Raw genomic sequence first — 72,089 nt, forward strand, 5'->3', positions numbered from 1 at the left:
GACTTTGCTTCCAGGGGAAGTTTGAAACTTGGTAGTGAGTGGTGCAACCAAGATCATACACTTTTTACGCCCTACACGCTTCAGCACTCGGCGGACCTGTTCTGTGAGCAGGTCCGTTGTTGCTCCTAGATGTTTCCACTTCACAATAACAGCACTTGACCGTGGCAGCTCTAGCAGGGCAGACATTTGACGAACTGACTTGTTGGAAAGATGGTTCCACGTTAAAAGTCACTGAGCTTTTCAGTAAGGTCATTCTACTGCCAATGTTTGTCTATGGAGATTGCATGGCTGTGTGCTCGATTTTAATCCACTAATTTAAAGGGGTATCCACATACGTTTGTATATATAGTGTAGTTATGAGGTTGGGAGATTGGGGAACCTATCTGGGCTAGCTAAAGCCAACTTCATAAAATTGCTAGGTGACTAGTAGTGTTAGAGATACACTACAAAAACGCTAACTATCTTAGCTGGCATGCCTGCTGGCAAGGTTGGTAGACATCTTAAATATGCAGAAAAATAAACATGTTTTAATTTTTTCAAGGTTAGTAGTCATCACAAGAGGCGCTTAGATATGCAAAAAAATATACATATATTTTTGTTTACATAGAATTAAGTATAATTATTAAAAATGCTAAATGTTTCCCCCCTCCGCAATCCTGACATACTTTGTTCTCCCTCCGATGTTTGAGGTACATGACACCCCTTGACTAAATCCTGCCATCTGTCATCACAAAAACAGAATGCTCCTCCTAAAGTTTAAGGGAGTCATACAGCAGATGGCGCAAGCAGACAACGCGTCCTCGCCACTCTGAAGAGGGAGAGAGAGAGGGGCACGAGTTTTCCAGTCAGCCAAATTTTTCTCAGAACTGCAGTCACGCACCCTTGCTTCTCGACTCCCCAGCGCCAGCTGCTATGCATCTGCAGCAGCCACTCCCTATTCTCCCTTTTGGCCGAAACCCGGGAGTGCCCTAGGCAACAGCTGTATGCGCGAGGAGGCAGGCATGCCTAGAAGCCGCGGTCTAGCCGGCAAGGGGCTCTGCTGAAGAGACCGCGTGCGGACGACTTTGAGAAAGGCGGGAATATAGGAGAACACCGCTCTTTTCGGAGAGCTTCAAAATGGGCGTCTGAGAAATAGAACAAACATAAATTTGGTATAATTATATGGACGTTAGATAAAGAATGTATATTTGGGTCCATGTGTGAAGTTAGGATTGGTAGGACTGTGCACTAAATTCTTAGGTTACTGACCGTTGTATGATAGATACTTTTATCCTCCCATTGGAGTAGCCTAGTACAACGATGGAAAAGGCTACGCAGCCCCAGCTGATGGTCAATAGCGCAGAGAGTCCGACGGAGGAGCTCTCCAAGATAAGCGACGAGGAGCTGCTCAAGTGGAGCAAAGAGGACTTGGTGCGGCGGCTAAGGAGGGCAGAAGCAGTGAAGATGAGCTTTATGCTTGACCACGGGAATTTGATCCGGGAGGTGAACCGGCGTCTCCAGCAGCACTTGACCGAGATCCGGGGTTTGAAGGTGAGGCAGGTGTGATAATGCCGGGCGCGCAAGTTAGCGCACTGCTCTATGGATGTCTAACGGTCTCATGTTGTGTAGCCTTTGTAGGCATGTTTCCAAATCAAAAAGCTGTAGCCTATAGTGTTACCTCTGCAAACTCCTTGAAAATAATGAAGGTAGGTGGTTCGAAGGTAGCAAGTAGGCTATATCATAATCCAACCCAAAGATCCACTTGTTTCTTTTATGCTTTTCCTATTACAGATGGAACTGCTGAGGATATTTAAACACAACCACAAAAGTACATTTTGGAAGGCCTATGATTTGTTTCAAAATCACAGTAAATAATCAATAAAATACATCACTATCACACGCACACACATGCTCCCCCTCAATACACAATTGCGTGCTCAACATTTGTTATCAGAAATCCCATATGATAAATTATATAACACCTCTGTGCTTTCTCCTTTTTGTGTGTGTGTGTGTGTGTGTGTGTGTGTGTGTGTGTGTGTGTGTGTGTGTGTGTGTGTATCCAGGATGTGAACCAGAAGCTGCAGGAGGATAACCAGGAGCTGCGGGACCTGTGCTGTTTCCTTGATGACGACCGTCAGAAGGGCAAGCGTGTGTCTCGGGAGTGGCAGCGTCTGGGCCGCTACAGCGCCGGCCTCATGAGGAAAGAGGTGGCCCTCTACCTGCAGAAACTCAAGGAGCTGGAGCAGCGCCAGGGAGAAGTGATCAGAGAGAACCTGGAGCTCAAAGAGCTGTGTAGCCTACTGGACGAGGAGAGAGGGGGAGGAGCAGGGCAGAGTGCAGGGTGCAGAAGCTCCATCGACAGCCAGAGTAGTCTGTCTCAAACTGGGGGGGCTACACTGGGCTTGCTCCGAGACGTGGGGGATGGGAGCAGCACCTCGAGTGCGGGAAGCACGGATAGCCCCGACCACCCCCACCGCAAGCCCCCTCACCAGGGCTCCGGCCTGGGCTCCAACCCTGGCTCCAACCATGACAAACCAAAGGGCCCGGGCCCTGAATCTACAGGCCGCCGCCACAGCTCCACCCCGGACTACCACACCTTCCCCCAGGCCTGCAGGCCCCGTGGGGGGTCCCTCACCAGCCCTGATCCCAGGGGCCTCCGGGGGCCCTGCAGCCCAGAGAAACACAGCATATTCCCTACCCGACTGGCGGCTGAGGCCCACTCCAAACCCAACAGTGCTGGCATGCTGGCCCAGAAACCGCTTTTGGGGTCTGGGCAAGGGTTAGGGCCAAACCAAGGTTCAGGCCAGTCAAGTCCTGACCTCTCACAGAGACACAGGGTTAATGCGGTCGGGGTTGGGGCTGGATGTTGGACCCCTGAGCCCAAACAGGCACTGACGGGGACGCCAGAGCACCTGAGGAAGGGTCGGGTGATTGTGGGGAGCCCTGAAGTGTTACGACACCACAACCACAGCACCAGTTCAGAGCACTGGAAGGGGAGGTACGGCAGTAGCCCCCCAGCAGGCAGGGAGTGGGGACAGATGAGGACCACTGGAGATGAGTTGTCCCCTCACCACGGCAGCATCTACAATGGCATGAACGGTGAGTTTTTATCCAGAATAGTAATAATGCTTTATTTAATTATTTATAAGGGACAATATGTAGCTGAGGTGGTTCAAGGAACTATGCTTGTGTGATGAGTCTGAGACATTAACCCCATCTGAGACATAATACTCATGCCTAGGCTTTAGCACAGTGTGCTTACACAGTCTTTTGGTGTGTAGGCTATGTGGGTTAGCACACACTGTAGCCCTCTAGGACTAGGGTTGATTACCACTGTATATGGCTATTGTCATGCCCTGACCATAGATTGCTTTGTATGATTCTATGTTTTGTTTGGTCAGGGTGTGAAGTGGGTGGGCATTCTATGTTGTATGTCTAGGTTGTCTATTTCTGTGTTTGGCCTGGTGTGGTTCCCAATCAGAGGCAGCTGTCTATCGTTGTCTCTGATTGGGAGCTATACTTAGGTAGCCTGTTTTCCATTGTGTGTTGTGGGTGATTGTTTTCTGTTTGTGCGTATTGCTTGCAGAACTGTTTCGTTTTCGTTCTCGCTCTTTATTATTTTTTGTCAATTCAGTGTTCAGTTTATTTTGTTTATTAAAATGAACACGTACCACGCTGCACCTTGGTCCTCCTCTCCTTCCACCAACGAGAATCGTTACAGCTAGGTCAACCGTATAAATCAAATAGAATTTTATTTGTCACATGCACTGAATACAAAAGGTATAGACTTTACTGTGAAATGCTTTCTTACGAGCCCTTCCCAATGATGCAGAGTTAGAAATAATGCAAAATATAAAAAAAAGAGGAATAAAATACACAAGAATTAAGCTATATACAGGGAGTAGCAGTACCAATACCAAATCACTGTGCAGGGGTACAAGGTATTTGGTCCCGTGTGGCTCAGTTGGTAGAGCATGGCGCTTGCAACGCCAGGGTTGTGGGTTCAATTCCCACGGGGGGACCAGGATGAATATGTATGAACTTTCCAATGTGTAAGTCGCTCTGGATAAGAGCGTCTGCTAAATGACTTAAATGTAAATGTAATGTAAATGTATTTGAGGTAGATATGTACACAAAGACAGGGGTAAATTGACTAGGCATGTGTAACAAAACTGTCCTTGCAATTTGTGTCTAGTAGCCAGTGGGTAGGTTAGGCTATGGCAGGTTCAGTCACCGTGGTATCTAAGCTTGGGCGATATACAGTTTAAACTATATACCGGGGTATTTTGAAAAATACAGACGGTATGATTTTTATATCGTAAAAAACTAAAAACTTGCGGGGGCTGCGCGGGTGCGTGTTACTCCACTGCTTATAACTTTAAGTTAAGTTTAAGTATAAGAAATCTTAAATCTGTCAATTAAATTATATCCACCTCAGGGCTTCAACTATGCATTTTGTTTGCTAACTTGCTAGCTAAGTGGCTAGATTTCAAGATCAAGCTTGGTTCCATTCAGCCACAAGAGCATTAGTGAGGCTGGGCACTGATGTTGGCCGATTAGGCCTGGCTCGCTGTCGGCGTTCCAATTCATCCCAAAGGTGTTCAATTGGGTTGAGGTCAAGGCTCTGTGCAGGCCATTTCTGTACGGACCTCGCTTTGTGCACGTGGACATTGTCATGCTGAAATATGAAAGGGCCTTCCCCATACTATTGCAACACAAAGTTGGAAGCAGAGAATCGTCTAGAATGTCATTGTATGCTGTAGCGTTAATATTTCCCTTCACTGGAACTAAGAGGCCTAGCACGAACCATGAAAACAGCCCCAGAACATTATTCCTCCTCCACCAAACTTTGGTACAACAGTTGGCACTATGCATTCAGGCAGGTAGCGTTCTCCTGGCATCCGCCAAACCCAGATTCATCCGTCGGACTGGCAAATGATGAAGCGTGATTCATTGCTCCAAAGAATGCGTTTACACTGCTCCAGAGTCCAATGGCGACAAGCTTTACACGACTCCAGCCGACGCTTGGCTTTGCGCATTGTGATCTTAGGCTTGTGTGCGGCTGCTTGGCCATGGAAACCCATTTCATGAAGCTCCCAGCGAACATTTATTGTGCTGATGTTACTTCCAAAGGCAGTTTGGAACTCGGAAGTGTGTGTTGCAACAGAGGACAGACGATTTTTACACGCTACGCTTTTAAGCACTCAGCGGTCCCATTCTGTGAGCTTGTGTGGCCTACCACTTCATGGCTGAGCTGTTGTTGCTCCTTGACGTTTCCACGTCACAATAACAGCACTTACAGTTGACCGGCACAGCTCTAACAGGGCAGAAATTTGATGGACTAACTTGTTGGAAAGGTGGCATCCTATGACAGTGCCACTTTGAAAGTCACTGAGCTCTTCAGTAAGGCCATTCTACTGCCAATGTTTGTCTATGGAGATTACATAGCTTTGTGCTCGATTTTATACACCTATCAGCAAAGGGTGTGGCTGAAATTGCTGAATCACCGAATTTGAAGGGGTGTCCACACACTTTTGTATATATAGTGAAGGTTGTACTTAAAAAAAAAAGACTAGCGCCCCTTGTGTGCACTTTCAGTAATACTGTATACGCCAGTATGATACAGAAACAGTATGATGGTTTGAAAATCTGTGTACTGCACATCGCTAGTGGTATCACCAATGTGGTTCAGCAGTGGTTACGGTGTTAGCAAATCAGCAGTGATGTCACCGCTCTGTGGGATTCTCTCTCTGTGGAGTTGTGGTGGAGTTTGTGCGTGCATGGGTGTGTGTTCGTGTGTGCATGAGTGATTGGGGGAGGGCATATGATGTAACACTCCCCAGGGTGTTTGAAGTCAACACAGGTAACACAGCCGTGTGCATTCAGGGCTGTGATTTTGCGGGACTGTGTGTCCTGGATAAACATAGAGAGGGAGTAGGGCTGTCCACTTAGTTAAATAAGAGGCTTTTATTTTACATTTAAATAACATTAAATCAAAGAGATCTAGACAAATGTTCCTCTTTTCATAGTAAAAGCCTAATTTATACATACACATATTGTGAGGATCGACGCTGGAGACGAGAAGTACGTGAGTGAACAGGGAGTGAACATTTAATGAAACATGGACATGAAACAGAACAGGAACAGCGTCTGGACAGGGGACAAATAACGACATCAATGCTGACACAGGGAACAAACTGAAGAGCACACAGATATAGAGGGGATAATCAACAAAGTAATGGAGTCCAGGTGAGTCCAATATTGCGCAGCTGTGCGTAATGATGGTGACAGGTGTGCGTAATGGAGGGCAGCCTGGCACCCACGAATGCCAGAGAGGAGGAGCGGGAGCAGGTGTAACAGTACACCCCCCTCTTGGGGCGCCACCCGGCGTCCCACCTGGACGAGCCTGATGGGTCGGCCGAGGCATGGGCGCTGGACAAGCTGGCTGAGGCGTAGAAGCCCGACGAGCCGGCTAAGGCATGGGAGCCCGGCGAGCGGGCTGAGGCGTGGGAGCCTGATGAACCGGCTGTGGCGTGGGAGCCTGCTGACCGGCTGGGGTGTGGGAGCCTGACGAATCGGCTGAGGCGTGGGAACTGACGAACCGGTTGAGGCGTGGGAGCCTGATGGGCCGGCTGAAGCATGATGTGGGGTGGCCGTCTGCCAAGCCAACCAGGGCAAAAAGACCTCTCGAGCCAGCTAGGGTGCGGAATCCCGACGAGCTAGCTGAGGCACCCCCGGTTCCATCGGTGACGGCACCTGGACGCTACCTCACCAACCAAAAAAAAAAAAAAAAACTCCCTGATGCTTCCTTTAGTGGTGTCAGCATTCTTTGAGGATCGACGCTGGAGACGAGAAGCAGGTACAGGGAGTGAACATTTAATGAAACAAGGACATGAAACAGAACAGGAACAGCGTCCAGGTGAGTCCAATATTGCGCAGCTGTGCGTAATGATGGTGACAGGTGTGCGTAATGAAGGGCAGCCTGGCGCCCTCGAGCGCCTGAGATGGGGAGCGGGAGCAGGCAGTATGCATGTTTTGGGAATAAATTATGTGAGTGTGTCTTTCCTTTTAAGAATGTATGTGCACATGTTTAAATGTGTGCGAGACAGAGAAAGAAAGCGACAGAGAGAGAGAGTGAGTGAGTGTGTGTGCGTGCAACCCTGAGTTGGTAAAGATTACTGTAGAGTGCTGAGTGGATGCTGTTTGTAAGGCCATGGGGTTTGAGTCCTGGAGGTGAGCAGTTAGCCTGACACTGCGCTTATCACCACAGAACTACACTCTCTTTTACACACTACTGTCTACTCGGTAGGAAAGACACTACAATATATACTGAACAAAAATATATACGCAACATGCAACAATTTCAAAGATTTTACTGAGTTACAGTTCATATAAGGAAATCAGTCAATTTAAATAAATTCAGTAGGCCTTAATCTATGACAGTGGTGGAAAAGTACCCAATTGTCATACTTGAGTAAAAGTAAAGATACCTTCATAGAAAATGACTCAAGTAAAAGTGAAAGTCACCAAGTAAAATACTAATTGAGTAAAAGTCTAAAAGTATTTGTTTTTAAATATACTTTTAAGTATAAAAAGTAAATTGAATTTCTAAAATATACTTAAGTATCAAAAGTAAAAGTATAAATCATTTCAAATTCCTTATATTATTAATCAAACCAGATGGCACCATTTTCTTGTTTTTTATTTTATTTACGGATAGCCAGGGGCACCCACCAACACTCAGACATCATTTACAAATAAAGAATTTCTGTTTAGTGAGTCCGCCAGTAGGGATGACCAGTGATGTTCTCTTGATAAGCGTGTGAATTGGACCCTTTTCCTTTTCTGCTAAGCATTCAGAATGTAACGAGTACTTTTGGGTGTCAGGGAAAATGTATAGAGTAAAAAGTACATTATTTTCTTTAGGAATGTAGTGAAGTAAAAATAAAAGTTGTCAAGTACTTTACACCACTGATCTATGGATTTCACATGACTGGGCAGGAATTGTGTACACATCATTGTGACATGAGCCGTGTATTATCATGCTAAAACATGAGGTGATGGCGGCAGATGAATGGCATGACAATGGTCCTCAGGATCTCGTCACGGTATCTCTGTGCCTTCAAATTGCCAACAAAGAGCGTTGAAGCGCGAGGCTCAACTTCTCCGCTGTTTTGATGCCCTGGCTACCATGCTGTAACAGTGTGAAGGTGAAACCGTGCACATGAGCAGATACTGTGTGTGACTGTGTGGAGCGAAGTGGTGCATCTCGCTCATCTCAATATCTCCGGTGCTGCTCATGGCAATGTAATTTCACTAAGCCTAACATTAAGATCCATTTTTTATGAGAGGATTGATCATTTAGAGGCATATTGAACAGGGATTAGAGTGTAATTGAGAGGTGGGCCTGTGTTACTGTGTACACTATAGTTTATTATAAGGCTTTGAAGGCACATCACTGTCAGAACAGGGTGTACAGTAAAGTATGAAGGGCTTGAAGTGTGTTCATATTTCTTTCTCTCTCTCTCTCATCATTTGCTCTTTCTCTTTTTCTGTCAGCCTTTCACTCTCTCTGCTCCCTCCCTCCCTGCTGTGGAAGCTGAGTTTATTGGGAAATGAATGTTTGGTGCGCACTCACCCCTCTGACACCATGAGCAAACGATGGGAGAACAGTCTTCAGGAGCTGCCGCCGCTTAACACTGCTCTCTATATCCTCCTGCCTCTCTGTTTTTATCCCTATTCTTCTTCCATCCTTCATCCTCTCACCCCATAGTCTCAAATCACCCTACCTCACTCTCTTCCTCCCAGCGCTTTCTTCTTTATCCCCCTCTGCCTCCCCTCTTTCTGTCTCCAGCCCTCTCTTAATGTTACAGAAGTGATTGGGCTCTCACATACTGTGTGTGGCCTGGTCTGTTGGTCTCAGGCACATAGAGGCACCAGTTAGCCTGGCTGGTGTTCTGCCATTGTAATTTTTAATTTAAAAAAATCTTTATTTAACTAGGCAAGTCAGTTAAGAACAAATTCTTATTTTCAATGATGGCCTAGGAACAGTGGGTTAACTGCCTTGTTCAGGGGCAGAATGACAGAATTTTACCTTGTCAGCTCGGGGATTCAATCTTGCAACCTTCCGGTTACTAGTCCAACGCTCTAACCACTAGGCTACTTGGATACTTGCCACCCCATATGTGTCGGTGACAATCTGGTTCCCTATGTCTGTGTGCAGTGTGTGTGCCTTGTGTTGTGCTCTATCAAATTGAATTCAATTGTATTGGCATCACTGTTGTTCAATATTGCCATAGTGGTAAATAACATGGTTAATCACAACAAGCAATTAACGAATGCTTTATCACATTTTTCAAAAGCCTGAAGGTAACATGCCTCCTGTCTGTATGGTTTCCATGGGCTCTAGCCATGTCTGTGTGTCTGTGCTCTCTCTGGTCTCCCTCTGTCCTGCCTGCTACTCCTCTGCTCTTCTACTTAGATTTTTCATCTAAGGTCAGCAATGTCCTCTCTCTTCCAAAGAACCAACTGTACATGTACATTCAGCATGGCATTATGTGCCGTAGTCTCTGGCATGGGTAAATCTTCATTATAAAACAGAGCGTTGTCGACAAGAGCCAGCACCTTAACAAATGATGGCCGTCAACACTATGGCTGTGCTGTGTTCAATAATTGAGAAGGCCAGCCTTGTGGAAATCAGTAAACATTTCCGAATGGTATGCATTGTAGTTGCTTTATGGACATCAGCTGGGCCTGTGCAGGTCAGACCAGCTCCACACACACCTCCCTGGGACTGCCTCTGGGGGGCTTTAACCTTTATCCCAGTTAGAAAAGTGCTACCGGAGTCAGGGATGTGTTTGTCTGTGTTTACGTGTGTGTGTGTGTTTGTGTGGGTGTGTTTGTGTGTGTGTGTGTGTGTTTGAATGTAACTGCACAGCGCATACCTCCTGACAGGGTCCCCTTGAATCTGCCCTCTACCCTAACACACATGCACATATGCACGCACGTAGGTACACACACACACACACACACACACACACACACACACACACACACACACACACACACACACACACACACACACACACACACACACACACACACACACACACACACACACACACACACACACACACACACACACACACACACTCTCTCCCTAGGGGCAACTAATCCAGTGCTAGGGTGCTCATCTGAGAGAACATGGGCTGTGACCTGGACTACCTTGAATAAGCACCTTCCAAATAATTGCATTGTTTGGTCTATTACCCGTTAGAAATGCATTCATAAGCTATACCGCTGTGATATAATGCCAAGAAAATAGCAACCCACACACTGCTCTTGCTTGTGACACTTGTTTTATAAGCCCAGAATCACTTTGCGCACCCCGCAACAGTCAGCAAGGTTAGTTGGGGAAAAAAGATGTTCTCTTTCATTCTTTTCCATTCCATTATATGCTTATTCTTACTATAAAATATAAAATATATGTGTGTTGTTGACTGTGATAAAGGCACGGGATCACAGGCAGCGCGAGTTTCAAGTTTGGGGAAGCTAATTCTCGCTATAAAAATTCACCTTTATAATAAAGCATTCCATTCATTATCGCATTTGCAGACTTACAGTATGTAAGAGCCCACTATTTGTAATGTGATGAGTAGATTGGATAGTCATAATCTAGGCTAATAATATAACTCAATAACTTTTTGCAAAAAAGACCGTTCAATGCATGGCTGAGGGCATATAGCGTACAGTAGGCTTAGACTTTAGGCTATATCAGATAGCCTACCTTTCTTCTTTCTCTGCACAGGAAATATTTTGACACATTTCATGCAATTCTACTACACTTTATATGGCTAGAGATCGACCGATTATGATTTTTCAACGCTGATACTGATATTTTTTCAATTTGATTTAAATAATGCAAAAACACAGTGTTGGAGAAGAAAGTGTAATATGTGCCGTGTAAAAAAGCTAACGTTTAAGTTCCTTGCTCAGAACATGAGAACATATGAAAGCTGATGGTTACTTTTAACATGAGTCTTCAATATTCCCAGTTAAGGAGTTTTAGGTTGTAGTTATTATAGGAATTATAGGACTATTTCTCTCTATACCATTTGTATTTCATATACCTTTGCCTATTTGATGTTTTTATCGGCACTATAGTATTGCTAGCCTAATCTTGGGAGTTGATAGGCTTGAAGTCATAAACAGCGCAATGCTTGAAGCACAGCGAAGAGCTGCTGGCAAACGCAGGAAAGTGCTGTTTGAATGAATGCTTACGAGCATGCTGCTGCCTACCACCGCTCAGTCAGACTGCTCTATCAAATATCAAATCATAGACTTAATTATAATATAATAAACACACAGAAATATGAGCCTTAGGTCATTAATATGGTAAAATCCAGAAACTATCATTTTGAAAACAAAACGTTTATTCTTTCAGTGAAATATGGCATCCCTAAGTATAAATATTGCTGTTACATTGCACAACCTTCAATGTTATGTCATAATTATGTAAAATTCTGGCAAATTAATTACGGTCTTTGTTAGTAAGAAATGGTCTTCACACAGTTCGCAACGAGCCAGGCGGCCTAAACTGCTGCATATGCCCTGACTCTGCATGCACAGAACGCAAGAGAAGTGACACAATTTCCCTAGTTAAAATAAATTCATGATAGCAGGTAAAATTAACTAAATATGCAGGTTTAAAAATATATACTTGTGTATTGATTTTAAGAGGCATTGATGTTTATGGTTAGGTACACATTGGTGCAACGACAGTGCTTTTTTCGTGAATGCGCTTGTTAAATCATCACCATTTTGGCGAAGTAGGCTGTGATTCGATGATAAATGAACATGCACCGCATTGATTATATGCAACGCAGGACAAGCTAGATAAACTAGTAATATCATCAACCATGTGTAGTTAACTAGTGATTATGTTAAGATTGATAATTTTTTATAAGATAAGTTTAATGCTAGCTAGCAACTTACCTTGGCTCCTTACTGCACTCGCGTAACAAGTGTGGCAAGCCAAGGTAAGTTGCTAGCTAGCATTAAACTTATCTTATAAAAAATAATCAATCTTAACATAATCACTAACAAGCCACGCAGTCTCCTCGTAGAGTGCAATTTAATCAGCCATAATCGGTGTCCAAAAATGCCGATTACCGATTGTTATGAAAACTTGAAATCGGTCGACCTCTACTAGAGGCATTAGTAGAATATTTTTTATACAACAAATTACAGGTAGCCCCCTTTGCTGACACTGACAAACATGTCAATGAAAACGTCGTTGTCCACATAATATGCCTACAAGAAGGGGAGACACAAATATAATATGAGGTTCATCTAAACTGGAGGAGGAAATTATTGCCCAAAAACAAACTTTTGGTGGCACTTACCCAACAATGATAGTGAATATGCGCAGTACGCATTCACCTGGTATATAGCCGATGCTCTCCGCTGGTGTCAATAAGATAGGCTATACTGTTGTTCGCTCACTTAATTTTATAACTACAAGACAAATTGAAGTCCTTTCATTGGCTTCTCTTTGCCGCAATTGCCATCTGCTTTCCAAACTATGTTTTCCTGCGATTGTATTTGGAAATATTGCGATATGCCTGCCTGGGCTTTTACTTTTCACTGACAGTCGCAACTCAACAATAATCTCTCCATGTTGTGCGTGCTGCCTTTCCTTCCAACTGTAGGCAATGCGATTTAAAACAATACACTTTATTATTTTTAAAGAAGCGAATGTTCCTCTGTAGCCAAATCATGTTATAGTAGCCTATTTTGAATGATTTTATTTATTTCTGTATAGACAGGAGTAGGATAATTAGGCTATACCATTTTTGCTATTTCATTACATTTACTTTAGGGAAAGCTTAGCTTCCCCTAGCCTTATAGATGCACTGCCTATGCATGGGATTATAGGCGTGTGTGTCTTCTTTAAATAAACAAATGAAATATGGCCTTGGCTACAATACAGCAGAGTAAAGCAGAACATTTATACGTTTGATATTCATTTATTTATTATGCAGTTAATTTTTTTAATTAATTAATGAAGCAGTTTTTTTTATTTTTTATTAATCAATCAAGGCAGGGCCCTCCAGTTACCCACGTGGGCCCCCTACCTCCTCTCCTGCCCCCATCTGATGATTTGCAGAACGGCAACAGGCAGATAGCAGGCTCCTGAGTCCTCCTGTGGTTGACGGTTGCAGTAAAAAAACAACAACAGCAACATACAATTCTACATATATACTGGATAGATAAGATATAATGTATATATATTATCATTTTTTGTTTCAGTAAAATTATATATATTACATTTTTTTGCTGCCTCTTGGGCACCCCACGGGCCTGGCCCCAGGGTAAGCCCCTGCATTAATCTGACACTGACACTGTTACAGTTACATATTGAGATATTATTTTTGGACGATATTATATAGATATTTGACTCCCAAGTATTTATTTGCAAAAAAACAACAAGAAAAAATATGTTTTTATTTATGTTTTTATTTATTGCTACTGTACTGAAGGCAGTGATAGCTAAGGCTAGTCGGCAGTAACTGCGCCAAAACGTCATTATTTTTCATCCTATAGCTTGATGTCCATCTTCTTTTTAAATAGTGAGCCAACATGTTTTCAACACTTTTATTTCCCTGACTGATCAAAATTAGTTTTCTCATGATCTTGTCTCTCTGTAGCAGACCAACTATAAAGTGAGCAATATGTTTGGAACATCAAATCGCAATAAAATCACAGTATCGAATCATATAGAATCATGAAAATCATGGGAATCGCAATACATATCTTATCGGCACCTAAGTATCATGTAAGGTCCCTGGCAATTCCCAGCCCTACTTCCAAACACAACATCATACTAAGTGTCTCTTCTTCTTTGTCCCCTTCGATTTGCATCATGGCTCTTGCTTGTCATCCACAGTTAGTATAGCACCAAAACATTCCTATTTATTCACTAGGTATAGTGTCTGCCACAGGAGGTTGTGGAGAACCACTCATAATAATGGAATGGAGCGAATGGTATGGCATCAAACACCTGGAAACCATCTGTTTGGTGTATTTGATACCACTACGCTGATTCCTCTCAAGTCATTACCACAAGCCCGTTCTCTCGAAGTAAGGGGCCACCAACCTCCTGTGGAGTCTGGGTATAGTTTTGTTGGTGCTTGATAGCCAGTATGTCCTTTCCCTATAGGTGTAAACCTCAGACTAATGACACAATATAACACTATTGATCTCAAAGGAAACAATGCAATACTGGGTTTATCTGGGGGACATGATGCACTGCATATGATTTCCATTTAGTTTTTACAACGCACAACATTTTCATATTGACCCACAGGTGTAATAAGGACACAATTGTATTGTTAGGCCAATGTAACAACAACATATCAATATATCGGTACAAATCAATGTTCTGCTACAGCCATACAGCCCTAGAGTAGCACTATAGATGTGTAGTCGATGTCTTTTGAGAGCACTTACTTAATATTCTGTGGGCCTTAGTGGAGGGATCTCAATCTGTCAGCCAGTCAGTCAGTGAGGCGTGGTGTCAGTTACTGTGTAAATAGGGCATCATTCTCCATGTTGTGTGCCCAGGGTAAGAGGCATTAGCATTGGAGATGTGACACCCAACATGCCCTGCTGAATGTTCAGGCCGCTTCATGATCCGTAGGTTTCCCCTCGTGTATCCTGCTCCTGTACCTCTGGGCCTGATGTGACATCAGCGCACTGCTCTGGTCTGTCCTGTTCTTTTCTGTTTTGGACATTTATATTGCAGTATTAACTAATTGAATTTAGAGGGCTTTTGAATTGCTCTCTGGGTTTCAATGAGTGTTGGAGGGAGGGGGTGATGTAAAAGGGTACACATCGGCTGCTTTAGCATCAAGCTGTTTCTCTGCCTCTTTTGCTCTCTTGCTCCCTCTCTCTTTCACTCTCTCTCTCCTTCCCTTCCTTCCATCTCCCTCACTCTGAGAAAATGAAGTCATTTTCTGAGAAAACCTCTTATGTGCCCAGCTGTTGGTAAGAGGAAGCCCAGTTCTCTGAATAATCAGTTGTGTACATTGAGCAGTAGGGCCATGTTTCCCCCTTTGCTTGTTAACACCCTGACCAGTGTCTCAAAATACCTTGGGATTTTAATAAAGGTGGTCCAATTCATACAACGCTATTAGCAGTTGTCCAATAAGGATGAACATGTCTGATATCACAGTAGGGAGTCATCAGTGTGACAGGCCTATTATGGCTCATTTAAAAAGGCCAATGTTGTTATTACCAGAGTTGCATTCATATTCCATATGGAAGTGGGACTAGGGAGAGTGAAAAAGCATTGGCTGAATCCCCCATAAAGCATTGCCAGGACAGCCCTTATTTTTTTGTGGTGAAATTCTGAAGAAATTTACTTTCACACATCTGAGTCTCTATTCAGAACCAAGTCTCTATTCATTCCCAGGTGTGTAAGAGAGGTAAAACAGTAGATTAGAGGAATGAGAGTCCAGCAACCTCACAATAAGGTATGCTTTAATATTTTCAGTCACATACAGTCCTTGGTCCAGGCATTCTGGCAAAATTCCACAGTGCCATTTGTGTGTGTTCCCCAGTGTTACCCCTTCACTGCTGCTGCCCATGGATCTGTCCCGTGGGGAGTGCCAGTGGAGGGGCAGAAGGGGACAGGGAGGGCATGAGGCTTTTGCCAGATTTGAATAATGTAGCGTAAAATACATCCCAAATGGTATTACTCTAATTCTATGTTTAACTGCCCTCTTACAGGGCAATTCCACCACTTTTTAACCTCATAATCATTATCTCCAGAACCATGCAAATGTTTACATACGTGAAAACTGCACATTTCTATGTTCTGTAGTTAAAATGATAAGAATAAAGGTTTTGAAAAGTGCTACTTGATGACATCATAAAACAAAAAAAAATACATTTATCATTTACATAAATATTCACACCCGAGTCAATACTTTGTAGACGCACCTTTGGTAGCGATTACAGCTGTGAATCTTTCTGGTTAAGTCTTTAAGAGCTTTCCACATCTGAATTGTGAAACATTTTCCCATTATTCTTTTCAAAATTGGCAAAACCATTTTCAGGTCTTGCCATAGATTTTCAAGTAGATTTAAGTAAAAACGGTAACTCGGCCATTCACTGTCTTCTTGGTAAGCAACTCTAGTGTAGATTTGTCCTTGTGTTTTAGGTTTTTGCCCTGCTGAAAGATGAATTCATCTCCCAGTGTCTGGTGGAGAGCAGCCAGATTTTTCCTGTGCTTAGCTCTATTCAATTAATTTGTTATCCTGAAAAAGTCCTTTATCCCCTGTCCTTAACGATTACAAGCATACCCATAACATGATGCAGCCACCACTATGCTTGAGAATATGGAGTGTGGTACTCAGTAATGTGTTGTATTGGATTTGCCCCAAACATAACACTTTACATTCAGGACAAAAAGTAAATTGCTTTGCCACATTTTTTGCAGTATTACTTTAGTGTCTTGTTGACACCTATTACTTTGTAGTAAGTACAACATCTGTATCTTTGTGGTGACTGGGTTTATTGATACACCATCCAAAGTGTAATTAATAACTTCACCATGCTCATATGGATATTCAATGTCTGCTTTTTTAATAAAAAAATAAAAAAACAATTTTAATTTCTACCAATAGGTGTCCTTCTTTGCAAGGCATTGGCGGCAGGTAGCCTAGTGGTTAGAGCGTTGGGTCAGTAACTGAAAGGTTGCTTGATCAAATCCCCGAACTGATAAGGTAAACAATCTGTCGTTCTACCCCTGAACAAGGCAGTTAATTCACTGTTCCTAGGCTATCATTGTAAATAAGAATTTGTTCTTAACTGACTTGCCTAGTTAAATAATGGTTAAAAATAAATAAATAAATAAATGGGAAAGCCTCCTTGGTCTTTGTGGTTAAATCAGAGTTTGAAATTCACTGCTTGACTGAGGGACCTTACAGATAATTGTATGTGTGTGGTACAGAGATGAGGTAGTCATTCAAAAATAATGTTAATCACTATTATTACACACAGAGTGTGTCCAAGCAATTTATTATGTGACTTTTTAAGCTAATCTTTACTCCTGAACTTAGATTTTCATTTGTAATTCATTAATTCAATTCAGGCTGTAACACAACAAAATGTGAAAAATTGTCAGAAAATAAGAATATAAACCTACGTTTTCCAAATAGACAAGTAAAAAAATATATTTTAAGCTGAACGGTCTGATCTGTTGCATCAGCCTCATTGCTTAAAAAAAAGATGTGCAGTGGTTGTATGAATTTTGGATCTGTCATCCCAGAACTGTCCCAGAGTCAGTTTTTTCTCAGGGATGATGGGACGCACTTAATTTCGAGCCCTGACGGGAATTATTTTCTAAAGACATAAAAAGTATTTGGTTGTAATTGTAATGTTGCAAATTTTATAGGCTACCAAGGGTGGCCAACCATCCTCTATGAGGGAACTTAAAGGGGCAGTTTTGTATTTTGAGATATGTAAAGAAGGCAATAGTGTAGCCTACATTTCTGTCTGATTCTCTATGATAAAAAAAGCTAGTAATGCTTTTTATTTTGTAAAGGGGTCCCTTGCATCATACAATGATGCAAAAATTGTGTTACAGACCTTTTTTTATTTTGGGAAAAATTACTTATTTTCCTGCTCCCCGGCAAATCTCATAGTGTTTGAAAATCGCTGTTTTTTAAATGTTTTTACTTTAGATGACATCATCAAATTGCACTTTGTAACTTGATATTTTTAACAAAAAAACAAATTTGCTCTTTTCACATATGTGGACACTGGTATGGTGCTGCGCATGTACTAACGTGGATTGGATTGAATCCCAGCCCAAGTAGGCTATGTGTTGTAGCTCTCAACAGACATTATTCATCTTATAGATCTATCAGTCTGTCAGAGACAGTGCATGACTATCTGTCAAATACTCATCTCTGCTATGGTAGTTGTCTGCTGCAGAGACAGAGACCATTATATTATTGTTCAATGTTAAAGTGTATGTGTGTGTGTGTGTGTTTGTGTGTGTGTTTGTGTGTGAATTAATTAATCACAGCTTTAATTTAGGCTGTCAGCCCTCAAATAGCATAATTAATTATGTTTATTTTTATGTTGAATATGTATTTTTAGATAGTGATTGTATGGATAGAAAAGGAATGACTGATTTTATGTGGAGAAGTGTGTGTGTGTCTGTGTGTGTGTTTTGTTCAAACCAAAACACTGACATATTTGATATTTTGCGCTTTGTTTGTAGGGGTTAGAGGTCTTCACGGATGCACCTGTACCTGTATACCCGAGACCCGATCCGGGACAGAAGTGGGTCCGGATCTAGAATTCGAAAGAATGTCACGGGTCTGGGTCGGATATGATTTGATTGTCACAGGTCTCGGGTATGCTGCAGTAGAGAGAGAGAGAGAGACATTTTATAATTTATGCTGCTGCTCTTGCTTTTCACGTGATGGCGCGTGTAGCTTGTTGTTGTTGGTGGCTAATCATAAGTCATCAAAGCGGAAATAGGCTACAGTCATAGAGCCTCGGTCCGTGTGTGGCAAAAGTTAGGAGATATCTAATCAATGGAAGATGGAAATAAAAATTATTGTATTAAAAGTTAAGATAGGCTACAACAACCAGGAGCCAACAGGTAGGCTGCTACTTAATATTCTGAATGGAGTTGTTGTTTCCCGTTGGGCACACTATCAGGAATCAAGGTAAGACCCAGATGCAGACACGTCAAATTAACACTGGTTTAGTAATCCAACCAGAGGTGTGGCAATGGTACCGGACGGCAGGCAGGGTCAGGGAAGGCAGAGTGGTCAGGAATGCGGGCTCAAAGTCAGGACAGACAAGGGTCAAAACCAGGAGGGCGAGAAAAAGCGAGACTGGAAAAAGCAGGAGCTGAGAACAAAAACACTGGTTGACTCGACAAACAAGACAAACTGGCAACAGACATACAGAGAACACAGGTATAAATACACAGGGGATAATGGGGAAGATGGGCGACACCTGGAGGGGGTGGAGACAATCACAAGGACAGGAGAAACAGATCAGGGTGTGAAAACACTGGTTGAATTAACGTTGTTTCCACCAACATGGAATAGATGTTGAATAGACGTCTGTGCCCAGTGAGTAGTAACTATGTAAGACGAGAAAGCGCATGCAGCCTCAATAAGCCTAGCTAGCTAGATAGCTTAACTAGCTTCTCCCGGTTTGATGTTGTCAAGACAGGTACTACTTAATCATATCGGATGATAAATAACCTATCAGCTGGCAGCTATCAGTCTACTATAGCGCGTCTCGGCCTGGTTTGTTGCTCTCGTCTCTCCCTCCCTCCCTCCCTCCTCCCCAAACCACACTTACAGTAGCCTACACACACAGCACGGCCCTCACTATTCCGTCACCTCTTTCTACCTCCTGTCCCTCGCACTTTTTCATCTCTGGTTAATAAAGTCACTTAAAAATTGACTTTTCTGCGGCCTCCCTCACTTGGACCGTATCAGACAGGGTCTGGATCCAACCAGGTCTATACGGAATGGGTCTAGTTGTCCTCGGGTCCATTTGGAATGGGTCTTTATATTTTAAAAATAAATGTATGCATATCTGGTCTGGGTGGGAAAGCCCCAGGTTAATTTCGAAACGGGTACAAAAAGTGAAGGCCTCTAGTAGGGGTCAGAAGTGACATGAGCAGCAACAGATTCTGCTCCATTTGCTTGAGCGAGAAATGTTGCGTGTATATGTGACAGTGTGTGTGCGTGGGTGGTGTGTGTCTGTCACAGAGAATATGATTATGAACGCATGTGTCTGTGTGTACGTGCTTTACAGTGCCGTTAGTGAAAGCACTGCTGTTTGGGTCTCAGCTGGCCTAGCTCTCATTGTTTGTTCACAGGTTGAAAGAAGTGTTTGCTCTGAACAGAAGGCAACTCTTTTGTTTTTGATGAGAGGGCGCACACCACTCTGACGTCTCTGCTCTTTCACTATGGCCATCCTAGACTTTGCATACTTGGACCATATTACATTGAAGGAAGTAGTAGAAGCATCAGGTTAGGGAGCTTTACGTACACTACCGTTCAAAAGTTTGGGGTCACTTAGAAATGTCCTTGTTTTTGAAAGAAAAGCACATTTTTTATCCATTAAAATAACATCAAATTGATCAGAAACGCAGTGTAGACATTGCTAATGTTGTAAATGACTATTGTAGCTGGAAACGGGGGATTTTTAATGGAATATCTACATAGGTGTACAGAGGCTCATTATCAGCAACCATCACTCCTGTGTTCCAATGGCACATTGTGTCAGCTTCCTTAAACAGTACCAGCAAAACCCCAGGCTCAACGTCAACAGTGAAGAGGCGACTCCGGGATGCTGGCCTTCTAGGCAGAGTTGCAAAGAAAAAGCCATATCTCAGACTGGCCAATAAAAAGAAAACAGTAAGGTGGGCAAAAGAACACTGGACAGAGGAACTCTGCCTAGAAGGCCAGCATCCCAGAGTCGCCTATTCACTGTTGACGTTGAGACTGGTGTTTTGCGGGTACTATTTAATGAACCTGCCAGTTGAGGACTTGTGAGGTGTCTGTTTGTCAAACTTGACACTCTAATGTAATTGTCCTCTTGCCCACTCTTTCTATTCTGGTTAGAGACAATTTGCACTGTTCTGTGAAGGGAGTAGTAAACAGCGTTGTATGAAATCTTCTGTTTCTTGGCAATTTCTCGCATGTAATAGCCTTAATTTCTGAGAACAAGAATAGACTGGCAAGTTTCAGAAGAAAGTCTGTTTCTGGCCATTTTGAGGCTGTAATTGAATCCACAAATGCTCATGCTCCAGATACTCAACTAGTCTAAAGAAGGCCAGTTTTATTGCTTCTTTAATCAGATCAGCAGTTTGCAGCTGTGCTAACACAATTGCAAAAGGGTTTTCTAATGATCAATTAGCCTTTTAAAATGATAAACTTGGATTAGCTAACACCTCTGTACGCCTGTAGATATGTATATATTCCATAAAAAATCTGCCGTTTCCAGCTACAATAGTCATTTGCAATGTCTACACTGTATTTCTGATCAATTTGATGTTATTTTAATTGACCAAAAAATGTGCTTATCTTTCAAAAACAAGGACATTTCTTAATGACCCCAACCTTTTGAACGGTAGTGTAGATCTAAATAACATATGCACCGTGACGTGAATATTTAGTACATGTTTTAAGAAGTGAATCATGCTGGCCTAGCCACAGCAATCTGTTGAGAGAGTGTGAGAGAGAGAGAGAGAGAGAGAGAGAGAGAGAGAGAGAGAGAGAGAGAGAGAGAGAGAGAGAGAGAGAGAGAGTGAGAGAGAGGAGAGAGAGAGAGAGAGAGAGAGAGAGAGAGAGAGAGAGAGAGAGAGAGAGAGAGAGAGAGAGAGAGAGAGAGAGAGAGAGAGAGAGAGAGAGAGAGATTCTGCAATGGACTGTGTTCGCTCACTGTGAATTAATGAGTGTGGTATGCACATAGAGGGTATGATGAAGACTGAGCAGTTCTTTTTGAAGTACTCTTTGTGGTCTATGTCACTGTTATGCCAAGCTGAATATCATTTTGTCTTTCAGGAGCTGGCTGTGTGCACAAGAACACACACACACACACACTGCTCTAGATTCTTCTGCTACAGTTATCAGCGATGTTCTTTGTTCAGGCTCTTCTTTTGAGAACTTGTTCACCCAGACAAAAAAACACAGCTGCAGAAGCCTGGTGAAGCAAAGAACACAAAGACAGGACCTTGACTCTCTGTTTTCACTGAGAGAGAACATCCACACACCCAATAGAAATTTGCACGAACCTCACCCGTTTGAATCCCAATCCTGGTAAATGTTTCCTTTTTGCGCAAGTACTATGCACATTAATTGTCTCCCAATCTGGATGTTGATGTCCCTTTAAGAAGTCTGAATTAATCCCGTGATAATAGTGTTGGTTGGCAATGTGTCACCTGACTAGGGCTGTTACGATGACCATATTACTGCCATACCGGCGGTCACAAGTCATGACGGCAGTCAAATTCCAAGTGACCGTTAAGTCCCAGTAATTAGACTTCTCCAAGTTCTGATGCTGCTGATGGTCATTAGTAGCCTACCAAACTAGCTAACTACCTGGTACTCAGCACTCTATTGTCCCTCTAATCACTCTAACATCAATGCAAATGTCATTGAAAATCTAATCAAACACTTCATGAGAGCCCATAAGCTCATGTTGCACAACATTTCTATAGGCTATGCAATTGTGCGAGAAAACAGAGTTTTGATGGCCTCTATGAAAAATAGGAGGATCCCATCAGCTTTCTATAGGCTAGGCCTGCTATATTTATTTATAAATGTTTCTAATATTAAGCACATTGCTTTGCTTTCCAACAGGAGTATAGCCTACTTAGCTAGCATGAAAATCAACCACGGGAAAAAAATCCTCCATTCGCATTTAAGTGTATTGCAGTATTTTAAGTGTAGCAGCAGTGTAAAAACAAAGGGGTGGGGTTGTCAATGCAAATAGTCCAGGTGGCAATTTGATTAATTGTTCAGCTGTCTTATGGCTTGGGGGTAGAAGCTGTTAAGGAGCTTCTACCCCCAGACTTGGCGCTCTGGTACCACTTGCCAGGTGGTAGCAGAGAGAACAGTCTATGACTTGGGTGACTGGAGACTTTGACAATTTTTTGGGCCTTCCTCTGAAACCGCCTATTATATAGGTCCTGTATGGCAGGAAGCTTGGCCCCAGTGATGTAATGGGCTGTACGGAACTTGAATGGGGGCGTGTTTGGCCCTCCTTTCCCTGTAGTCCACGATCATCTCCTTTGTCTTGCTCACGTTGAGGGAGAGGTTGTGGTCCTGGCACCATACTGCCAGGTCTCTGACCTCCTCCTTATAGGCTGTCTCATAGTTTCTGGATGAGCATTTCCTTGTTTGCTTATGGCCTTATACAGCTTGTTCAGTTTGGTCAGTTTGTGGTGGTAAATAGACGGCTACGAAAAATGTATTTGAAAACTATTGGAGATGGTGTGGTCTACAGCTTATCATGAGGCGGTCTACCAATACCTTGAGATTACCTTAATATTAGACATCACGCACCAGCTGTTATTGGCAAATAGACACACACCCCCACCCCTCATCTTACCAGATGTAGCTGTTCTGTCCTGCCAATGAACGGGAAACCCAGCCAACTGTATATTATCCATGTCGTTATTCAGCCCTGACTCTGTGAAACACAAGATATTACAGTTTTTAATTTCTCATTGGTAGGATAGTCTCGAACAGAGCTCATCCAGTTTATTCTCTCCAGTGATTGCATGTTGGCTAATAGAACGGACTGTAGAGGCGTGTTACCCACTCGCCAAAAAATTCTCACAAGGCACCGTGATCTACGCCCCCTGTATTTCCTTATTTTCTTAATGCGAATGACGGGGATTTGGGCCTTGTCTGGGACGGGCCGCCCCCTTTGTACAGTTCGAGGTGAGTAATCGCTGTTCTGACATCCAGACGCTCTTTTCGGTCATAAGAGACGGTAGCATCAACATGATATACAAAATAAGTTAGGAACAATGCGAAAAAAACACAAAAAATAGCTAAATTGGTTAGACGCATGTAAAAAGGCAGCAATCCCCTCTGTCGCCATTCTTTTTTCTTGCACAGGAGGACAAGTTGACCAGCAGAATTGGTCGACTTTTGTACTATGGATGATAGTAGATTGACATAGGCTAGTGCTTTTGCTGTTCGTTAGGCCTACTCATCTTGTGGACAGTTCTAATATCTTCAATATGCGCCTCGGAATTCGATAAAAGGGACACGCACAGTAACTTCCACAATGTGTCTCTTCATTCACTTGTAGCTTACCTGAAATGCCTGTCAGAAGGACCTGATCATGTGACGGCATTTTATTTACTTATTTAACTAGGCAAGTCAGTTAAGAACAAGTTCTTATTTACAATGACAGCCTAGGAACAGTGGGTTAACTGCCTTGTTCAGGGGCAGAACAACAGATTTTTACCTTGTCAGCTCGGGGATTCAATCCAGTAACCTTTCGGTTACTGGCCCAACACACTAACCACTAGGCTACCTGCCACATTGGCTAATAAGAATTGAGATATCTGAGCAAGCCATTTGAGTGAGAGGTGCTTCGAAGCACGGCAGCCGGGAGAAGGGAATTCTATAACGGCCAAGGGATATGCTGCCTGGAAATTCGAGGCCTGGTGAGAATATTGTCAAGTGCTTGTCAAATTGTGAATGAGAGACTGATGAAGTGTGTGCAGCTTGCACTAGAAACCAGAGCTCATGCCTTTCATGCAACTTTTTTCAAATCATAATCATCATGCAGCCTTAGTATTCAAAATCTAAACATATAGCCCAACGTTTGTATCATGTCTAAAGTTGCATCTATATCTCTAAATTAAGCTTGTAGGAGGACCAGTTTCTTTGTTAACCACTCAACACAGAATAGCCGCATGTGCGCACTTCCTTTCTATTTTATTACGCTATGTTCAGATATATTCTTCATACTATAAAATAATAAAAAATTATTGCCACTGTAGCCATATTACAAAGTAAATGCACAAGCTTCGTTTTAAATGCCTTCATGGACCACACAATGTATGCCTTTATGATTGTAATGTTGAGCATTCCCCCAAAACACATACTTCCACCATTTTCACATTGTAATAGCACATTGTAACATTGTAATAGCTCCTCAGTTGGTCAAGATGGTCAAACCCTCCCATTTTCTTGTTGGGGTACGCGCAATGCCGTCGTGGGTATGCCAAATAATCACATTTTAATTAGTAATTTTTTATTACATGCTTTCTTTTCATTTTTCTTTTCTTCATATTTTCAAACGGGCCATTTATATTTTCCAACAGGGCTATACATTTGGGTAAGGTTTTTATTCTCGCCTGAGTAGCCTTGTTTCACTGCCAAAAATAATTTGAAACCATCTAGTGTTCAGCGAAATAACAACACAATGTCAAATACAAGTAGCCTAGTCAAATAATTAACATCCAATCACATTAACCGTTACTCTCTTGCGGGAATTCCACTAACAGTCCATATGTAGCCAAACGTAGCTGCTGCTCATGTTGGTATCTGTACTGATGGTGCAAAAGCCATGACAGGGAGACATAGTGGAGTGGTAACGCTCATGCAAGCAGTTGCTCCTGACACCACTTGGGTACACTGCAGCATCCACCCGAGAGGCTCTTTCTGCCAAGGGAATGCCTGACAGCTTGAAAGACGTTTTGGACACTACAATGAAAATGGTTAACTTTGTTAAAGCAAGGCCCTGAACTCTCGTGTATTTTCTGCACTATGCAATGATATGGCCACCGACCATGTAACGCTTTTACAACATACAGAAGTGCCCTGGTTATCAAGGAACAAAGTATTGACAAGTTTTTTTTTATTTAGAGATGAGCTTAAAGCTTTCTTTACTGACCATCATTTTCACTTGTTTGACCGCTTGCATGATGACGAGTTTCTCACACGACTGGCCTATCTGGGTGATGTCTTTTCTCACCTGTAATGATCTGAATTGAGGATTACAGGGACTCTCCGCAACTATATTCAATGTGCGGGACAATATTGAGGTTATGATTAAGAAGTTGGAGCTCTTCTCTGTCTGCATTAACAAAGACAACACACAGGTCTTACCATCATTGTATGATTTTTTGTGTGCAAATGAACTCAAGTTTACGGACAATGTCAATTGTGATATAGCGAAACACCTGAGTGAGTTGGGTGCGCAATTACGCAGGTACTTTCACTAAATGGATGACACAAACAACTAGATTCGTTATTCCTTTCATGCCCTGCCACCAGTCCACTTACCGATATCTGAACAAGAGAGCCTCATCGAAATTTCAGCAAGCGGTTCTGTGAAAATTTTATTTAATCAGATGCCACTTCCAGATTTCTCAATTGGACTGAGCTCAGAGTATCCTGCCTTGGCAAATCACGCTGTTAAGACACTGATGCCCTTTGCAACCACGTACCTATGTGACTGTTGAGAGTGCACTGAAGGTAAGTGAGGAGTGAAACAAAGGAGAGCAGAAAGGTCAGTGTAGCGTGTAACTTTTAATCAGGGCAAGTCCAAAACAAACACAGTCCAGTACAAATACCCAAAACCCAATGGGAACAAACAGTTCACCCGTAAGGCGTAGAACCACAACGCACCTTACTAAAATCACTACACGCGAAAATACACTGAGGAAAGCCTCCACAAGCAACAAGAAAAAAGAATCCCTCACAAACCTAAGCGGGGAAACAGGGTAAATATACACACAGATATCAAAGCAAATGAAAACCAGGTGTGGCAGAACCAAAGAAAAAACAAACGGAAAAGGAAACATGGATCGTGATGGCTAGGAGGCCGGCGACGCCGACCGCCGAGCCCCGCCCGAACAGGGAGAGGAGCCACCTTCGGTATAAGTTGTGACAGTGAGAGTGGATTCTCGGCCCTCACTAGCATGAAAACTAAATACAGGCACAGACTTCGTGTGGAAAATGATTTAAGACTGAGACTCTCCAATACAACCCAACATTGCAGAGTTATGTGCATCCTTTCAAGCACACCCTTCTCATGAACCTGTGGTGAGTTATTCATAATTTTCGATGAACAAATAAGGTTTTATATGTAAAATGGTTAAAGAAAGAGAACAATTCTTGATTATTATTATATTATTATTTGTGCCCTGGTCCTATAAGAGCTCTTTGTCACTTCCCACGGGCCGGGTTGTGACAAAAACTCACACTCATTCTTATGTTTAATACATGTATCATATAGTGTGTGTGTGGCAGGCTTACAATGATGGCAAAAAGCAACATTTGAGAGTTCGCTGATCCTGGTGCTAGAGGGGGTGCGCAGCTGGAGGGTGAATGTTTGAAGGGGTACGGGACTATAAAAAGTTTGGGAACCACTGACCTAGAGGAACAGAGGGAGAGGAGAGGAGCAACAAATAGGATACAATTGTGGTCAGGAACACAATTTCTCTCTTCTTCCTCTTTCTTTTTCTCAACCATACACATTCTCTCTTCCTAATAAGGAGTTTCCATAATAAATAAATAAATAGTGTGATGAAGTTACACGCCTCCCATTCCACACTCACTCACTCTCTCTCTCTCTCTCTCTCAATCAACTCTTGCTTTGCTGGCTGACAGGCTAACTGCAGAGTTCGCCAATATTAGCTGATTAGTTACGAAGCTGGGACAGTTTCCAAATGAATTGCATCTGTAAAAACTGGACAAAACAAGCAACTTGTTAGCTTTCTATGTAAACAAATATCCAGCTCATCATTTGAGGTTCAGTGCGCGGGCATGTACTAGCCTAACACGGCAGCTGAGCTGTCAAATGATAGGAAAACGAGGTAATGTATAGCCTGTGAATATCTGCACCTAGCAAGCATGACAAACCATAACCTAAGCCCAGCAGATAAAAACTAATTACTCTAGCCTTCATTTTGGTGGCTAGTTAGCTGGTTGGCTAGCTTGTGAAAGTGACAGCTGAGGTTGACACTTCATGAGCGCAGCCCTAATTTACCACAACACACAACTTTTCTTGCCTGACAGACTAACTAGTTAGCTAGCTAGCTATAGCAAGCATCTTGGGCATTTTCCATATTTATTACTTCGGTAGAAACAAGACAAACCAACCAACTAGTTAGCTGACTATATAAAGCTAAACACTGCAACTATTTCCATGAGCTCCACTGCTGATGTTCTTGCCTGTACCAACCAAGTTATTATGACTTGACTTGCTAATCTGAGAGCTATTCCCCAAGTTTCACAGGATCAAACATCAACAACACCAAACATATAGCTGCTGTTTACTTATTTCACTCACCTCGACATCATCGCTTTTAAAAGTGCATGGACGTGTCCAAATCCGTATCACCAACCACAGCATCTTTCACAGTAAAAAGTATTGTCCCTCTTGGCGCAATAATTTTCAGTAATTAAGTAAAAAATACAGTGGGGAGAACAAGTATTTGATACACTGCCGATTTTGCAGGTTTTCCTACTTACAAAGCATGTAGAGGTCTGTCATGTTTATCATAGGTACACTTCAACTGTGAGAGACGGAATCTAAAACAAAAATCCAGAAAATCACATTGTATGATTTTTAAGTAATTAATTTGCATTTTATTGCATGACATAAGTATTTGATCACCTACCAACCAGTAAGAATTCCGGCTCTCACAGACCTGTTAGTTTTTCTTTAAGAAGCCCTCCTGTTCTCCACTCATTACCTGTATTAACTGCACCTGTTTGAACTCGTTACCTGTATAAAAGACACCTGTCCACACACTCAATCAAACAGACTCCAACCTCTCCACAATGGCCAAGACCAGAGAGCTGTGTAAGGACATCAGGGATAAATTGTAGACCTGTACAAGGCTGGGATGTGCTACAGGACAATAGCCAAGCAGCTTGGTGAGAAGGCAACAACTGTTGGCACAATTATTAGAAAATGGAAGAAGTTCAAGATGACGGTCAATCACCCTCGGTCTGGGGCTCCATGCAAGATCTCACCTCGTGGGGCATCAATGATCATGAGGAATGTGAGGGATCAGCCCAGAACTACACGGCAGGACCTGGTCAATGACCTGAAGATAGCTGGGACCACAGTCTCAAAGAAAACCATTAGTAACACACTACGCCGTCATGGATTAAAATCCTGCAGCGCACGCAAGGTCCCCCTGCTCAAGCCAGCGCATGTCCAGGCCCGTCTGAAGTTTGCCAATGACCATCTGGATGATCCAGAGGAGGAATGGGAGAAGGTCATGTGGTCTGATGAGACAAAAATAGAGCTTTTTGCTCTAAACTCCACTCGCCGTGTTTGGAGGAATAGAAGGATGAGTACAACCCCAAGAACACCATCCCAACCGTGAAGCATGGAGGTGGAAACATCATTCTTTGGGGATGCTTTTCTGCAAAGGGGACAGGACGACTGCACCGTATTGAGGGGAGGATGGATGGGGCCATGTATTGTGAGATCTTGACCAACAACCTCCTTCCCTCAGTAAGAGCATTGAAGATGGGTCGTGGCTGGGTCTTCCAGCATGACAACGACCCGAAACACACAGCCAGGGCAACTAAGGAGTGGCTCCGTAAGAAGCATCTCAAGGTCCTGGAGTGGCCTAGCCAGTCTCCAGACCTGAACCCAATAGAAAATCTTTGGAGGGAGCCGAAAGTCCGTATTGCCCAGCGACAGCCCCGAAACCTGAAGGATCTGGAGAAGGTCTGTATGGAGGAGTGGGCCAAAATCCCTGCTGCAGTGTGTGCAAACCTGGTCAAGAACTACAGGAAACGTATGATCTCTGTAATTGCAAACTAAGGTTTCTGTACCAAATATTCAGTTCTGCTTTTCTGATGTATCAAATACTTATGTCATGCAATAAAATGCAAATTAATTACTTAAAAATCATACAATGTGATTTTCTGGATTTTTGTTTTAGATTCATTCTCTCACAGTTGAAGTGTACCTATGATAAAAATTACAGACCTCTACATGCTTTGTAAGTAGGAAAACCTGCAAAATTGTCAGTGTATCAAATACTTGTTCTCCCCACTGTATATATAAAAGGTCAAATGACAGCATACCATGTTTCCTGTTTCTGGTTGATGACAACAGCCACATGGATACGACAACAGGTTGTTAGCAAGTTCATTTGCTATATTGACACAGATATTATTGTTAGAAAACAAGGCCATTCGCGGCCGCTATAGTAATTTAAAGAAATGCCGTTGACGGCCGCTATGGGTTCTAAAGGGTTAATTAACAGTAAATGACTGTGAGCCCGGAAGTGATTTGCTTGTCAATCACCGGCTGCCAAAATATCATGACCGCCACATCCCTACACCTGATCAACTTGAAGTTCTAACGGGAAGTCCTATAGAGTGAGCAGAAAAGCTCCTGAGGCAGACTGTCAACAAAACTGATGACATGGCTTCTCCACTCCTTCAATAAAGGGTTGGCCACACCTACCTCTCCTCATGGCAGTGTGCGTGCGTGCATCCGAGCATGAAAGAGAGATTGGAGTGGCGAATAGAGGAAAAACAGTGGCTGTTTATTCTCTAGGGTCTCATACAGTGTACTGTGCTTGGGCTATTTTTAGGCCTGAGATTTGAGTCCTGCTGTAGCTGTGAATAAAGACGCTGAGAAAGAGGATATGATGTCAGCATATGCTCTACATCCTGTTTTCACTGTCAATCACACTTCCTGTTTTCATGACAGGTGTGCTAACTGGGCTGCATTCACTTTAAATGATAAGCTGTGTAAACATTTCAGAATAGCAATAGTGCTGAACTCAATATAGCGTTGCACAACCCAACAGCATAGTGAAAAGGCAGATGTTTTTGTAATTGATGCATGGACTATGTCTGGTATGTATTTGATGTTATGTATGAATGTCTTTCTGGTGTATGTAGAGCAACAATACTACTACAGTTGAAGTCGGAAGTTTATATACACTTAGGTTGGAGTCATTAAAACTCATTTTTCAACCACTCCACAAATTTCTTGTAAACAAACTATAGTTTTGGCAAGTCGGTTAGGACATCTACTTTGTGCATGACACAAGTAATTTTTTCAACAATTGTTTAAAGACAGATTATTTCACTTATAATTCACTGTATCACAATATCAGTGGGTCAGAAGTTTACATACACTAAGTTGACTGTGCCTTTAAACAGCTTGGAAAATTACAGAAAATTATGTCATGGCTTTAGAAGCTTCTGATAGGCTAATTGACATCATTTGAGTCAATTGGAGGTGTACCTGTGGATGTATTTCAAGGCCTACCTTCAAACTCAGTGCCTCTTTGCTTGACATCATGGGAAAATCAAAAGAAATCAGGCAAGACCTCAGAAGACCGTCCACAAGTCTGGTTCATCCTTGTGAGCAATTTCCAAACGCCTGAAGGTACCACGTTCATCTGTACGACAATAGTACGCAAGTATAAACACCATGGGACCACACAGTCGTCATACCGCTCAGGAAGGAGACGCGTTCTGTCTCCTAGAGATGAACGTACTTTGGTGTGAAAAGTGCAAATCAATCCCAGAACAATAGCAAAGGACCCTGTGAAGATGCTGGAGGAAACCGGTACAAAAGTATCTATATCCACTGTAAAACGAGACCTATATCGAAATAACCTGAAAGGGTGCTCAGCAAGGAAGAAGACACTGCTCCAAAACCGCCATAAAAAAAGCCAGACTATGGTTTGCAACTGCACATGGGGACAAAGATCGTACTTTTTGGAGAAATGTCCTCTGGTCTGATGAAACAACAATATAACTGTTTGGCCATAATGACCGTCGTTATGTTTGGAGGGAAAAGGGGGATGCTTGCAAGCCGAAGAACACCATCCCAACCGTGAAGCACGGGGGAGGCAGCATCATGTTGTGGGGGTGCTTTCCTGCAGGAGGGACTGGTGCATTTCACAAAATAGATGGCATCATGAGGTAGGAAAATTGTGGATATATTGAAGCAACATCTCAAGACATCAGTCAGGAAGTTAAAGCTTGGTCGCAAATGGGTCTTCCAAATGGACAATGACCCCAAGCATACTTCCAAAGTTGTGTCAAAATGGCTTAAGGACAACAAAGTCAAGGTATTGGAGTGGCCATCACAAAGCCCTGACCTCAATCCTATAGAAAATGTGTGGGCAGAACTGAAAAAACATGTGCGAGCAAAGAGGCCTAGAAACCTGATTCAGTTACACCAGCTCTGTCAGGAGGAATGGGCCAAAATTCACTCAACTTATTGTGGGAAGCTTGTGGAAGGCTACCCGAAACGTTTGACCCAAGTTAAACTATTTAAAGGCAATGCTACCAAATATAATTATTCTTAAAATAAAGTGGTGTTCCTAACTGACCTAAAGAACCAAATTTTTACTAGGATTAAATGTCAGGAATTGTGAAAAACTGAGTTTAAATGTATTTGGCTAAGGTGTATGTAAACTTCCGACTTCAACTGTATGTACCATCTGGTACCAATTGTGATTAATTCTCTGTGGTAGTATATAAAGTACCAACACGTGCTTTTTACCACACTACCTCTCAGTACCAGGGCAGGCAAACAGTAGCTAGACCAGGACTTTATATACTGTATTGTGTGTTCCCCAGTACCCCTGCTGTGTTTCTGCTGAGAGAAGAGAAGAGAGAGAACATTGCTCTGTGGTGGGTGGATGTTCTGGGTTGGAGTAGCCTAATTTGCCTCCAGAGAAAACACACACAGCATATGTGTGTGAGTGTGTTTGATCTTAGGGGTTTTAAATAGTAGTTTATCCTCCTAACAGCGCTGATTCCCTGACGTGCTCCAATCACTTACATTTACTCCGTCTCTAGGCTCCGTCTCCAGGCTCCCAGCTGTGAGCGCTAGGAAACAACAAACAACTACAACTGGAAAGTGTGTTTGGAAGTATGAGATATGTATGGTATGAGTGTATTTGCTTCCACTGTTGGGTATTTTTCGCTCTTTTGGTTGCTAGCAGGAAGGAAGTAGGCCAATGAGGTGGTAAACCCACCACAGATATTTGTTAAGAAACTCATTAAGTGTTGACCTGGGTTGCTGTTGGATTATGGGATGTTGGAGGAGGTCAGGGGAGGTCCATGGGACTGTGAGGCAAGGGCCAGTGCCAGCAATCATTCTTCTTTGTGTCTGTCTGTCTGTCTGTCTGTCTGTGTGCAGGGTTGGGGAGTAACGTGTTACCCGTAAGGGATTACAAAAAACGGTAACTGTAATCCGTTACCAGCAAAAATATTGTAATCAGATTACCGATACTTTTGAAAAACTAGATGATTACTTCGAGGATTATTTTTAAATTCAGAGAGGATGTTTGCCAAAAAATATATTTTGACACTTTTCTTTTTTCTCAATGACATTCAAATCAGCATTGAAAAAAGGTGCCAGTTTAAGTTTGTTCGACCTGAGCGAGTCTGACCAGAAGTCAGAGACCAATATGATGACACACCAAATGTGTTTGATGGTTTGTGGGAAAAGATGAGGAATAGGCTTTTGTAGGCTACAATCTAAGCTATGTCTTCCAATGGTGCGGCTGCTGTCAGCATCCAATGATTATCCAACTTGAATGAACGCTTGGAGGCAAGGATGACAGTAGTGGTGTAGTCTTCAGTGATACGGATATCACTTATTATTGATATCTACATAGCGCATTGATGTGAATCACACTGCTGCGCTCTCATTTAGCTATTTGCTGCTTACGGATTGTGGCTGTTGTTTTATGGCTGTTCACAAATCTAAATGTGTATTTGAACCCAATAATGATTGAATTCAAGAAGATTAAACTGCCTATCAATCATTATTTTTGAAACCAGTGGACAGCCAGTAAAAAATGCGCTCTTGCAACAGCTGCATAGTGCAGATTCAAACCTAGGGAATAAAAGTTGGGCTTTTTTTGCTCAATCTAATTCATGCTGAAAATCCACATGGACACATGCTCAAACTTGCACACTTTTGATAGACTTAAAGGGGCAATCTGTAGTTACTACATCCACTTTTTGATGTATAAATTATACATACAGTACCAGTCAAAGGTTTGGACACACCTACTCACACCTACGCCTACATAACCAACCCATAAAGTAAAATTTAACATCCATATATGGCCAGCTATGTACACTTTAACACTGATTTATCCTGAAATAGATGTCGTTCAATTGGTAACATACATCTTCTTCTAATGCCTCTTCTAATGCCTCTTAAGGGGAAAGTAATCTAAAAGTAACGGAATGTAATCAGATTACGTTACTGATTACAATGTTGGACAGGTAACGTGCAACTGTAACGGGTTACATTTAGAAAGTAACATACCCAACCGTTTGTGTGTGTGTGCGTGTATAAGCATGTGTATTTGTATTTATCATGGATCTCCATTTGTTGCTGCCAAGGCAGCAGCAACTCTTCCTGGGGTCCAGGAAAATTAAGGCAGTTAAATACAATTTTAAAACCATTACAATGCATTTCACAAATGATTTCAAAACACATTAAGTGTGTGACCTCAGGCCAATATTCTACTGCCATATACACTATATATACAAAAGTATGTGGACATCCCTTCAAATTAGTGGATTCGGCTATTTCTACCACACCCGTTGCTGACAGGTGTATAAAATCAAGCACACAGCCATGCAATCTCCATTGACAAACATTGGCAGTAGAATGGCCTTACTGAAGAGCTCAGTGACTTTCAACGTGGCACCGTCATAGGATGCCACCTTTCCAAGAAGTCAGTTCATGAAATGTATGCCCTTCTAGGGCTGCTATGGTCAACTGTAAGTGCTGTTATTGTGAAGTGGAAACATCAAGGTGCAACAACGGCTCAGCCATGAAGTGGTAGTTCACACAAGCTCACAGTACGGGACTGCCAAGTGCTGAAACGCGTAACGCGTAAAAATCGTCAGTCCTTGGTTGCAACACTCACTACCGAGTTCCAAACTGCCTCTGGAAGCAGCGTCAGCGCAATAACTGTTTGTCGGGAGCTTCATGAAATGGGTTTCCAGGGCCGAGCAGTCGCACACAAGCCTAATATCATCATACGCAATGCCAAGCATTGGCTTGCGTAAAGCTCACCCCCATTGGACTCTGGAGCCGTGAAAACGCGTTCTCTGGAGTGATGAATCCTGCTTCACCATCAGGCAGTCCGACGGACGAATATGGGCTTGTCGAATGCCAGGAGAACGCTACCTGCCTGAATGCATAGTGGCAACTGTAAAGTACAACAACATTTTAGACGATTCTGTGCTTCTAACTTTGTGTCAACAGTTTGTGGAAGGCCCTTTCCTGTTTCAGCATGACAATGCCCCTGTGCACAAAGCGAGGTCCATACAGAAATAGTTTGTTGAGATTGACGTGGAAACTTCACTGGCCTGCACAGAGCCCTGACCTCAAACCCATTGAACACCTTTGGGATGAATTGAAACGCCGACTGCGAGCCAGGCCTAATCGCCCAATATCAGTGCTCGACCTAACTAATGCTCTTGTGGCTGAATGGAAGCACGTCCCCGCAGCAGCAATGTTCCAACATCTAGTAGAAAGCCTTCCCAGAAGAGTGGAGGCTGTATAGCAGCAAAGGGGGGACAAACTCCATATTAATGCCCATGATTTAGGAATGAGATGTTCGACGAGCAGGTGTCCACATACTTTTGGTAATGGTCCATCTACTGGGGACAGCTCCTAATCTAGGCCAACAGCTGCTTCCCTGGCTTCTCATTTACATTTCCACTTTGAAGCATTTTTTTCTGCAGAGGAATATTTGACATATTATTTGCTTACTTGTGAAGCTAACCCACCCACACACACACTTTCATGCGCAGATGCGTGTACTCACGTACACATGCACACATACGAATATCTGTCTGTGCATGCACGTGCGCACACACACACACACACATGCCCCACGTTGGACAATGGTTTGGGAGGTAGGTAGCCTAGCGGTAAGAACATTGGGCCAGTAACCTAAAGGTCACTAGTTTGAGTCTCTGAGGGTGTCTCAGGGGTAGTTAGGATATGCAAAAAAAAAAGGAATTGCACGTGTATAGTACACACTTGTGTAAATTGGACAAATATAAGCACCCATCAAATTATTATTATTATAATTATAATACACACTCCCCTATCCACGTCAGCTTCAAGCTTCTGACTGTTCCTAGTGTACACTGTGTTATGTATTCAAATAGATGCAGGGAAATCACTGTTTATTTGCTAGTGTAAGCAACACTTAGGGGTTGTTCCCGGTGCTTTGAGCTTTTTGGCCGCCCACAAGGGAAATAGCCTAATGCAGGGGTTCAGATTCAGAACAGACCTACACTGTGTCTGTTGGCTGCCATGGAGGGATTCAGGAACATAATGAATATTGTTGATGTGGTGTGTGTTGTTTTGCGTGTGGGTCGGTGTGTGTGTGTGTGTGTGTGTGTATCTTTACCTTGGTATGTGTGTTTGTCTGTGTGTGTGTGTTTACTCTTTGAAATCTTACATTTACATTTACATTTAAGTCATTTAGCAGACGCTCTTATCCAGAGCGACTTACAAATTGGTGCATTCACCTTATGATATCCAGTGGAACAACCACTTTACAATAGTGCATCTAACTCTTTTAAGGGGGGGGGGGGGTTAGAAGGATTACTTTATCCTATCCTAGGTATTCCTTAAAGAGGTGGGGTTTCAGGTGTCTCCGGAAGGTGGTGATTGACTCCGCTGACCTGGCGTCGTGAGGGAGTTTGTTCCACCATTGGGGTGCCAGAGCAGCGAACAGTTTTGACTGGGCTGAGCGGGAACTGTACTTCCTCAGAGGTAGGGAGGCGAGCAGGCCAGAGGTGGATGAACGCAGTGCCCTTGTTTGGGTGTAGGGCCTGATCAGAGCCTGAAGGTACGGGGGTGCCGTTCCCCTCACAGCTCCGTAGGCAAGCACCATGGTCTTGTAGCGGATGCGAGCTTCAACTGGAAGCCAGTGGAGAGAGCGGAGGATCTTCATAGAAGCACGGTGCTGTTGATCAAAGAGTCACTTCTTTCTATACTCCCTTCTATCTTCCCCTCACAATGAGGCTATGCCTCAGAGGACACCACACACACACACACACACACACACACACACACACACACACACACACACACACACACACACACACACACACACACACACACACACACACACACACACACACACACACACACACACACACACACACACACACAGGTGCAACAAGGCAGAGCAGACAGCTGTGGACTAGCCAGAGGTCTTTGTCCCCGTCTCTGGCTGGACCAATGGGAGTGCAGGAGGAAGCAGGTCAATAGGAGCAGAGAGGGGCAAGAGGACCAGGGTATCTCTGCTCAAAGGGGATGTATTTAGTAAACACAGACTCATATGCACGCTCACACATACACATACACACACACAAACACAAACACACTCCATGTGTATGACAGATGATGAATGACCGTGGTCACTCGTCAGCTCTTCTTTCTTCCTGCCTCTCCTTCTGAACACCTGTTCTGCCACATGCTCACTGGAAGTTTGATGTGGTCCTGCATGAATAACCAAGATGGCTGAGGGCTCTGAATGGTACAAATTTACTGCCTAATATCGACAACACATTACATTTACATTTTAGTCATTTAGCAGACGCTCATATCCTGAGCGACTAACAGCTAGTGCATTCATTTCAAAATATCTAGGTTGGACAACCATATATCTCAGTCATAGTAAATATATTTTCCCTCAATAAAGTAGTTATCAGCGAAGTCAGTGCTAGTAGGGACAAAAAAGGGGGTGGGTGCTGTGTGATTATTTAAGATACTCTTTCAAGAGGTAGGGCTCTGCTGTCCTAGTGTCAAAGGGAAGCTTGTTCCACCATTGGGTGCCAGGACAGAGAAGAGCTTGGACTGGGCTGAGCGTGAGCTGCCCTCCCTTAGAGTGCGAGTGGGAGTGTTGCTTAGGGCCAAGAGGCCAGAGGTGGCAGAATAGAGTACTCGGGTTGGGGTGTAGGGTTTGAGCATAGCCTTCAGGTAGGGAAGGGCAGTTCCCCTTGCTGCTCAGTATGCAAGTACCATGGTGTTGTAGTGGAATGTGAGTGGATGTGATGACACACATGCTGAAGTAATAGTGCTTTAAGGAGTTATTTTGACCATTGATACCCAGGTATTGGGTTTTTAAGTACCTAGCTCCACATAGAGAGTCAGTGTAGTGGTATGTGTGTTGATAATTCCTTTCAAAGCAGTGCCTTGCCTTTATCTCTGCCCCTTCCCAAGGACATTCATATGTAGTCCTGTCATTGGTAGACAATCAATTTAGCTCCAAGCCAAAGTGTGACCATGGCAACCGATACTCAATAATGGTAATTTCTAGTTAATAGAGGCTTAGGGTCACAGTTAAAATGTATAAGTGATTTATGGCTGAATGGAATGCTATTTGTCGCTATGCGTGTGTAGGCTGTGTGTGTGTGTTTGTGTGCCTGCATGTGTGCCTGATCTAGTGTGACTGAACATACAACCGATATGGACAGGGGCATATCTCAGCCCTAACAGAATAACACCTTTATTATGACGAGAGAGATAGAGAGACAGAGATGAGAGACAGAGATGAGAGACAGAGATGAGTGAGTGAATGAGTGAGAGAGAAAGAAGGATAGACAGGTGGAGCTAGATTCACATACAAGAAGACAGAGAGAAGGAAATAGATGTGATGTGTGAGGAACAGACAGAAAATCCCAAAAGGATGACATCTATCTCTTACTCCCAGGCAGATACACAGTGCTATGTTGACAGACACTAAAGCAGAGGATGATGGGTAACAGGAAGTGGCGCCAAGAGGCTGGGGCCATCCATGCTGTAACAGACATGGAGAGAGATCTGAGAGTAACATCACTCTCATACATCCACTTAATTTATGCCCCAACCACACATCTGAGCATTTCACTGTGGGTCTTCACACCTTTGTGCATCAGAGCGCACTGTGTCAGAGGGCACTGTGTGTGTGTGTGTGTTCTTCTTACTCAGTGTATCAAACATAATTAAGAGGGCATTATAAGCTAATTAAACCAGCAGACCCTCTCATTGTAAGTGATGCTGCTATATTACAAAACACTTGAATTAGTTGGTTGTTCTCCACCTAATGACTGTCATTACTACAATGACTCACTGCTATGGCCACACGCACACGCACACACACTCACACACACACACACACACACACACACACACACACACACACACACACACACACACACACTGTGCTTTGGATATACTGTGGGAATCAAGACTCCCCATTTGTCTTGTACCGTAACAATTTAGTCATTTAACAGACACACTATTACAACAATACTCTTTTCAATATTTTTGATTCTATTATTTGCTTGTATTATTGTCATCAGGATGTTGTGCTTGTCCTTGGTCATATAAATAATGTATCATATTTATTGATGTTTGCAGCTCTCATATCTGCTGGCTGCTGCCCCAACACCTGTAGGAGTGTGAAGCTTTGGAACAGGTAAGGCATACATACACAGGTATGCACACCAGTGGAGGCTGGTGGGAGGAGCTATAGGAGGACGGGCTCATTGTAATGGCTGGAATGGAATGAATGGAATGGTATCAAACACATCAAACATATAGAAACCACGTTTGACTCCGTTCCATTTATTCCATTCCCGCCATTTGAATGAGCCCGTCCTCCTATTGCTCCTCCCACCAGCCTCCACTGATGCACACACACAAACACACGCTCGCTCACAGGCATACTGCACAGATATTTTTGGGAAAGAGATTGATGACAATGGACTCTTTCATGTGTCTTGAGTGTGTGTGTGTGTACGTGTTGTCGTCTACTGTATGCTTGCGTGTCTGCATGTGTGTCTCTGCGTGTGTGTGCGTGTGTGTGCGTGTATTTGGGCTTCCTCTGCTCTGACCCCAGTCTTAATGTGCTGCCTGTAGGGTGAGTGATGGGCTGGCTTAATATTTAATGATGAAGCACTTTTAATGGCCGAATATATCAGCCCTCAGGTTACCTAGAGAGGTTTGCTCTCCTCATTCTGCTGAGCACAGGCTCACACACACACGCGCACACACACAAACACACGCATGGACACTGGCACGCACACATGCATACACGGTAATGGTAATATCCATTTTCCATTCTTGTCTTTCAGCTTTGATGCCTCCTGACCACCACAAGCTGTGACCAGAGTCTCTAAAGGGAGGGGGGAGAGAAACAGTATAAAGACAGGTGCAGTAGAGAAAGATCAAGATAAATAAAGAGAGAGAAAGAAAGACGGGCAGAAAGATACAAAGAAAGAATGAAAGACAATGTCTTGATGAGGGTGACTCGCCGACTTCAGCCATGATCTTTCTTGTCTTCAAAAAGAGGAAACATGATGGTTTTAGAGGCAAAGCCAAACACTCCATGATTGCCAAATGAAGATTGCTGTCAGTGAGATATGATAATCTTTCTGTTGCTAACAGAATAGTCCTACCTCCTTTGAGAAAGAAACCTTATGAAAGAGAAAGGAACAAGACTTGTAGGCCATGGGCCCTTTACAGACCAACACATGCTTCCCCATAATACAGTGCAATACTCTGTTCCCCTTTTAGCTTTGTGTGAAGTTCTAACCAGTGTTACAGTACAGTACATAAATCTTGTGTCAAAGTTCAACTGAGCAGATTGCATCATATTGACCCATATTATACATTTTGAAATTCACAAACGTTGGTTTCAACCTGCTCATATGACAATGGCTGTGGAGAAAACATATCAAAATCCTATCCTCAATTCATGTGATATGTGCGGGGCCACACACACATACATACATACACACACACGCGTGCGAACATACACCCATTTCATTATTACTACAGGACTGCTGTATAACCTCGCCTCCCTGTGACTTGATACATTTGTGGTGATAGAAATAAGATAGAAATAAGATAAGTCAAGAGTAGTGTATATCTTCTTAGTTTTCTATATATATATCTATATATCTATATAAAACAATGACAGTTATTATTTTTGATGTACTGGTATTATTATATCTATAAATATCATATCGGGAGATGTATGCATAAGATAATAAAGTGTCTTTATGTAAAATACCTCATCTAGAGAGTCTTCTGTTTGGTCCCACACACACACCATACACTGGCACTATATTTGTGTTTGTGTGTAGGAGTTCATGGATTCATGTTAAGGATAGAGCGAGCGACTATTTCACCTCAGCAGAAGGAACCACAACAGAGGTATTCAGCACTTATGCACTTAACCCATCGATCCAGGACAAACACAGCTACACAGAGCAGATAGGAGCTTATGATGATCAATCTCACCTCTCTGCTTGACCGAGGATGATATGATTTTCAGAGGCTTATCTGATCAATATCTCTCTATGGTCAACTTGTTTGTGTGTGTGTTTTCATAACACACTATATGATACAGCTTGCTGCCATGGGTAATGGTCTCACATTATTTATTTACTCAGATGGCATCGGATCAAATAAATTCGAATAAAAACCACCCACCCACGCACACACTCACTCACTCACTCAGTTAGAAACACACATACACCTCTACACTCTCCAACCCAACACACACACAAATACACACACTAAGGACATCACACAAAGCCTTTTTTATTTATTTCATCACACACAATTATTTGTACTCGCAAAAAACGCAAACCTGTGGGTGGCGTAGGCGAGGGGAGTGTTGTGGTGTGCTTATTGCTACTATCTCTGTCAGCAGGGCCGAACTGCCTGCCTACTGCAATGGTCCTACTGCAATGCACCAGTAGTGGGCCCTACTGGGATTGCCTTCACTACTGCCTGCAAGCTGTGTCTCTGTGTCAGCCTACCTGACTACCGTACACACCGTGTCTATCTGTCTATCCTTCTGTACTTACATAGACATCAACAGGCTGGGAGGCTGAAGAGGATGGCATAGATTTCATAACTGCACTATTGTTCAAAGAAAATAAGACAATTCCTAAAGACTGCGATTGTCTACTTTGCAACATGCCTTCACTAGCACTTTCATACCTGGTTTGTTTGTGTGCGTGTGTGACTGTGTGTGTGCTTGTTTGTGTGTGTGTGTGTGTCTGTCTGTCTGTTTTTGTGCATCAGTGTGTGTGTTTGTGCATGTGTGGAGATGCCTGGGGATTTCTCGTTATAGGAGAACTACCTGTGTTCTACACATTCTACATTTGATCCAGGATAACAGTCACACTATTCTCAGAGCCTATAGATTTGGGAATTACATTGAAAAGTCCTGGATTTCGAGTGGATTGTTCCCCTTAATTGTTACTCTCTGTCTGTATAAATCAGCGGTTCTCACTAGGGATTGAGTCATGCTGCTTTTCCTTTAGTTCTGTTTTATTTCTCCATCAGCTATGTGGCACACTGGAAGTCTACTTGGGGTGCGTTCAAAGTTTGCTACGTTGCGTGATGGTTTGTCCTGAAGGATACATTTCCCCAAATGGTGCACACTGTTCTTCAACAGTATTTGAGGTACACTCTTAGAAAAAAGGGTTCCAAAAGGGTTCTTCTGCTGTCCCCATATGAGAACCCTTTTGGGTTCTAGGTAGAACCAAAAGGGTTCTACCTGGAACTAAAATGTGTTCTTCAAAGGGTTGCTCCTATTGGGACAGCCACAGAACACTTTTAGGTTTTAGATAGCACCTTTTTTTCTAAGAGTGTATTTTTGCACCCGTTTGGTGGATGTGGCAATTTGTGGCCTGATCAATATGGGTGTGACCATTTGAAATCGCAAATTTAGCAAAGTGCAGCACACTATACAAATCGCCCTCTGGGCCACCATAATCACAACGTCTTTCAACTGGTCATCCACTAGGCCTACAGGACCGTTTTGTTTCTGTCTAATTAAGCATTTCACACCGTTCAGTCATACTGAACGCGCCGCTGGCCTATGTCTTAGAGGGGCTGCTTGCACAAATATGATGCAAGACCCCAGCGCATATATACAATGTATTGGATTTGACCACTTACAGTAGCTATCACAATGTGAGGATAACCAATTTGATCGAATGGATTCTGGGTTAAGTTTGATACATTACCACCACCATCTAAATATTTGCTTATACATTTGAAACCAGTTAAATACAGTACCAAATCCAGGCTTGTGAATTAATCATAAAAATAAAGGATTGCAAATGTACCATGGATTTACAGTATGTATCAAACCCTCATTGAGTTTGATCCAGTCAGTATGTACTGAAAGGTTGTGTTTGACCAGTATGAAGTCGTGAAAAGTGCTGTGAGCGCACTGAATGGGAAACTGTGGGGAGTCGACAATGAGGCAGATTGACAGGCCAAATATGGGCATATATCTTTAACACATTTAGCACCCTACATCAATTATAATCCTAATTCATCTCCACTGTTAGGTCACACGAACGCACACACACACGAACACACACGTTTCTCTTTCCACTGCTTTGCCTTACACTATGTTGCCTATGTTGTATTCAACCCCCCATCCCCACCACTGACATAACACTGCCCTGTTGTTTTCAACCATGGGAGACATGACGTTATCACCATGGCAACAAACCTAAACGTTCAAATGCTATTATGATTATCTGGGTTTCCACAGTTTTATACTGTGCGTTTCAGTGAGTGTGCCTGTCTAACTCAGCGACCAGTCATTTTTAATGTAAGGATGACACGAAGAGACACACAGAAATGGCAGGGCACATGGCAATGGTCGGTGATGAGAGGGCTAGCGACCAGAGTCGAAAACACGCCATGAAAGTGACACGACATTATGTCATACTTCCAGGGTTAGTCCCCTAATCTTTTGAATGGGCTTGACAATTATATCATAACATTTGTGGAAACGCTGTCATGAAGTATAGTGCATTCGGAAAGTATTCAGACCCCTTCACTTTTTCCAAATGTTGTTACATTACTGCCTTATTCTAAAATGGATAACATGATTTTTTCCCCTTATCAATCTACACACAATATCCCATAATGACAAAACGAAAAAACTGTTTTTTACAAATATTTGCAAATATATTAAAAATAAACTGAAATACCTTATTTATAAGTATTCAGACCCTTTGCTATGAGACTCGATATTGAGATCAGGTGCATCCTGTTTACATTGATCATCCTTGAGATGTTTCTACAACTTGATTGGATTTTTGATTAACATTTTTGTTAAGGAAAACACTGTTCACTTCTGGTCCAAACATATGTGATGAAGTGGATGATTATAATAATGCATTTAAAACGTTGTAGATGTAAGTGTAGGCCAAACGTCTATGTAATATAGCCTATAGTAGTAATTATTATTTATGTAGCATTGCCAGTAGCCTGTGTCGGACTCAAACAAGAAGCTCCTTATTAAATGTATTCATAATCTTCAGTTGCAACATACTAACACAATAAATGTAATTCTACATTTCAAAGGAAAAAAACTACAGTTGAAGTCCGAAGATTACATACACCTTAGCCAAAAACATTTAAACTCAGTTTTTCACAATTCCTGACATTTAAACCTAGGAAGGATTCCCTGTCTCAGGTCAGTTAGGATCCACACTTTATTTTAAGAACGTGAAATGTCAGAATAGTAATTTAAGGTTTCATTTCTTTCATCACATTCCCAGTGGGTCAGAAGTTTACATACACTCAATTAGTATTAGGTAGCATTGCCTTTAAATTGTTTAACTTGGGTCAAATGTTTCGGGTAGCCTTCCACAAGCTTCCCACAATAAATTGGGTGAATTTTGGCCCATTCCTCCTGACAGAGCTGGTGTAACTGAATCAGGTTTGTAGGCCTCCTTGCTCGCACACGTTTTTTCAGTTCTGCCCACACATTTTCTATAGGATTGAGGTCAGGGCTTTGCGATGGCCACTCCAATACCTTAACTTTGTTGTCCTTAAGCCATTTTGCCACAACTTTGGAAGTATGCTTGGGGTCATTGTCCATTTGGAAGACCCATTTGCGACCAAGCTTTAACTTCCTGACTGGTGTCTTGAGATGTTGCTTCAATTTATCCACATAATTTTCCTTCCTCCTGATGCCAACTATTTTGTGAAGTGCACCAGTCCCTCCTGCAGCAAAGCACCCCCACAACATGATGCTGCCACCACCCCCATGCTTCACGGTTGGGATGGTGTTCTTCGGCTTGCAAGCCTCCCCCTTTTCCTCCAAGCACAATGATGGTCATTATGGCCAAACAGTTCTATTGTTGTTTCATCAGACCAGAGGAGATATCTCCAAAAAGTCTGATCTTTGTCCCCATGTGCAGTTGCAAACCGTAGTCTGGCTTTTTTATGGCGGTTTTGGAGCAGTGGCTTCTTCCTTGCTGAGCGGCCTTTCAGGTTATGTCGATATAGGACTCATTTTACTGTGGATATAGATACTTTTGTACATGTTTCCTCTAGCATCTTCACAAGGTCCTTTGCTGTTGTTCTGGGAGTTTGAAGGTAGGCCTTGAAATACATCCACAGGTACATTTACATTTACATTTAAGTCATTTAGCAGACGCTCTTATCCAGACTCAAATGATGTCAATTAGCCTATCAGAAGCTTCTAAAGCCATAACATCATTTTCTGGAATTTTCCAAGCTGTTTAAAGGCACAGTCAACTTAGTGTATGTAAACTTCTGACCCACTGGAATTGTGATACAGTGAATTATAAGTGAAATAATCTGTCTGTAAACAATTGTTGGAAAAACTACTGGTGTTATGTGTAACGGATGTGAAATGGCTAGCTAGTTAGCGGTGGTGCGCGCTAATAGCCTTTCAATCGGTGATGTCACTTGCTCTGAGACCTTGAAGTAGTGGTTCCCCTTGCTCTGCAAGGGCCATAAAGGTGGGTGACTGTTGTTGATGTGTGTAGAGGGTCCCTGGTTCACGCTAGTTAGCGGTGGTGCGTGCTAATTGCCTTTCAATCGGTGACGTCACTTGCTCTGAGACCTTGAAGTAGTGGTTCCCGGCCTTTGTGGAGCGATGGGTAACGATGCTTCATGGGTGACTGTTGTTGATGTGTGCAGAGGGTCCCTGGTTCGCGCCCGGGTCGGGGCGAGGGAACGGACTAAAGTTAAACTGTTACACATGCAAAAAGTAGATGTCCTAACCGACTTACCAAAACTATAGTTTGTTAACAAGAAATGTGTGCAGTGGTTGAAAAACAAGTTTTAATGACTCCAACCTAAGTGTATGTAAACTTCCGACATCAGCTGGGTTTCAAACTTGCTGCAAACTGTGAAAATCACCAGGAGCCAGGCTCTCAACACTGTCAGCTAATCGTCCAATTGGAAATTGGTGTGTGCATTAGTAGCTTTTATTAGCAGATGGTGCCGTTTGACCGCTGTTAAGGACGGTCTCATGGAAAAGTGTTCTAGCACGTTCAACTATGTCAATGATTTTAATTGGCTGTTATGGAATTTGAACCGCATATAATCATGGCCACCTCGTGAGGATAGCATTGGTCTAAATGTGCCAGGTTATGTAATGGGAACAGCTAACATGTAGCCTTTGATTGGCTGATGCTTAAACTTAAATTAAAACCAACGTTTTCTAATGTTCACAGTATGTCCCCAACAGGGTTGGGTCAAATCCAATACAACACAACACAAAGTGAAACCCCATGTATTTTCAAGTATTGTGGCAGCATCATGTTATGGGTATGCTTGTCATCGGCAGGTATGGGGGAAATTGTCAGGATGAAAATAAATACGAAGGTATCAAAGCCTAGGGAAAAAGTTAGAGGAAAAACCCTGGGATAGTTTTATTTACACAATTACAAAAGAAATATATGCCAAAGACACACCAGAATGGCTTTCCAATAGGTGTTGAGTGTTCATGAGTTGTCCACTCTCAGTCCTGACTTAATTTGCTTGAAAATCAGAGACAAGGTTTGAATATTGCTGTCCATCAATGATTCCCAACTGAATTTACTAAGCTTGAGCAATTTTGACAGAAACAATGCATATTGTTAATAATAATCTTATTAAAAATTATTCACAGCTGCTTGCTTCCACCAAGTATTAACTCTAGGGTGTGAAGACACACGCAATCAAGACTTTACATTTTTTTATGAATTTAGAAAATGTTTGTGGATTAATTTACTTGTGCGAGATGCCTTTTATGGAGATTACATAACGTTTTTGCCCATTGAAGACCATTCAAAGAGCCTCCAAAAGTTCTACAACTATAAGGCTACTTCCTGGAAAATGTTGCAATGTATGCAAGTTTCAGCGACGCAACCGCACGACAGCCAATCAGGAGAGGGCTGCTCATTTTAGATAGCTTTATCATTGACTAACAACAAAACTGCGGTCATGCATGCTGTTTGCAGGCTATACCCATCACGGAAGAGGTCAACGACTTGATCGCTGAGGTCTGAGTCCCCTATAATACTCACACATACATGGATAGAAGTTTCCTATAAGCACAGATCTATGGGGTAGTATACAGTAGAATGCCAATGCCAATTAAATGGTGAAGGAAATTGGGTTGGTCTATCTAGTAAAGATAGGAGGGGCAAAGAGGACAGGACATGATAGTTCAATGTGTTAGCATCCATCATGTTTCCTAACAGGGGCAGCAAATCATGATCAGGGAGAATCAGGAGCTGTCTACTGGGCATCTCAAATCAAAATCAAATCAAATTGTATTGGTCACATACACATGGTTAGCAGATGTTAATGTGAGTGTAGCGAAATGCTTGTGCTTCTAGTTCCGACTATGCAGTAAAGTCCAACAAGTAATCTAACAAATTCACAACAACTACCTTATACACACAAATACACACAAATGTAAAGGGAGGAATAAGAATATGTACATATAAATATATGGATGAGCGATGGCGTGCGGCATAGCCAAGATGCAGTAGATGGTGTAGAATACAGTATATACATAAGATGAGTAATGTAGGATATGTAAACATGATTAAAGTGGCGTTATGTAAAGTGACTAGTGATACCTTTATTAAGTCAGTTTACTTAAGTGGCCAGAGATTTGAGTCTGTATGTTGGCAGCAGCCTCTATGTTAGTGATGGCTGTTTAACAGTCTGATGGCCTTGAGATAGATGCTGTTTTTCCATCTCTCGGTCCCAGCGTTGATGCACCTGTACTGACCTCGCCTTCTGGATGATAGCGATGTGAACAGGCAGTGGCTCAGGTGGTTGTTGTCCTTGATGATCTTTTTGGCCTTCCTGTGACATCGGGTGCTGTAGGTCTCCTGGAGGGAAGGTAGTTTTCCCCCGGTGATGTGTTGTGCAGACCGCACTACCCTCTGGAGAGCCTCGCGGTTGAGGGCGGTGCAATTGCCGTACCAGGTGGTGTGATACATCCGACAGGATGCTCTCGATTGCGCATCTGTAAAAGTTTGAGAGTGCTTTAGATGACAAGCCAAATTTCTCTCACCTGCTGTCTGTGTATCTCATTATAAACTGTACACAGCAAGACCCTGCTAAAGTCCACTCAGTGTACACTAAACCAGAGCATTCAGAAAGGTGGAGCAAATAAGAAAGTATGTTTATTTTGGTAAACTGCACTTAAATCGAGTTTGAATGTATCCAATGTGCACTTATCAGGATTCGACTGTACTTCATTCCTTAATGTTTTGAAGTCAAAATAATCTCTGCATTATGTCTCGAACTTGAATTATCTGTCTATGCCTGTCACTTGAAGCATTTAGTCATGAATAAGGCACTGATCCTTCAAACTTGCCACTGACTCCTGTAAAGACATGAAAGCTCATTGAAAAGATCTGGAGAACAGAGACAGGTTGGCACCTTCAGAAATACATCAGTACACACACACACACACACACACACACACACACACACACACACACACACACACACACACACACACACACACACACACACACACACACACACACACACACACACACACACACACACACACACACACACACACACACACACACACACACACACAATTTTCCATGACCTGCTAATTGAAAGATTAGCATTAGCTAATGCTAGTCTTCATTATACCAGTACAAGGCTACAATAGACAGCTCATTACAACCCAGCGCAGCCCAGCTACAATATACTCATTATTATAACTGGGGACAGCAATTACAGAGAGAGAACATCTTAGGGGCTACAGATGCAGGATCTTAATTTGAGTCAGGTTGCTACAGCAGGAAAATAATCCTGTAGCAACAGGAAATATTAATTATAATGTGTATTTTAATTAATTGACATCTTTGTAGGGGTTGATACATTGTTTGTAAGGGGAAATCAAGCCTGACATTTTATAGTGGAAACAAACTTCAGAAGCCTTTTTAAACCTAAAATACATTACAAGTTTTACATTTCCTGCATTGCAGGAAAGTTCTCCTGCAACAGGGTGATCAAATTAACATTTGACATATGTATGGAACTGTACAAGCACCTAACTGACCATAATATGAAGGGAAATCCCCACCCTTGTTTTTTCTCTGTCTCTCTTTTCCTCTCACTTACTCTCCTTGTCATGCAGTTTGGAAACTGTAAGAATGACCAAGGATTAAAAAAATACTGTAACATTGGATCATGCATGCAATTAAGATTACCCAATCACATGCACACACACACCCCCAGGCTCGTCAATCACCAGCAATTATCATCTGGAAACATTTAAAACGACACTTAATGTCTGCTCACTGATTACAAGTGTATCTCCTCTCCCCTTTCCTGGCTCTGTGCTATCCCTCCCTCTCTCTCCCAGTTGTCACTTTTTGATTAGATCAGGGATGCACCTCAGCTGATGTGGTGGGGGTGGTGTGTGTGTGTGTGTGTGTGCAGCTTTATTGCTTTCTCATCGCTCAGCACCAACAGTGCCGCCACTATCTTTCAATTTTCCAGTTTGTCTCCCAGGTCTGTGTGTGTGTGGCTTCTAGGAAGATATATCAGATCGGAGTCTCATAAATGTCCCTCTGCTATAGTCTGAGACAGTGGCGTGTATTCCCTAAATGTTTCCAATGAAAAAATGACAATTATTAAATAATTATCTATGTGTTTTCATACTTTTCCGTCAATTCACACGTGTATGTATCTGATGCTGTCTGGACCAAAAGAGCAAGAATCCGTGAGACTTATTCCCCATCCTCCCTCAAGATAGGGTACTCTCAGTGGCCCCAGCCAAGGTCGGCACCGAATCTTGCTCAGACAGTCGGTTTTTAAGATACTATAATAGACATAACCTACACACACGGATATATAATTCTACTGACTAAAACCACACACACCATTAGAATAATCTCATGATTGTAATCAATTTCATACAATCATATGGTGTCAGGGTGGAATATTCTAATCATTCACATGATCAAATAAATCCCATTATCAATCCACCCTTAATGACTAAATAATACACACTGATACCTCATGTACTATCTGGAAACTTAAATGGTATCCAAGATTAATTCAAACCAATACATGTATGTACATTCGATATTCATCAATGACTGTTATAGGCCTATATCAAATCATAACGCTTCCTGTTCGGATTTTTATTACAATCCTCATAAAAAACTGTCTTAACCCTCAAAAACAGTCTCATCCAACATGGGCTCCTCGTAGTTAAAAGAAACAGAGCCATCTCCTAGGCCTGGAGGCCCGTATTCGTCATCCCACTGACCGGAGCTCGAAATCGGTCCGTACCTCACCATCTGTTGCGTCATTGACCTCTCCAGAGTCCTGGTAATCAAACCTCTCACACAGGGGACCAAACAACATCCACACAGAACCAAAACACTCATACAGGTGAAAGTTGCCCACAACACAGTGATTATGACATTTTTCCATTTCCCAAACACACTGTCAAACCAATTTGTTAGAGCATTATCCACCCCAGAGTTCTCTGCTAATTCGTGAGCTAATGTGGTTAAACCAGCCAGGGCCTTGGTCACTGATCTGTCTGGAGCTGTGTTATCGGGGATGAAAGTACAACATTCTGATCCGAATATCACCATTCTTTTCAGCCAGTAACATATCCAATGCTATTCTATTCAGCCATACCATCAAACTAGTTGCCGCTGTTTGTTCTGCTAAACCTTTTATCGCTTCTCCAGTATAGTTGATGAAACGCTGTTGGTTATAGTAGATATAAATAATCCAATCTACATTTTCATTGAGAGTTGACCACCAGAAGATGCTTGATTCCAATCCAGCCCATATCTGATTCCTAGCTTTGAACTCATCAGGCACTCCCCTTGGAACCCCAATGCTATCGATGTAAACTCTATTGTCAAAGGACCCTGACGGAGCACTCCTTCTTTCTCTTCTACCTGGCACTAGGTCTTTGTGTCGGATAAGGGTGAAGGGTATGCCTAACTGCACTAGTGTACAAATACCGGTACAATTTGTTGGCAGGTTAGGCCACAGCTTCATACCTCCACACAACCACCAGACATCCGCTCTAGGCCTTTTTATCTTACTAAAGTCCTCGGAACTCAACCACCCAGTCAGGTCCCTCATTGTCTTGTCAGTTGTAACATTCTCTGTCCTATTGCATGTTCGTACTTCCCCTACGTCCCATCCGTGTGTGATGTATCGAGCCATACAATAATAATTTCCTCCTATAACTGTGAAAGGGGGAAGTCTGGATGTAATGGGCACATGGGGATACAGATAATGCAGATCAAGGCAACTGTCATTGTCTGGCTTCCCTGCCTTCATGAACAGCTTTACCATACAGGCCATTCCCCTGGGTGAATCAATTCCCTCAAGGGGAAAGGGGATGGTGATCAACTGAAGTTTGGCTGTGGCACAGGCATAACATCCTTCTTTAGCTACTGATCTGACTGTATACTGAATCCATTCTAACCACAGGTTGGAATCCCCATAACCAGTTTCCACCTCAATCACTTCTTTAAGATCTTTCATCTGAACTATCCGCACCGGTCCTTGGCTCTGGACGACTCCACCGTCAGTATCTGTTTCGTCAGGGGCTCTGCTTCTATTCTGACTGGCTGTAGAACTATCTCCGGCCCTAACCTCTTCTACCCGGAATGGTACTATGGTGTCAACCCGAAACCTGATCAAACCCAACATACCATAACCCTAGATCCTCTTTCTTTACATTTTTAATGGTAATTCGTACCTTTATGCAATACTTCTCTCGCTCCGGATTACAGTCAAAAACTCTCACCTACACTATACTCCATCTTCTTCCATACTGGGTATGTGGATTTATATAGCCCTCTCTCTTGGTGTGGGCTATGACCTGTTTCCATGAACTACACAGGGACCTGCACAGATATCTTCCATAATGGCTCATAGTTCTAGACTGCCAAGGGGTCAGAGACCCCATTTGGTCTACATAGAACTCCACTGAGATATCCTTCCCAATCTCCACTTTCACTTCCTGTTTACCCAGATCAAGTGATCTCTTATGCTTGGTTAATACAAAATCCTCACTGTCTACACTATGGGTCAAGTTACCACCTTCTGCATTCTCGGATGGGTCATGGTGTATTAGGAATATGGTTCCCACAATAAGACAGCTCAGACCAATCAGCACTCCTGTAAAGCCCCACCCTTTCCCAGAGAACATACCATCAGCTAGAGGCCAGCCCATACTTTCACTTCTATGAACGCACACAGGGAGGATAGGGCGGGGTTAGGGAATCTTCGTTAGAGAGGTGACCACCGAACCTTATTGGTATTCGGTTCTTCTCCTAACTCTGTGATTGTTCGCCAGTGTCAGTGTGTCTTACCCTCTTGCAATGTGTGACATGAACCCAGGTAGCTCTTTCAGCTATTCTCACCGCGAAGGCTGTCAACAGTACTTGGTATGGCCCCTCCCAACGGGGCTGCTTCCCGTCTATTCTCCTCAGGGACTGGATCCACACCCAGTCTCCTGGTTGGATTGAGTGAATCACCTTCTGTAATTCCCCTGTAGAGCATAACATCTTGGACATACGGGTTTGGTTAACAAACAGTCTTCTCATGTGTTCTGCTAGTATATCTTCAACTTCTATGTCTACTTGTTCTGGTCCCTAACTCTGTCATTCTATTTGTTCTATCTGATTAGCTAGAATGTCATCCATTATTTAAAGAAATAGATCCTAGTAAACCAACTCCAGGAATAATATCTTGACCTAATTGTTTTGTTACCATAATCGTGTCCGCCAAGTAAGTTGGGAACGCTTCTACCCATTTGCTATATTTTTCTATTATATATATTTTTAAATTGTTTATTATCAAATAGGCCACAAAGTGTCCTAACCTATCCCCCCTTTGATACATGGCTCTGCCCATGTATCAATATTGCCGCATATCTAAACAATGAAAGGTAAGATTAGTAAATTATCCTTATGTCTGACATTATCTTGTAGGATCGCCCCTTTCATTTTTCACATTTCCAATTCTCCCTGGGCCAGCAGCATACCACCCTGCATACCACTGCTGGCTTGCTTCTGAAGCTAAGCAGGGTTGGTCCTGGTCAGTCCCTGGATGGGAGACCAGGTGCTGCTGGAAGTGGTGTTGGAGGGCCAGTAGGAGGCACTCTTTCCTCTGGTCTAAACAAAGATCCCAATGCCCCAGGGCAGTGATTGGGGACACTGCTCTGTGTAGGGTGCCGTCTTTCGGATGGGACGTTAAACGGGTGTCCTGACTCTCTGAGGTCATTAAAGATCCCATGGCACTTATCGTAAGAGTAGGGGTGTTAACCCCGGTGTCCTGGCTAAATTCCCAATCTGGCCCTCAACCATCACGGTCACCTAATAATCCCCAGTTTACAATTGGCTCATTCATCCCCCTCCTCTCCCCTGTAACTATTCCCCAGGTTGTTGCTGCAAATGAGAATGTGTTCTCAGTCAACTTACCTGGTAAAATAACGGTAAAATAAAAAAAAAATAATAAAATAAAATTCGTTCATAGCTATCCTGTAACAATTCTCTGTCAAGCGTCTAATCTTCTTTCAGATTTATCTGTACTGCTTTGTATGGTTTTAAATGCCTATGTGCTTGTCTGTATAACTAGTATTCTTTCTCTCCTTTCTTATTTCACAGGCACTAGTCAATGCTACTATTTCGGCCTGTTGTGCCGAATAATTTCTAGGCAATGGTTCCGTGTTTAACACATTAGTTCCTGAAACCAATTAAGCTCTCATTCTGTGTCACTCCTATCTTCTCTCCTCATGCTACTCCCCAACGCTGAAAGTCTCAGCAGTGCGGGGAGGGCTTCTCCGTCTGCCCTTCCTACTATCTGTCTATCGCTCTTTCTCATAACAGTCAGTATCAAATATGGGTTGTTTCCAAATATTTACTTAACTTCTCTTGGGTAGGGGGCACCATTCGGAATTTTGGATGAAAAGCATGCCCAAATTAAACTGCCAGCTACTCATCCCCAGAAGATAAGATATGCATAGTATTAGTATATTTGGATAGAAAACACTCTGACGTTTCTAAAACTGTTTGAATCATGTCTGTGAGTATAACATAACTTATTTAGCAGGCGAAATCCCGAGGACAAACCATTCAGATTTTTTTTTTGAGGTCACTCTCTTTTCAATTACAAATCTGGTTTCCCAATAAAAACTAAGGCACCTTATTGCAGTTCCTACCGCTTCCACTGGATGTCAACAGTCTTTAGAAATTGGTTGAGGTTATTTCTTTGTGTAATGAAGAAGTACGGCCATCTGGAAGGAGGGTTACTTGAAGTGTCCTGTTTGTTAGAAGCCGTGACCAGAAAGCTAGCTACAGTTGGTTTTAATCCTGTATTGAACACAGATCATCCCGTCTTCAATTTGATCGATTATTTAGTAAAAAAATACCTAAAGTTGTATTACAAAAGTAGTTTGACATTTTTTGGCAAAGTTTACAGGTAACCTTTGAGATATTTTGTAGTCATGTTTCACAATTTGGAACCAGTGTTTTTCTGGATCAAACTCGCCAAATAAATTGACATTTTGGATATATATCGACGGAATTATTCGAACAAAAGGACCATTTGTGATGTTTATGGGAAATATTGGAGTGCCAACAACAGAAGCTCGTCAAAGGTAAGGCATGAATTATATTTTTATTTCTGCATTTTGTGTCGCGCCTGCAGGGTTGAAATATGCTTCTCTCTCTTTGTTTACAATGGTGCTATCCTCAGAAAATAGCATTGTTTGCTTTCGCCGAGAAGCCTATTTGAATTCTGACATGTTGGCTGGATTCACAACCAGTGTAGCTATAATTTGTTATCTTTCATGTGTGATTTAATGAAAGTTTGATTTTTATAGTAATTAATTTGAATTTGGCGCTCTGCATTTTCTCTGTCTTTTTGCCAAGTGAGACAGTAGCGTCCCGCCTAAACTCAGAGTTTTGGATATAAATATGAACTTTACCGAACAAAACATACATGTATTGTGTAACATGAAGTCCTATGAGTGTCATCTGATGAAGATCATCAAAGGGTAGTGATTCATTTTATCTCTATTTCTGCTTTTTGTTACTCCTCTCGTTGGCTAGAAAAATGGCTGTCTTTTTCTGTGACTTGGCTCTAACCTAACATAATCGTTTGGTGTGCTTTCGGCGTAAAACCTTTTTGAAATCGGACACTTTGGCTGGATTTACAACAAGTGTATCTTTAAAATGGTGTAAAATACTTGTATGTTTGAGGAATTTAAATGATGGGATTTCTGTTGTTTTGAATTTGGCGCCCTGCAGTTTCACTGGCTGTTGACGAGGTGGGACGCTACCGTCCCACATACCCTAGAGAGGTTAAATGTCCCACTGTCTCTGTCTGAACTCATGGATTTAAAAAATCACCTGTCTATGGTGGCAATCTCTAAGGTTATTACATAGTTTGATTAAGGTTACCTCGATGCTCTCAATGATCCTGAATCACCACAGCTGTCATATATCCCTGTCCTGTTTGCTTCAATTAGGTTCTAAATACTTAACATAAGTCTACCATTACTCCAAGGCTATGCCATTTCTTTCTTCTCATTGGTTCAAATGACAAATATGTCAAAGAACTATAATCTGGTTCATAATTATCCATTACACAAATTACCTTAAATGTATTATCCAGATGGCCCTCCCATGAGGCTGATCAGACCCCAAAGGAAAGCCCTGATAGAGGTCAAAAAGTCATACCACCCTTTTACAGTCGTGTTTCATACTATATTATACAAATTAAAGAAAAACCATCAAACATTTTCTACATGTTGTATCCCAGATTCCCAGAACATGCCCTTTATCAAAAGAATTCACGTGTTTAATTAAAACTCAGAAAATAAAACTATTCCATATGTGAGTGTACCCCTTTAAGATATCGTTTCTCTGGGAAACATGGAAATCTCCTCCAACCCAAACGTTTACTACAAACAAAACCTAATAATAATGATAATTCCATTGTACTCCCTCCAATCATTAGTTTTACATTTCCTCAATGGTTCATTATGCTTAATTGAACGTGCGCTCCAAGCTTGCTTTGCAACATTCAGAAATATATTTGATTATTTTTGTGTAGTTTAGGTGTTACTTTTAAAATTCCCATAGGGCATTCTGACCCGGTGACCTATCTGTAGAATTTTGTGTAGAGAAATGTTTTAAAGGCAATGAAGTATTCTATGCAAATGGAAGGTAGGGTGTAGAGCCACCTAGGCAGCAGTAGAAGGGGGTCCGTAATGACACCCGGTATCTGCAGTACCAATATAAACTAGAGAATATTGAGATCTAACTGAGACCTGATCAGGAATATATTAGAAGGTCCGTAAATGACGCGAGGTATCAGGGGCTACTACCAAACTATCTGTGGCCACTACCACCTATGTAAACTAACTAACGGACTTGTGAGGTGTCTGTTTCTCAAACTAGACACTCTAATGTACTTGTCCTCTTGTTCAGTTGTGCACCTGGGCCTCCCACTCCTCTTTCTATTCTGGTTAGAGTCAGTTTGCACTGTTCTGTGAAGGGAGTAGTACACAGCGTTGTACGAGATCTTCAGTTTCTTGGCAATTTCTAACATGGAATAGCCTTCATTTCTCAGAACAAGAATAGACTGACGAGTTTCAGAAGAAAGGTCTTTAATTCTGGCCATTTTGAGCCTGTAATCAAGCCCACAAATGCTGATGCTCCAGATACTCAACTAGTCTAAAAAAAGGCCAGTTTTATTGCTTCTTTAATCAGAACAACAGTATTCAGCTGTGCTAAGATAATTGCAAAAGGGTTTTATAATGATCAATTAGCCTTTTAAAATGATAAAGTTGGATTAGCTAACACAACGTGCCTTTGGAACACAGGAGTGATGGTTGCTGATAATGGGCCTCTGTACGCCTATGTACAGTTGAAGTCGGAAGTTTACATACACTTATGTTGGAGTCATTAAAACTCATTTTTCAACCACTCCACAAATTTCTTGTTAACAAACTAAAGTTTTGGCAAGTCGGTAAGGACAGCTTCTTTGTGCATGACACAAGTAATTGTTTACAGACAGATTATTTCACTTATAATTCACTGTATTACAATTCCAGTGCGTCAGAAGTGTACATACACTAAATTGACTCTGCCTTCAACCTCTCTTGGGTACGTGAGACGTTAGCGTCCCACCTCTTCAACAGTCAGTGAAACTGCTGGGCGCCAAATTCAAATTCAGAAATACTCATTATAAAAATTCAGAAAACAAAAACATATTTTACATAGGTTTAAAGATTAACTCCTTGTGAATCCAACCACGGTGTCAGATTTAAAAAACGGCGAAAGCATACTTTATGATTATTTGAGAACATAGCCCAGCAGACAAATCATTACAAACAGTAACCAGCCAAGTAGAAGAGTTACACAAGTCAGAAATAGAGATAAAATTAATCCCTTACCTTTGATGATCTTCATATGGTTGCACTCAGCAGACATTTATTTACTCAATAAATGTTCCTTTTGTTCGATAAAGTCTCTTTATATCCAAAAACCTCAGTTTTGTTCGCGCGTTTTCTTCAGTAAGCCACAGGCTCAAACACAGTCAAAACAGGCAGACAAAAAATCAAAATTGTATCCGTAAAGTTCATAGAAACATGTCAAACGATGTTTATATTCAATCCTCAGGTTGCTTTTAGCCTAAATAATCGATAATATTTCAACCGGACAATAACGTCGTCAATATAAAATGTAAACAAGAAAGGCACTCTCTCGGTCTCGCGCATGAAAAAGCTCTGTGACACTTTAGGGTCCACTCATTTAGACTGCTCTTACTTCCTAATTTTTCAGAATACAAGCCTGAAACAATTTCTAAAGACATCTAGTGGAAGGCATAGGAACGGCAAGTTGAGTCCTAAGTCAATAGATACTGTAATGGCATTGAATAGAAAACTTCAAAACCCCCCCAAAAACTACTTCCCGAATGGATTTCTCTCAGGTTTTCGCCTGCCAAATCAGTTCTGTTATACTCATAGACACTATTTTAACAGTTTTGGAAACTTTAGAGTGTTTTCTATCCAAATCTACCAGTTATATGCATATCATATATTCTGGGCCCGAGAAGCAGGCAGTTTAATTTGGGCATGCTTTTCATCCAAAATTCCGAATGCTGCCCCCTACTCTAGAGAAGTTAAACAGCTTGGAATATTCCCGAATATTATGTCATGGCTTTAGAAGCTTCTCAGAAAAAAAGAAGCTATAGACCTCCACAAGTCTGGTTCATCCTTGGGAGCAATTTCCAAACACCTGAAGGCACCACGTTCATTTGTAGAAACAATAGTACGCAAGTATAAACACCATGGGACCACGCAGACGTCATACCGCTCAGGAAGGAGACGCATTCTGTCTCCTAGAGATGAACGTACTTTGGTGCGAAAAGTGAAAATCAATCACAGAACAACAGCAAATGACCTTGTGAAGATGCTGGAGGAAACAGGTACAAAAGTATCTATATCCACAGTAAAACGAGTCCTATATCAACATAACCTGAAAAGCCGCTCAGCAAGGAAGAAGCCACTGTTCTAAACCACCATAAAAAAAGCCAGACTACGGTTTGCAACTGCACATGGGGACAAAGATTGTACTTTTTGGAGAAATGTCCTCTGGTCTGATGAAACAAAAATAGAACTGTTTGGTCATAATGACCATCGTTATGTTTGGAGGAAAAAGGCGGATGCTTGCAATCCGAAGAACCTCATCCCAACCGTGAAGCACGGGGGTGACAGCATCATGTTGTGGGGGTGCTTTGCTGCAGGAGGGACTGGTGCACTACACAAAATAGATGACATCACGAGGAAGGACAATTCTGTGGATATATTGAAGCAACATCTCAGGACATCAGTCAGGAAGTTAAAGCTTGGTCACAAAGCCCTGACCTCAATCCTATAGAAAATTTGTGGGCAGAACTGAAAAAATGTGTGCGAGCAAGGAGGCCTACAAACCTGACTCAGTTACACCAGCTTTGTCAGGAGGAATGGGCCAAAATGCACCCAACTTATTGTGGGAAGCTTGTGGAAGGCTACCCGAAACTTTTGACCCAAGTTAAACAATTTAAAGGCAATAATACCAAATACTAATTGAGTGTATATAAACTTCTGACCCACTGGGAATGTGATGAAAGAAATAAAAGCTGAAATAAATCATTCTCTCTACTATTATTCTGACATTTCACATTCTTAAAATAAAGTGGTAATCCTAACTGACCTAAGACAGGGACTTTTTACTAGGATTAAATGTCAGGAATTGTGAAAAACTGAGTTTAAATGTATTTGGCTAACGTGTATGTAAACTTCTGACTTCAACTGTAGATATTGACTGTATGTTTAGTTTTTTCCATGTGCAACTCTGTGTTGTTGTATGTGTCGAATTGCTATGCTTTATCTTGGCCAGGTCGCAGTTGCAAATGAGAACTTGTTCTCAACTAGCCTACCTGGCTAAATAAAAAAATATTCCATCACAAATCTGCCGTTTCCAGCTACAATAGTCATTTACATCATTAACAATGTCTACACTGTATTTCTGATTAATTTGATGTTATTTTAACGGACAATTGTTTTTGATTTTCTTTCAAAAAGGACATTTCTAAGTGACCCCAAACTTTTGAACGGTATTGTATGTGTAGTTGAATTTATTCAGCCACTGTTCAGCCACTGTGTGACTTGTCTTTTTGTTTTCTTTTTGTTTTCATGGCCTGAAGGACATTAACATTCTTGACCATCCACTGAATGACCTGCTCCCTCCAAAAAGAGTTAACTGCACCACCAGGCTCCTGAGAAACAGCCACAAACGGTCCTGTTTAACTGCCCGTACAAACCACCCGCGAAACACCACTCTAACCACTGCTATCAGACTGTATAATAACTCTAGCTTTAAATGGTTCATCCCAAAATTATATATTTTTTTAAATCACATTTTAATATTTAAATTTCCATCATTAAAATGTCCTATGTTTTTCAATTGTTCAATATTCTATTTATGTCACGTATTATGTGTTATGTATTTTAAATGATTGTTTTGCAACTATTAGTAATGTAAATTCAGCATTTCTTCAGTTTTATCTGTGAGCAAGAATATATATACTCAAACAATCATTTATCACGGTGACTCATGAACTAATTGGTTATAGAGCAAACAACTCAATTATCACAACATGGTTGTAAAATTGCTTTTTTACTGGCTTGACTTCCTCTGTGATTTTACCCACGCAGCCTACTGGTCTGAGATAGAGTGAGAGAGAGTACAGAGAAACAATTAGGACAAATGTGGCTTAGAGTTTTTGGGAATTATTTAATTATTATTGAGTTTCCCTCTACCTTTTTTAGGATAATGTTGGTTGAGTGTTAATACAACAGAACTAGAATTGACTTCCAAAAAGATAGTAACTGCTTTTACAAACCTCTAGGCTAATCTACGAAAACAACAGTTATCAAATAATAGATATATATATTTTTGAATTATAAGTAAATTGTTTCATATTACAGTATAAAGCAAAGAAAACATATGAAAGAAAGAATCCATTTGCCATTCCAACTGCAGCTTTGGGGTTGGTTGGCTGAATTATCATGGTAATATTTCCTTTAGAGATCTACTGTAGTAAAAGTACACTTAAAACTTCTTATGGCTGCAATCCCGTTAACGGGATCGATATGACAACAGCCAGTGAAAGTGCAGGGCGTCAAATTCAAACAACAGAAATCTCATAATTAAAATTCCTCAAACATACATATATCTTATACCATTTTAAAGGTAATCTTGTTGTTAATCCCACCAAAGTGTCCGATTTCAAATAGGCTTTTCAGCGAAAGCACCACAAATGATTATGTTAGGTCACCGCAAAATCACAGACAAAAACACAGTTATTTTTCCAGCCTAAGACAGGAGTCACAAAAAGCAGAAATAGAGATAAAATTAATCACTAACCTTTGATGATCTTCATCAGATGACACTCATAGGACTTCATGTTACACAATACATATATGTTTTGTTCGATAAAGTTCATATTTATATCCAAAAACTTCAGTTTACATTGGTGCCATGTTCAGAAATGCCTCCAAAATATCCGGAGAAATTGCAGAAAGCCATGTCAAATAACATAAATACTCATCATAAACTTTGATGAAAGATACATGTTTTACATAGAATTAAAGATACACTTGTTCTTAATGCAACCGCTGTGTCAGATTTCAAAAAGCTTTACGGCAAAACACAATATTCAATAATCTGAAAACAGCGTTCAGCCACAAAAGCAAGCCATACAGTTACGCTCCAAATTGTGCAGTCAACAAAACTCATAAAAAGCATTATAAATCTTCACTTACCTTTGCTGTTCTTCGTCGGAATGCACTCCCAGGACTCCCACAAAAAATGTTTGTTTTGTTCGGTAATGTCCATCATTTATGTCCAAATAGCTATTTTTTTTGCGTGTTTGGTAAACAAATCCAACGTCAGGAAGCGCGTTCACTAAAAGCTGACGAAATGTCCAAAAGTTCCGTAACAGTCAGTAGAAACATGTCAAACGATGTATTGAATCAATCTTTAGAATGTTTTTAACATAAATCTTGAATAACGTTCCAACCGGAGAATTACATTGACTTCAGATGAGCGATGGAACAGAGCTCCCTCTCATGTGAACGTGCATGGTTAGAGCATGGTCAAGTCATGGCAGACCTGACTAATTCCCCTCTCATTCGGCCCCCCTTCACAGTAGAGGCATCAGACAAGGTTCTACAGACTGTTGACATCTAGTGGAAGCCGTATCTTGCTGTGAATTCAATAGGATCTTGGTTGAAAATCGACCAGCCTCAGAATTCCCACTTCCTGTTTGGATTTTTTCTCAGGTTTTTGCCTGCCATATGAGTTCTGTTATACTCACAGACATCATTCAAACAGTTTTAGAAACTTCAGAGTGTTTTCTATCCAATGTGAATGATAATATGCATATATTAGCAACTGGGACTGAGGAGCAGGCAGTTTACTATGGGCACCTCTGTGCACCTTTCATCCAAGCTACTCAATACTGCCCCTGCAGCCATAAGAAGTTAACTCCACTCTCAAGAGCCCTTCCTATTCTTCAACAGCTTTATAACAACCTACTACTTTTAACGTTAAGGTAACATAATTTGTCTAAGAAGTACTTTTAAAGTGATTTTCAGGCTCTGGGAAGCCTTGTAAAACACGACCCCTAGTTGTAGGGGGGGTTTTAACAGTCTAAACAACACGTTTGGAATATTTGGCGTGTTTGGCTGAAAAACAAGACATTTGCTTGTTTTACCAACTGTATGTGCAACTTCATAATTTATGTTTTGTTATTATTAATCCATCATTACTTGACACTTTAGGACAGTGTCCTCGGAATAAGTTGCATTGTACACTACAAACCTATGAAAACAGGACGAATGAGAAGACAGAAGACCAAGGAGATGTTATACCCTATTAGTACTGTATTTGCTTGTACAGTATATGGAGGAGTTTGTGTTTTCAAACTTTGTGTGTATTTGTCTCTCTGGATCTCCAGTTTGTTGCTATTACCTTTAGTTTCCCAGTGAATATGACCACATGCCGAGATGAAAGCTATACAATATGTTTGATCTGTTAGTATTTCACATATCTCTTTCTCCCACCCTCAAATCTCCTGTCTGTAGCGCGGCTGCATAATTCATTCAACTTCTATTTCAATCCTTTTAAACAATTAGGGGTGCGCCGCCCTCTTGACAATTCTTGGGAAATTATGATATCAGTATATTTTCAGCAGAAAGACACACGTTTTCTCAGCTCTTTCATATTGTTCTGTGATGTGTCTACAAGGCGGAGCATGACACAGATCATGTGTACAGAGGCATTCAAAAATGCACTGTAAATTCTCATTTACAGATGACATAATGTATTTCAGATTGGCTATTTCTTCAATAAATAACAGGGTTACTAGCAATAGAAGTGCGCAGATTTCTCTTCTCTTCTAAGATGAGCTACTTCTGAAATTAACATTATATAGCATCTTTAGCAGATAAACTAAGCATTTGTGATAACAGAGAGCAAATGTTGTGTCTGTTCAGTTATGCAGATGAGATGTGAGCCCTCATGTGTTGAACACCCACACTATTTACTAAACAGAAGACGGATGGTCTGACATTTGTCCCACCTCTCCTGGAGTATTGGCAAGACAACGGTGATTGGGAACATTGTTAATTTGCATCGGACAAAGAGTGGAAATTAGATTCCAGTGATGATGGATTGGTTTTGTCTTACTCAGACTTAAACAGACTAAGTGGAATTCCAGACCGGAATTCTCAGAGTCACAGTTTCCCATTTTACATATCCTCCCTCCAAATGTATTTCATCCTGAGGTTGTCTGAATGAGCATTTAATATAAGGTGAAATGATGGTTGTTCTCAACCACGCTAATGCTCATCACAATAGCCCATATGAATATAGTGAAATTGGATTTCTACATGACAAAGGCAATTACTGATTCGCACATACGGAACAGCTACTCCATTTTGGCTCTATTTTAATCCATCAACTTTACTTGTCAATGAAGAAATGCTGAAACCACAAACCCAACCTGTTGCGTAATTTATGTACGTTCAAGATTGTGTTTCTGCTGTTTGGTAGCATTGTTTACATGACAGATTTCTTCTGACAGGACAATGTAAAACATCCTATTAAAATCAGACAGGAATACCTGGTACATGTATCAACCTCATTCACGCAGGTCATTCATTCACAGAATATTTCATTTTCTGTTGATGGGATTTGCCACTTTGCTGTGAATAACCAACATGGCCATACTCCAGGATGACTCAGCTATGCCAGTATCAGCATGACAGTGGAAGAGCAGGTGGGACACACTGTCTGCTGACTCAGAGTGGCTGAAGGACACACTTACACTTGTATCCGCACACACACACACACACACACACCTGCATGCACTGCCAAATCCTCACACACGGTTTCAAATTTAACAACTATTTGGTGTGTTGGAAATGTTTTGCGGAACCAATTTTCAAGCCATATGAGGGTTCCCAGGTTAACCTATGGGACTTATCTGATTTGCAAGAGTTTACTTAGCCAATTACACTCCTTTCATTTGAACCTTGCACACAACACACATTACCACTATTTCAACTTCAGGGAGGCCTGAAAAGCATAAACAATGGTATTGAGGCTGAGCGTTTCCATCGATAGCACAGTAATCAGAGGCTACAGTCATTTCTAACTATAATCAATAACATGAGCTCGGTGTGAATGGCGGTGTGGTGACCACTGTAATTATATTCTTACACTGTGTGCACAAGACAGGAACATAATGAATGGACTAATTCACCAACCAACATGAAATCAACACTCAGTATTACATGACAATACTATTGTTCACAGCACACTAGTCAATCATAGGGTTCACAAAGGAGCTTCCTCTGCACACGCCAGTGTTCTCCCCAGCTGTACGTTCCAACAAGTTATCTTTGTTCCTGTAACAACACAATTGCATTGTTTTTAGCAGACGGATATTATGGGGTTCTAAGCGACACAGAATGGAGTAAGCATTATTTTAAAGCCATTGCTGTTAGAAACACAACCAATTATAGCATGCTTATGCGATAGAACATGAACACATAGTTACAGAAAGCCATATTACTATCTCCACAAATTGCCCCAAGAGTTCCATCATTATTTTCTATAATAGAAGGTTAGCAGAAGAAGAGATTGTGGTGAGAGGGAAACTACATCTGAGGCAGCTAACGAGTAAACAGTGTGGTTTCTTAATTGTTTCTATATTGTTGCAGTAGCTGAGAGTTATTGGTTTTATTGGTTTATTCTGAATCCTATTAGCTTTTGCAGAAGCAGCAGCTACTCTTCCTGGGGGGGTCCACACAAAAACATAAAACATGGCAAGTAACAAAACACTGATAAACTGACAGACAAGAGCAGCTACACACATGTAAAATACAACGATATACAAACAATACAACTAAAGAATGACGTGTGTGTAGATTGTGTGTTAGTGTCTGTGTGTGTTTGTGTGTGTGTCATTTCACAGGCCCTACTGTGCCATACACACATTGCCTCCCAACTTTCTCTCTTTCTACTCACAGACATGCACGCACATACGCACGTATGCATGCGCGCGTGCGCACACACCTCACACACATACACACGCGCACACACACACACACACTATACTGTAGATACTAGAAGCTGGTAATGAGATTGATTTAGAGAAACACAGAAGTTGTAGAGAATGTTTTACAGTTTCACGAGTAAGCAATCCCCTTAATCTTAGGCAACTGACAAGAGAAATGCTTGTTTCACAACAGAAATATAACATCTTTGTAAAACATTATTTGTCGTCACCCATTGTCGTCACCCATACCATGTACTGTACGTACACTACATTTTCATGTTTTATTTCAAAGCCTTTATTTATTATGTAAGCACAAACGCATCAGCAAATAATCTCTTAGTTTTACACATTCATTAAAGGTACTGTAGAGTAAGTCTGGCACTAAGCTAGGAGGCAGAGTGAGGAGGAGTGGTTTGTTCGCTTTAGAGTTTAAACTTACAGCTCTATACCAGAGGACACCTCTGCTTTTGGGCGGTTCCTCCTAGTTGTGCAAACTGCAATTACGATTACCATCCAGGGCAGTGCCACACAAAGCCCTATGCGACTGATTTGCAACTAATTGATGTTGTTGCTACCTGAATGAGAGGGCTTTGGAGGACTTTGAAGATCAATAGGTTGTTTTGGGGCAGTGATGATTGTCCCGACAGGATCCATAGTACCACCTGAGACCTAAGAGTAAGAGTTTATTTCCAAAATGCTACTTCCACCAATTTTTTACATTGGTATTTTCCCCCCAGAAATGATTAGTTACGTTTCTAGGATGCTTTATATCTGTCTCTAGTGTGGACACGGATATGTTGAGAACAGACAGATTGCATCCTCTCCAAGATGTGCTTCGCCCTCTGTAAGGTATTGTCGGCTACGTATCCTCAGCGCTGATGCTACAAACATGTATAGAGCAGTAAGACCCCACTCTCAGTCTCTCACTGCATACATTTTCTCAATTTTGGAATACCTTCTCAATAGCAGTGTGAGACCCAGTTCTGCTGTAGAGCCAAACTGTAGAGGAGCAGTCAGAGTGGACCACATTGGCACACGGCAGACTGACATCATCCCCCACACTAGAGTACGGAGAGAAGGGAACCTCCACTGACACTTGGATAGACGAAACAGGTATCTAACAAAAACATAACATTTTGAACACAATTTGTTAAAAAATGAGAATTACAACAAAGTCCGTATTTATGAATGAATGTAATTTATGTTCCAAGCCCCCTGCTCCCCATAAGATGGGCTACAGTACTGGTCAAGAGAAGAGCAGTACTGATCATGAGATCCATCAGAAGTCCATTGTGTGTAACCACAGCCGTTCTCTCTGTGTCCTGTGTTCTGTGTGTGCCGTAGTCCTAGTCTCTATATAAAACACCCTGATATCTGTTAGTTTGAGGTTGATTGATTGGGCAATTATGTGACTTCCTCTTTTTTTGACCAGCTCCGGGCCGTCAAAAAAATGTATTTGTTTGTATTTGTTCCCCCAGTAACAGTACAGTTCCTACGGATGATGAGTTGCAAATTCGGACTATTTGGAAATAATATATTTTATAAATTGACATGAGGCCAGTCAAGTTCTTCCACACTGATCTCGACAAAGCATTTCTGTATGGAGCTTGCTTTGTGCACAGGGGCATTGTCATGCTGAAACAGGAAAGGGCCTTCTCCAAACTGTTGCAACAAAGTTAGAAGCATAGAATCGTCTAGAATTTCTCTGTTTGCTGTAGTGTTAAGATTTCCCTTCACTGGAACTAAGGGGCCTAGCCTGAAACATGAGAAACATCCCCAGACCATTATTTTCTTCCACCAAACTCTACAGTTGGCACTATGCATTCTCCTGGCATCCACCAAACCCAGATTCATCCGTCGGACTGCCAGATGATGAAGCGTGATTCATCACTCCAGAGAATGCGTTTCCACTGCTCCAATGACTCCAATGGTGGCAAACTTTACACCATTCCAGCCAAAGCTTGGCATTGCACATGGTGATCTTAGGCTTGCGTGCGGCTGCTCGGCCATGGAAACCCATTTCATGAAGCTCCCGACGAACAGTTATTGTGCTGACGTTGCTTCCAGAGGCAGTTTGGAACTCCGTAGTGAGTGTTGCAACCGAGGACAGATGTTTTTACGTGCTACAGCACTCAGTTGTCCCGGTCCGTGAGCTTGTGTGGTCTACCACTTTGCGGCTGAGCCGTTGTTGCTCTTAGACGTTTCCACTTCACAATAACAGCACTTACAGCTGACTGTGGCAGCTCTAGCAGGGCAGAAATTTGACGAACTGACTTCTTGGAAAGGTGGCATCCGATGATGGTGCCATGTTGAAAGTCACTGAGCTATTCAGTAAGGTCATTCTATTGTCAATGTTTGTCTATGTAGATTGCATGGCTGTGTGCTCGATTTTATCAGCAACGGGTGTGGCTGAAGTAGCCAAATCCACTAATTTGAAGAGGTTTCCACATACGTTTGTATACAGTGCATTCGGAAAGTATTCAGACCCCTTCCCTTTTTCCACATTTTGTTACGTTACAGCCTTATTCTAAAATGGATTAAATCAAACATTTTCCTCATCAATCTACACACAATACCCCATAAGGACAAAGCGAGTATAAGTATTCAGACTCTTTGCTATGAGACTCAAATTTGAGTTCAGGTGGATCCTGTTTCCTTTGATCATCATTGAGATGTTTCTACAAGTTGATTGGAGTCCACCTGTGGTAAATTCAATTAATTAGACATGATTTGGAAAGGCACATACAGTACCTGTCTATATAAGGTCTCACAGTTGACAGTGCATGTCAGAGCAAAAACCAAGCCATGAGGTCGAAGGAATTGTCCTTAGAGCTCACAGACAGGATTGTGTCGAGGCACAGATCTGGGGAAGGGTACAACAAAATGTCTGCAGCATTGAAGGTCCCCAAGAACACAGTCTTCTCCATCATTCTTAAATGGAAGAAGTTTGGAACAACCAAGACTCTTCCTAGAGCTGGCTGCCCGGTCAAAACTGAGCAATCGGGGGAGAAGGGCCTTGGTCAGGGAGGTGACCAAGAACCCGATGGTCACTCTGACAGAGCTCCAGAGTTCCTCTGTGGAGATGGGAGACCCTTCCAGAAGGACAACCATCTGTGCAGCACTCCACCAATCAGGTTTTTATGGTTAGTGGCCAGACAGAAGCCACTCCTCAGTAAAAGGCACAAGAAAGCCTGCTTGAAGTTTGCCAAAAGGCACCTAAAGGACTCTCAGACCATGAGAAACAAGATTCTCTGGTGTGACGAAACAAAGATCGAACTCTTTGGACTAAATGTCAAGCATTACGTCTGGAGGAAACCTGCCACCATCCCTACGGTGAAGCACGGTGGTGGCAGCATCATACTGTGGGGATATTTTTCAGCGGCAGGGACTGGGAGTCTAGTCAGGATCGAGGGAAAGACGAACAGGAGCAAAGTACAGAGAGATCCTTGATGAAAACCTGCTCCCTATTGCTAAGGACCTCAGACTGGGACGAAGGTTTATCTTCCAACAGGACAACAACCCTAAGCACACAGCCAAGACAACGCAGGAGTGGCATCGGGACAAGTCTCTGAATGTCCTTGAGTGGCCCATTCAGAGTATGGACTTGAACGTGGTCGAACATCTCTGGAGAGACCTGAAAATAGCTGTGCAGCGACACTCCCCATCCAACCTGACAGAGCTTGAGTGGATCTGCAGAGAAGAATGGGAGAAACTCCCCAAATACAGATGTGCCAAGCTTATAGAGTCATACCCAAGAAGACTCGAGGCTGTAATCGCTGCCAAAGGTGCTTTAACAAAGTACTTAGTAAAGGGTCTGAATACTTATGTAAATGTATTATTTCAGTTGTCAAAAATTTGATCAAACATAAAAAAAAGCTGTTTTTGCTTTGTCATTATGGGACATTGTGTGTAGTTTGATGAGGAAAAAATAAAATACAGTTTAATATAATTTAGAATAAGGCTGTAACATAACAAAATGTGGAAAAAGTCAAGGGGTATGAATACTTTCCGAATGCACTGTATATAGTGTCTTTGCCTCAAATACCTTGTGCATCTGCACATTGATCTGGTACTGGTACTCATAGCTCCAGTCTTGTGTATTTTATTTTATTCCTCTTGTTACTATTTTAAACTCTCCATCGTTGGGAAGGGCTCGTAGGCAAGCATTTCACAGTAAAGTCTACACCAGTGGTATTCAGCGCGTGAAAAATACAATTTGATTTGATTTGTGGGTCCAAGTCCTTAATTACCCTCAAATTAGTGTGTGTGAATACGTGTGTTTGTGTGTGTATATCGGGAGAGGATTCTTGAATTTGCATCAATATTCTAATCATTTGTCTTTTGAGGTCATATTTCAGAAACCATCAGACCATAGTGTGATATGTAATCCAAACCAACCATATTTAGATAGTTAGGTATTGTAAATATCAAGAGCGAAAGTAGTGTCACACCTCAGATGTAATTAACAGATACAATCTTGGTCAGCACAAAAAGGACAACACATGAGGTTATGGGTTGCTGACAATTATGGAAATGCCTTTTTGTTTAGTTTCTAACACTGCTAATCTAGCCACACCAATGAGTGAAGAGGAAGAGGAGAGATATTCTGATTGTTTATTTCACTTGCTTTGGCATGTGTTTCCCATGCCAATAAAGCCCCTTTGAATTGATTTGAGAGAGAGAGAGAGCTATGACTTTGCATTTTTACTCATCATCAGAAATCTAGGTGCCTAAATTGTCAGGGGCCTTTCCCTGTCTGTGATCTTACTACTGTTGTTTTACTGTAGTAAGGCATTCTCCCTGCCTCTACCACTAATGACAGGATTAGTGTCAGGGCAACCCCATACTACGTGTGGTATAAATATTGAAAGCCTACTTTTGAGATCTTCTGTGAATAAAGTGATGAGGAAGGGCAAAAAAGCATCTAACGATGCACTTTGGCGAATGGACGGGATCACTCGTAGATGTGCGAAGTGTTTTAAGAGCCACGTTACTAACGAAGGCTTTGGGAAACACCTTGGCTACTAAAGATACATCGTAAGAAGGTTCTAACGATGATCTTAACGCTACGAAGGCTCTGGGAAACTAGGCCCTGACCACTATTTTCAGGGCACTCACAAGAGACAACACCTACTGTAATTGGAATTCTATGGAGTAATGCATTTATGGCATTTTCTTTTGAGGTTGCCTTGCCTTACTTCTATGGAGTAGATATTTAGGAAGAGACTTGAGGTAAATCTGCTGTTCCAAAATCATTAGGGCTAGAGAAAAGCAGTGAAATTAAGAACAGCCCAACTGTGGCACATACAAATCAACATACTAATTGTCTTGTGTCTGTGACCACAATCTACACTATGTCTATACTACGATAATCTCAATTTGAGGTGCCATAAATGATTTACGACAGGTCTGTGGCCATCAAAATGAAGTCTTCACATTTTGGCTCACACCTCTCTCTGTATCTGAGTGATTGGTATATTGAATATTGTATTGTATTGTATTGCATATTGTATTGGTCATAGATTGCAGGTTAATCTTGGTTAACCCAGAACTGAAATCTTGCATAAATTGGTCAGCTGCATGAATAAGTTCTGGGTCTATATGTGATAGAAATTGATAGTTCCAGTTTGCGAAGTCTCCACCTTTGCAAAAGGAAATTCTCAGCCAAGTCTGAAGTCTTTCCCAGTACAACACACTTTTCTGGATCTTTCAGTAAAATGGCAAACCTTTGGGTCAAGGAGTTCTCCTACAATCCAACATGACAGGTAGAGTATGCCATGGGCAGTTCTCATCAAATCTTCTTCTTCTACCCCAATGTCTGCTTGACATATACAGTTTTTGGTAGGTGGTATCTCTTCATTGTCTCTTTGTTGTCTGTTTCATTTTCATCAGTGTGGTTTATACATACTGTTTCACACCTCTATATTGCGTGTGTGTGCTGGCGCTGTGATTTAGTATCTACTACACTGAGAGTGCTGTTAGGGAGAGCTGATATAGCTGTCTCATTCCTCTGCCTAGCCGGAGGGCAGGGGTTTTATGACAGATGTGATTTGCTGCAGCCAGTCTGATACAGACACAGAGACACATGCACACACAATCTCGTTCTCCGTCATGATTATTCATATGTTGCATGTTTCGTCACAATATTGTTTTGAACATTCGTTTTAGGACTGATGCCCAACTAAGTGTTCTATTCAGTGCATTGTAAATTGAAGCTGATGAAGATGTAATCAAAAGTGCATTACAGTCACTGCACCAAATAGGTTACATTCGTACTTGCAATCACTGGGCACACACTGGTTAAATCAACATTGTTTCCACTTCATTTTCTATGAAATTACGTTGAAACCAAGTGGAAGAAACGTTGAATTGATGTCTGTACCCAATGGGTACTTATCTTCTTAATTCCTGACCACTCTGAAGATTTAAATCAAAATCAAATCAAAATCACATTTTATTTTTCACATACATATGGTTAGCAGATGTTAATGCGTAGCGAAATGCTTGTGCTTCTAGTTTTGACCATGCAGTAATATCTAACAAGTAATCTAACAATTTCACAACAACTACCTTATACACACAGTGTAGGAATGAACAAGAATATGAACAAGAATATGTACATAAAAATATATGGATGAGCGATGGCCGAACGGCATAGGCAAGATGCAGTAGGTGGTATAGAGTACAGTATATACATATGAGATGAGTAATGTAGGATATGTAAACATTATATAAAGTGGCATTGTTAAAAGTGGCTAGTGATACATTTATTACATCCAATTTTTTATTATTAAAGTGGCTAGAGATTTGAGTCAGTATGTTGGCAGGAGCCACTCATGTTAGTGATGACTGTTTAACAGTTTGATGGCCTTGAGATAGAAGCTGCACCTGTACTGACCTCGCCTTCTGGATGATAGCGGGGTGAACAGGCAGTGGCTCGGGTGGTTGTTGTCCTTGATGATCTTTTTGGCCTTCCTGTGTCATCGAGTGGTGTAGGTGTCCTGGAGGGCAGGTAGTTTGCCCCCGGTGATGCGTTGTGTAGACCTCACTAC

General features: G+C 41.9%; 1 protein-coding gene and 1 non-coding gene across 2 annotated transcripts; both read left to right on the forward strand.

The window, feature by feature from the left end:
• The first annotated feature begins 861 nt into the window (after positions 1–861).
• LOC139570862 (coiled-coil domain-containing protein 85A-like) lies at positions 862–40,615 on the forward strand. The gene is made up of 4 exons (XM_071393151.1): positions 862–1,530; positions 2,046–3,081; positions 38,962–39,019; positions 39,678–40,615. Exons 1-4 carry the CDS (start codon positions 1,300–1,302, stop codon positions 39,691–39,693), a joined length of 1,341 nt encoding a protein of 446 aa, XP_071249252.1. The 5' UTR covers positions 862–1,299; the 3' UTR covers positions 39,694–40,615.
• trnaa-ugc (transfer RNA alanine (anticodon UGC)) lies at positions 3,930–4,006 on the forward strand. Its single transcript has one exon. It is a non-coding gene; the product is annotated as a tRNA-Ala (tRNA).
• Positions 40,616–72,089: the final 31,474 nt, after the last annotated feature.

Source organism: Salvelinus alpinus, chromosome 3, assembly GCF_045679555.1.
Source record: "Salvelinus alpinus chromosome 3, SLU_Salpinus.1, whole genome shotgun sequence".
Classification (NCBI taxonomy): Eukaryota; Metazoa; Chordata; class Actinopteri; order Salmoniformes; family Salmonidae; genus Salvelinus; species Salvelinus alpinus.

Excerpts from the sequence above, each read along its gene's own strand:
- LOC139570862 (XM_071393151.1), top strand. The coding sequence starts at position 1,300 with ATGGAAAAGGCTACGCAGCCCCAGCTGATGGTCAATAGCGCAGAGAGT. Across the intron at positions 1,531-2,045 it reads CCGAGATCCGGGGTTTGAAG|GATGTGAACCAGAAGCTGCA; the intron begins GTGAGGCAGGTG and ends GTGTGTATCCAG. Across the intron at positions 3,082-38,961 it reads CATCTACAATGGCATGAACG|CTCTCATATCTGCTGGCTGC; the intron begins GTGAGTTTTTAT and ends TGATGTTTGCAG.